A 72089-nucleotide genomic window follows, 5' to 3' on the forward strand; every position below is an offset into this window, starting at 1 on the left:
TTCGAATGGTACCTGATCCAAATTCACCAACCCATATCCGATCCTCACGTGAGATGAGGTGCCTTCAATGGTGAACATCTCCATATTGATCATATCTACTATATGACTCATGTTTGACCTTTCAGTCTCCTGTGTTCCAAGGCCATGTATGTACATGCTAGGCTTGTCAAGTTTAACCCGAGTGTTCTGCATGTGCAAAATTGTCTTACACCCGTTGTATGTGAACGTATAGTCTATCACATCCGATCATCACGTGGTGTCTCGAAATGACGAACTCTCACAACGGTGCACACTCGGGGAGAACATAATTTTATCTTGAAATTTTAGTGAGGGGTCACCTTATAATGCTATCTTCGTCCTAAGCAAAACAAGGTGCATAAAAATTATTAACATCGCATGCAAATCATAAGTGACATGATATGGCCATGAACTTGTGCCTTTTGATCTCCATCATCAAAGCACCGGCATGATATCCATCATCACCGGCGCCACACCATGATCTCCATCATTGTGTTTCCATCGAGTTTGTCACGCCAACCATGCTTGTACTACTATTGCTACCGTTTAGCAATAAAGTAAAGGTCATACAACAATTAAAGACAACCATATCGCTCGTGTTGGTTGTCGTAGCATTGACATGCAAGTTGATATTAACTATTACAACATGATTATCTCATACATAAAAAATATATCATCATGTGTTTGGCCATATCATATCACAACATACCCTGCAAAAACAAGTTAGACGGACTCTAATTTGTTGTTGCATGTTTTACGTGGCTGCTATGGGTATCTAGTAAGAACGCTTCTTAACTACACAAAAACCACAACAATGATATGCAAGTTGATATTTCACATTCTACAAGGACCACCTCTGTCGAATCCGATTCAACTAAAGAAGGAGAGACAGACACCCGCGAGCCATCTTTATGCAACAAGTTGCATGTTCGTCGATGGAATCGGTCTCTCGTACGTGGACAAGTAAGGTTGGTTCGGGCCGCTTCATCCAACAATACCGCTGAATCAAGAAAAGACTAAGGAGGGAAGCAATCTGAATATCAACGCCCACAAACTCCTTTGTGCTTTACTTGTGATGTCATCTACACATAGACCTAGATCTGATACCACTGTTGGGGAACGTTGCATGGGAAACAAAAAAATCCTATGCACATAGAAGATCTATCCATGGTGATCGCCATCCACGAGAGGAGAGATCGGATCCACATACCCTTGTAGATCGCTAATCGGAAAGCATTAAGAAACGCGGTTGATGTAGTCGAACGTCTTTGCGATCCAAATTGCAAGCCGTCCCACGATCCAATCATGATCTAGCACCAAACGGACGGCACCTCCGCGTTCAGCACATGTACAGCTCAATGAAAATCTCCACCTTCTTGATCCAACAAGAGGGAGCGGAGAGGTATATGAATTCTCTGACAGCACGATGGCGTGGCGACGGTGTTGGTAGAGCTGATCCGGCAGGGCTTCGTTGTGCCCTACTGAATCAATCTAGAGCTAGAATGAACTAGTGGAGGGAGAAAGAGTTGCACCGTAGCTTAGGGTCGGCTACCTCTCTCCTCTCCACTTTATATAGGTGGGAGGGAAAGGGTGGCACCCTAGGGAAAATCCCTAGGGTTGGCCGGCGGCGCACAAGAGGAGGAGGAGTCCTCCTCCAATTAGGTTTGGTGGAGGCGCTAGGAGGAGTCCTCCTCCTATTCGGACTCCTCTCCACCTCCTCACTTTGGGTGCATAGGCCCATAGGGGCTGGCCGCCCAGTCCACCAAGGGCTGGTGCCCAACCTCTTAGGCCTATGTGCCCCCCGGGGTGGGTGGCCCCTCCCGGTGAACCCTCGGAACCCATTCGTCACTCCCGGTACTTCACTGTATTGCCCGAAACCATTTCGGAACCCATATACATCCTTCCTATAAATTAATATTTGTTTCCACACCATTCCGGAACTCCTCGTGACGTCCGGGATCTCATCCGGGACTCCAAGAAACCTTCGGTCACCGACATACATAACTCAACTATATCGAATAATCATCGATCGTTAAATGTGCAAACCCTGCGGGTTTGAGAACTATGTAGACATGACCTGAGACACTCCCCGGTTTATAACCAATAGCGGGACCTATATGCCCATATTAGTTACTACATATTCTATGAAGATCTTTATTGGCCGAACCACGAAGTCAAGCATTCCATCAATCTCGTATACTGTTCCCTTGGTCCATCGGTATGTTACTTGCCCGAGATTCGATCGTTGGTATCTCCATACCTAGTTCAGTCTTGTTACCGGCAAGTCTCTTTACTCGTTCCATAATACAAGATCTCGTGACTAACTCCTTAGTCACATTTCTTGCAAGCTCATTGTGATAATGTATTACCGAGTGGGCCAAGAGATACCTCTCCATCATATGGAGTGACAAATCCGAGTCTCGATTCAAGCCAACCAAACAGACACCTTTGAAGATACATGTAGAGCACCTTTATAGTCACCCACTTATGTTGTGACGTTTGATACACACAAGGCATTCCTCCGGTGCCCACGAGTTGCATAATCTCATGGTCATAGAACCAGATACTTGACATGTAGAAAATAGTAGCAATAAACTGACACGGTCACATGCTATGTTCATAGTTTGGGTCTTGCCCATCACATCATTCTCCTAAAGATGTGATCCCGTTATCAAATGACAACTCATGTCTATGGTCCGGAAACCTTGACCATCTTTGATCAACGAGCTAGTCCTTAGAGGCTCACTAAGGACAGTGTACTGTCTATGTATGCACACATGTATTTGAGTTTCCAATCAATACAATTATAGCACGAATAATAAACGATTATCATGAACAAGGAAATATAATAATAACTAATTTACTAGTGCCTCTAGGGCATATTTCCAATAGTAGTCGTACATGGGAGCAGCGTCAGTCTCGGGTTCTACTAGAGATAAGATAGGGAAGAAACAATAAATAAAAGGAAACAAATGCATAACAATGCATGTCATGACAATATGCAGAGCTAGGGATGATCTAACGCGGTGCTACAAGTTGCACGTGGAGCGGGAAAATATCTCGGGATATTTCCCGGGTCTCGGGCTTTTATCGAATGGATGATCCTAACGCAAAATGTTCATATTCATCATGCTAGAGACATGTGACACATGAATGGATAGCATATTCGGATTCGTTGGATTTTTTGGAGCAACTTTCATACATAAAATATTTTCTTTCGGGTTATAAATTATTTTATTTGATTTTCCAAAGATTTAATCATTTTCTGGAATTTATATAAATTTGAAAAAAATAGTCAAAATGCTAAGTGCACCCAGAAATGTACCCAATTAGGCCACATAGTGGCTGACTCGTGGGCCCTTTTGACTGGGTCAACACCCTAGCCAGCACAGGTTGACTGATGGGCCTAGGTGTTGGCTGAGCACCTGACTCAGCTGGCCCTAACCACTAAAACAGTAGTAAGGGCCCGCGTGTGAGTGACAGAGAACTTACTCGAGGGTTTAATTTAAATGAGATTAATTGATGGCGTGGGTCCCAATTGTTAGTGAGTGATCTAGTTAACAGAATGGATTTACATTAACTACTTGATTAACTAACTAGGTGGCCCCACTTGTTAGTGGGCCATTAGTGCTTAACTAAGCGGTCTAACACACGGGACCCTGATACGTCCATTTTGCATCATGCTTTTATATTCATATTTATCGCATTATGGGTTGTTATTACACATTATGGTATAATACTTATGCCTTTTCTCTCTTATTTTATAAGGTTTACATGAAGAGGGAGAATGCCGGCAGTTGGAATTCTGGGCTAAAAAGGAGCAAGTTTGAGATACCTATTCTGCACAACTCCAAAAGCCATGAAAATAAGCGAGGAATTATTTTGGAATATATAAAAAATACTGGGCGGAAGAAATACTGGAGGGGAGCCACCAAGAGGACACGAGCCTGCCAGGCGCGCCCCACCCCCCTGGGCGCGCCTGGGGGGCTCGTGGGCCCCCTGTTACCCCTCCGGCTCCCATCTTTTCCTATATGGAGGGTTTCGTCCTAGAAAAAATCAAGAGAGAGCTTTCGGGAAGAAATGCCGCCGCCACGAGGCGGAACTTGAGCAGAACCAATCTAGAGCTCCGGCAGGGCCGTCCTGCCGGGGAAACTTCCCTCCCGGAGGGGGAAATCATCGCCATCGTCATCACCAACACTCCTCTCATCAGAGGGGACTCATCTCCATCAACATCTTCATCAGCACTATCTCATCTCCAAACCCTAGTTCATCTCTTGTACCCGATCTCCGTCTCACGATTCCGATTGGTACTTGTAAGGTTGCTAGTAGTGTTAATTACTCCTTGTAGTTGATGCTAGTTGGTTTACTCGGTGGAAGATCATATGTTCAGGTCCTTAATGCTATTCAATACCTCTCTGATCATGAACATAATTATGCTTTGTGAGTAGTTACGTTTGTTCCTGAGGACATGGGGTTAGTCTTGCTATAAGTAGTCATGTGAATTTGGTATTCGTTCGATATTTTGATGCGTTGTATGTTGTCTTTCCTCTAGTGGTGTTATGTAAATGTTGACTACATGACACTTCACAATTATTTGGGCCTAGAGGAAGGCATTAGGAAGTAATAAGTAGATGATGGGTTGCTAGAGTGACAGAAGCTTAAACCCTAGTTTATGTGTTCCTTCGCAAGGGGCTGATTTGGATCCCCCAGTTTAATGCTATGGTTAGAGTTTGTCTTAATTCTTCTTTCGTAGTTGCGGATGCTTGCGAGAGGGGTTAATCATAAGTTGGATGTTTGTCCAAGTAAGGACAGCACCCAAGCACCGGTCCACCCACATATCAAACTATCAAAGTAGCGAACGCAGATCATATGAACATGATGAAAACTAGCTTGGCAGAAATTCCGATGTGTCCTCGGGAGCGCTTTACCTTATATAATAGTTCGTCTAGGCTTGTCCCTTGCTAAAAAAGGGATTGGGCCATCTTGCTGCACCTTTGTTACTATTGTTACTTGCTACCCGTTACGAATATCTTATCACACAACTATCTGTTACCGATAGTTTCAGTGCCTGCAGAGAATACCTTGCTGGAAACCACTTGTCATTTCCTTCTGCTCCTCGTTGGGTTCGACACTCTTACATATCGAAAGGACTACGATAGATCACCTACACTTGTGGGTCATCAAGACTCTTTTCTAGCGCCGTTTCCGGGGAGTGAAACGCCTTTGGTGAGTGGAATTTGGTAACGAAACATTTATATAGTGTGCTGAAATTTATTGTCACTTGTCACTATGGAAACTAATCCTTTGAGGGGCTTGTTCGGGGTATCTTCACCTCGACCGAAAGCACAAAGAATTGCTCCTCAACCTACTGCACCTACTTAAAATATTTATTATGAAATTCCTTCGGGTATGCTAGAGAAACTGTTGGCTAATCCTTTTACACGAGATGGAACATCACGTCCCGACTTGCATCTAATCTATGTAGATGAAGTTTGTGGTTTATTTAAGCTTGCAGGTTTGCCCTAGGATGAGGTCAAGAAGAAGGTCTTTCCCTTATCTTTGAGGGATAAAGCATTGACATGGTATAGGCTATGTGATGATACTCGATCATGGAACTACAACCGATTGAAATTGGAATTTCATCAAAAGTTTTATCCTATGCATTTGGTACATCGTGATCGGAATTATATCTATAATTTTTGGCCTCGTGATAGAGAAAGTATTGCTCAAGATTGGGGGAGGCTTAAGTCAATGTTATATTCATGCCCCAACCATGAGCTCACGAGAGAAATTATTATTCAGAACTTCTATGCTCGGCTTTCTCATGATAATCGCACCATGCTTGACACTTCTTGTACCGGTTCTTTTATGAAGAGAGATATTGACTTCAAATGGGATTTATTGGAAAGAATTAAACGCAACTCTGAAGATTGGGATTTTGATGAAGGTAAGGAGTCAGGTATGAATTTTAAGTTTGATTGCGTTAAATCCTTCGTTGAAACAAATACTTTTCGTGATTTTAGCGCTAAACATGGACTTGACTCTGAGATAGTAGCTTCATTATGTGAATCATTTGCTGCTCATATTAATCTCCCTAAGGAGAAGTGGTTTAAATATCATCCTCCCATAGAAGTCAATGTAGTAAAACCCAATCCAGTTGAAGAGGAAGTTATTGCTTATAATGATTCTATTATTCCTAGTGCTTACATTGAGAAACCACCTTTCCGTGTTAGAATAAAGGATCATGCTAAAGCTTCAACTGTGATATGTAAGGGCTACATTAGAACACCTACACCCCCTGAGAAAATTAAAGTTGAACCTAGTATTGCTATTATTAAAGATCTCTTGGCCGGTAATGTTGATGGGCATGTTATTCAATTCTGTGAAGTTGCTGCTAGAATTGCCAAACCTCATGCTAGAGACAAACATAAACCTGTTGTTGGCATGCGTGTTGTTTCTGTTAAGATAAGAGATCATTGTTATCATGGTTTATGTGACATGGGTGCTAGTGTTAGTGCAATACTTCAATCTTTATATAATGAAATTAAAGATGAGATTGCACCTGTCGAGATGTAATTTATTGATGTTACTATTAAACTTGCTAATAGAGATACTATCTGCCCTGTGGGAATTGTTAGAGATGTTGAAGTCTTGTGTGGTAAAACTAAGTATCCTACTGATTTTCTCGTTCTTGCTACCACACAAGATAGCTTTTTCCCATCATATTTGGTAGACCTCTCCTCAATACTGTTAATGCTCAAATTGATTGTGAGAAACAAACTGTTACTATTGGCTTTGGAGGTGTGTCACATGAATTTAATTTTTCTAAGTTTGGTAGACAACCTCATGAAAAATAATTGTCTAGTAAGGATGAAATTATTGCTCTTGCTTCTATTGTTGTGCCTCCTACTGATCCTTTAGAGCAATACTTGCTTGAACATGAAAATGATATGCATATGGATAAAAGGAATGAGATAGATAGAGTTATCTTTGAACAACGTCCTATCCTTAAGAATAATTTGCCTGTTGAATTACTTGGAGATCCACCTCCACCAAAGGGTGATCTTCTGTTTGAGCTTAAACAATTACCTGATACTCTTAAGTATGCTTATCTTGATGAAAAAGAGATATATCATGTTATTATTAGTGCTAACCTTTCAGAGCATGAAGAAAAGAAATTATTGAAAACTCTGAGGAAGCACCGTGCTGCTATTGGATATACTCTTGATGATCTTAAGGGCATTAGTCCCACTCTATGCCAGCATAAAATTAAAACTGATCCTGATTCCAAACCAGTTGCCGATCATCAACGAAGATTAAATCCTAAGATGAAAGAGGTGATAAGAAAAGAAATACTAAAGCTCCTGGAAGTAGGTATTATTTATCCTGTTGCTCATAGTATTGGGTAAGTCTGGTGCATTGTGTCCCTAAGAAGGGAGGTATTACCGTTGTCCGTAATGATAAAGATGGATTGATCCCACAAAGAATTTTTACTGGCTATAGGATGGTAATTGATTTTAGGAAATTAAATAAAGCTACTAAGAAAGATCATTACCATTTACCTTTTATTGATAAAATGCTAGAAAGATTGTCTAAGCATACACACTTTTGCTTTCTAGATGGTTATTCTGGTTTCTCCCAAATACCTGTTGCACAATCTGATCAGGAGAAAACCAGTTTTACTTGCCCTTTCGGTACCTTTGCTTATAGATGTATGCCTTTTGGTTTATGTAATGCACCTGCTACCTTTAAAAGATGTATGATGGCTATATTCTCTGACTTTTGTGAAAAGATTGTTGAGGTTTTCATGGATGATTTCTCCGTTTACAGATCTTCTTTTGATGGTTGCTTGAGCAACCTTAATCGAGTTTTGCAGACATGTAAAGATACTAACCTTGTCTTGAATTGGGAGAAGTGCCACTTTATGGTTAATGACGGCATTGTCTTAGGACATAAAATTTCTGAAAGAGGTATTGAAGTCGATACGGCTAAAGTTGATGCGATCGAGAAAATGACATGCCCTACAGACATTAAAGGTATAAGAAGTTTCCTTGGTCATGTTGGTTTCTATAGAAGGTTTATTAAAGACTTCTCTAAGATTTCTAGGCCTCTCACCAATCTCTTGCAAAAAGATATTACATTTGTTTTTGATGATGATTGTGAAGAAGCATTTGAAATACTTAAGAAGGCCTTGATAACTGCACCTATTGTTCAACCACCTGATTGGAACCTACCTTTTGAAATTATGTGTGATGCTAGTGATTATTCTGTTGGTGTTGTTCTAGGACAAAGAGTTGATAAGAAATTAAATGTTATTCATTATGCTAGTAAAACTCTAGACAGTGCCCAAAGAAACTATGCTACTACTGAAAAAGAATTTTTAGCAGTTGTGCTTGCATGTGATAAGTTCAGATCTTATATTGTTGATTCCAAAGTTACTCTTCACACTGATCATGTTGCTATTAAATATCTTATGGAAAAGAGAGATGCTAAACCTATACTTATTAGATGGGTTCTCTTGCTACAAGAATTTTATTTGCATATTGTTGAAAGAAAGGGTGCAGAGAACCCCGTAGCAGATAACTTGTCTAGGTTAGAGAATGTTCTTGATGACCCACAACCTATTGATGATAGCTTTCCTGATGAACAATTGAATGTCATCAATGCTTCACGTAGTACACCATGGTATGCTGATTATGCTAATTATATTGTTGCTAAATATATACCACCTAGTTTCACATACCAACAAAAGAAAAAGTTCTTTTATGATTTGAGACATTACTTTTGGGATGATCCTCACCTTTATAAAGAAGGAGTAGATGGTGTTATTAGACGTTGTGTACCTGAGCATGAACAGGGATAGATCCGAAAGAAGTGTCACTCCGAGGCTTACGGAGGACACCATGCGGGAGATAGAACTGCACACAAGGTATTGCAATCCGGTTTTTATTGGCCTACTCTCTTCAAGGATGCTCGTAAGTTTGTCTTGTCTTGTGATGAATGTCAAAGAATAGGTAATATCAATAAACGTCAGGAAATTCCTATGAATTATTCACTTGTTATTGAACCATTTGATGTTTGGGGTTTTGATTATATGGGACCTTTTCCAAAGTCCAACGGGTATACTCATATTCTAGTTGTTGTTGATTACGTTACTAAGTGGGTAGAAGCTATTCCAACTAGTAGTGCTCATCATAACACCTCTATTAAGATGCTTAAAGAAGTTATTTTTCCTAGATTTGGAGTCCCTAGATATTTAATGACTGATGGTGGTTCACATTTTATTCATGGTGCTTTCCGTAAAATGCTTGCTAAGTATGATGTCAACCATAGAATTGTATCTCCTTATCATCCTCAGTCTAGTGGTCAAGTAGAGTTAAGTAATAGAGAAATTAAATTAATTTTGCAAAAGACTGTTAATAGGTCTAGAAAGAATTGGTCTAAGAAACTTGATGATGCACTGTGGGCTTATAGAACTGCTTATAAGAATCCCATGGGCATGTCTCCGTATAAAATGGTTTACAGTAAAGCATGTCATTTACCTCTTGAGCTAGAGCATAAGGCTTATTGGGCAATCAAAGAGCTCAACTTTGATTTCAAACTTGCTGGTGAGAAGAGGTTATTTGACATTAGGTCACTTGATGAATGGAGAACTCAGGCATATGAAAATGCCAAGTTGTTTAAATAAAAGGTTAAGAGGTGGCATGATAAAAGGATACAAAAACGTGAGTTCAATGTAGGTGATTATGTCTTGCTATACAATTCTTGTTTAAGATTTTTGGCAGGCAAGCTTCTCTCTAAATGGGAAGGCCCTTACATTGTCGAAGAAGTGTATCGTTCCGGTGCCATCAAAATCAACAACGCGGAAGGCACTTTTCCGAGAGTTGTGAATGGGCAAAGAATCAAGCATTATATCTCAGGTACTCCCACAAATGTAGAAAGAAATATAGTTAATACCATAACCCCGGAGGAGTACATAAGGGATGTTTACTAGCCTGATTCAGACTCCAAAAATGAAGAAGTATGTGATACGGTAAGTAAACCAACTCCAAAACTTTTCCAATAGCAATATTTCTCCGTTTTGGAATACTTAGAACAATACAAAAATTTAAAGTAGTCCGGAAAGCGCACGAGGAGGCGACGAGCCTGCCACGCGCGCCCCACCCCCCTGGGCGCGCCTGGGGGGCTCGTGAGAACCTCGTATGCCTCCCGAACTCTGTTTTCTTGTGGAATATTCCTTATGGTCGGTAAAAATTCATTATATAATCTCCCGAAAGGTCTGACCCTCGTATCACGCAAATATCCTCTGTTTCGTTTCGAGCTACTGTGCAGACAGATCCAGATCGCTATGACGTCCCCAAAGGCCTCGAAGGACAAGTTCTTCGAGAAGGTTATCAATCCCTACCTCGCGGAGGTGCTGTAACACCCTCAATCTATCGATATGCATGAGGGGGTGCTGCACATCCATGATGTTGAGGGGCCCTAGAGGACCGAAAGCTTAGAGGCGAGCCTCGAAGCAATTGAGCAGCAAGTCTTCAAGTGCAAAGGGATGGTGGAATGCAGACTCAACGCCAACCACATGATGATCACGGAGTTCACCAACAAGCACAAGATCGATGCCAAGGACATCGGGGAGCACCTCTTCAAGCTCTATGACAGAATTGATCACCTCCAAGCCCAGATCTACGACCTACAGAACCAAAACTGTGAGTATGAGTATAGATTTAAAGCAATGCGGTTGGATGCAGATTTGAGGATTCCGGAGACTCGATCATCTTTCCATGATGGAGAACCTGTGCCTTGGAAGACGGATAATCAACCCCAGACTCCAACAACTCCAACACCATCACCTCTGAAGGAAGACAATTAAACACACGGGTATGGGCACTCCCCTTGGCTTGTGCCAAGCTTGGGGGAGTTTCCCCGGTATCGTATCACCATCACATCTTTTGCCTTTACCTTTATCTTAGTTCGATCCTTTTTGGTAATATCTTTATCTAGTAGAATAAAGTTCTTAGTATGATCTAGGCTTGTGTCTTGCTTTATGCTACCCCCAGTGTAATCGACTTCGTGAGTTATATAATAAGAAGTGTTTTAGTTAAGGGCCTTGCTTCATGCCATGATCTAAAGAAAAGAATAATAAAAGAACAAAAGGATGAAAGATCATGTGATGATCTTATGGGAAGTGATGGCTTCACATATAAAAAGAATGTTGATTGAAACTAGTTGTGGGTGGACAAACGTAGACCTTGGACATTGTTGCAATTAATAGGAAGTAATAAAGAAAGAGAGGTTCACATATAAATATATCATCTTTGACACCGTCTATGATTGTGAACACTCATTAAACTATTACATGCTAAGAAGTAGATGTTGGACAAGGAAGACAACATAATGAATTATGTTTGCTTGGTTCCGAACAATGTTATATGATTAGAGATCCCTTAGCATGTGACGCTTGCTTCCACCTCATATCAACCAAACCTTCCGCACTAAGTAGAGATACTACTTGTGCATCCATAAACCCTCAACCCAGTTTTGCCATGAGAGTCCACCATACCTACCTATGGATTGAATAAAATCCCTCAAGTAAGTTGTCATCGGTGCAAGCAAAAACAATTTGCTCCCTAAATATGTATGATCTATTAGTATGTGGAAAATAAGTTTTGTACGAACTTGTGATGAGGAAGACATAAAAGCGACAAACTGCATAATAAAGTTCTTTATCACAGGAGGCAATATAAAGTGACGTTCCTTCACACTAAGAGATCACACATCCAAACCTCAAAAGTGCATGACAACCTTTGCTTCCCTCTGTGAAGGGCCTATCTTGTACCTTTACTTTTTATCTTTAAAAGAGTCATGGTGATCGACACCAATTCCTTATTTCGCCATTATCTTGGCTAGTGTCATGTGCTAGGGAAAGATCTATATTCATATATCAACTTGTAAGTAAGTAATCATGAATTATTATTGTTGACATTACCCTTGAGGTAAATAGTTGGAAGGCGAAACTATAAGCCCCTATCTTTCTGTGTGTCCAACTGAAACTTTGATCTCATGAGTACCGCGAGAGTTTTAGCAATTGTAGCAGACTAAAAGATGATTGAGTATGTGGATTTGCTTTACAAGCTCTTATTTGACTCTTTCCGATGTTATGATAAATTGCAACTGCCTCAATGACTAAAGACTATTGGTTGTTAATTCTCAATAAGGTTCTTGATCCATACTTTACATTGTGAAGGAATTGTCACCTTAGCATAAGAGATTATATGATGATATTGTTGTTCTAAATATGATGATGATGCCTGCATGTTCGTATTTTATTTTATTGACACCTCTATCTCTAAACATGTGGGCATATTTATTGATCTCGGCTTCCGCTTGAGATCAAGTGAGGTCTAAGCTTGGGGGAGTTGATACGTCCATTTTGCATCATGCTTTTATATTGATATTTATCGCATTATGGGTTGTTATTATACATTATGGTACAATACTTATGCCTTTTCTCTCTTATTTTATAAGGTTTACATGAAGAGGGAGAATGCCGACACGTGGAATTCTGGGCTGAAAAAGGAGCAAGTTTGAGATACCTATTCTGCACAACTCCAAAAGCCATGAAAATCAGCGAGGAATTATTTTGGAATATATAAAAAATACTGGGCGGAAGAAATACTAGAAGGGAGCCACCAGGAGGTCACGAGCCTGCCAGGCGCGCCCTACCCCCCTGGGCGCGCCTGGGGGGCTCGTGGGCCCCCTGTTACCCCTCTGGCTCCCATCTTCCGCTATATGGAGGATTTCGTCCCAGAAAAAATCAAGAGAGAGCTTTCAGGAAGAAACACCGCCGCCACGAGGCGGAACTTGAGCAGAACTAATCTAGAGCTCCGGCAGGGCCGTCCTGCCGGGGAAACTTCCCTCCCGGAGGGGGAAATCGTCGCCATCGTCATCACCAACACTCCTCTCATCGGAGGGGACTCATCTCCATCAACATCTTCATCATCACCATCTCATCTCCAAACCCTAGTTCATCTCTTGTACCCAATCTCCGCCTCGCGACTCCGATTGGTAATTGTAAGGTTGCTAGTAGTGTTAATTACTCCTTGTAGTTGATGCTAGTTGGTTTACTCGGTGGAAGATCATATGTTCAGATCCTTAATGCTATTCAATACCTCTCTGATCATGAACATAATTATGCTTTGTGAGTAGTTACTTTTGTTCCTGAGGACATGGTATAAGTCTTGCTATAAGTAGTCATGTGAATTTGGTATTCGTTTGATATTTTGATGCGTTGTATGTTGTCTTTCCTCTAGTGGTGTTATGTGAACGTCGACTACATGACACTTCACCATTATTTGGGCCTAGAGGAAGGCATTGGGAAGTAATAAGTAGATGATGGGTTGCTAGAGTGACAGAAGCATAAACCCTAGTTTATGCGTTCCTTCGCAAGGGGCTGATTTGGATCCCCCAGTTTAATGCTATGGTTAGACTTTGTCTTAATTCTTCTTTGGTAGTTGCGGATGCTTGCGAGAGGGGTTAATTATAAGTGGGATGTTTGTCCAAGTAAGGACAGCACCCAAGCACCGGTCCACCCACATATCAAACTATCAAAGTAGCGAACGCGAATCATATGAACATGATGAAAACTAGCTTGACAGAAATTCCCATGTGTCCTCGGGAGTGCTTTACCTTATAAGAGTTCGTCCAGGCTTGTCCCTTGCTACAAAAGGGATTGGGCCATCTTGCTGCACCTTTGTTACTATTGTTACTTGCTACCCGTTACGAATTATCTTATCACACAACTATGTACCTGCAGAGAATACCTTGCTGAAAACCACTTGTCATTTCCTTCTGCTCCTCGTCGGGTTCGACACTCTTACTTATCGAAAGGACTCCGATAGATCCCCTACACTTGTGGGTCATCAGACCCACCTGGCAGCGTCACACCGGCGTTTAAACATGGTGGCGCGCCGGCGGTGAGCCTCGACATGACGACGAGGTGCGGGATTTGGCCCCCCGACGGCCAAACGAGCGACAGAGCACACAGGTCGGAACTGAGGGCTCGCACGCGTCTAATGAGGCAAGTGTGAGGAGCTGGGGTGTGCTCGTCGGAGTCGAGCTCGCGGCGGCTGCCGGAGTTTAGGCCTCGAGCAGAACACGTCCTAGGGCTCGGCCTCGACCAGCGGATGGGTCATGCGGGTTCGCGGGGAAGCCCTGAGCACACGCACGTGCTCAGCTGGCCCTGGGATGGTCAGTTGCCACTGCGGCGAGCTCCATTGCGACGATGAGCTTCGGCTATAGTAAAACAAGGGCGACTGCAATGCTATGGCTACGGATCAAGAGCGGGGACAGAGGGGGGGGAGGTAGGTGGCCCCGCGCGTGAAAATGAGCGTGGCGGCGTGAGGGAAGAGAGCAGGGCGATCTAGGGTTCGGGGGGAGAGGAGGGGCTGACTAGGGGTGGTCTTATCCACTCCCAGGACGCTCTAGCAGCGGGGCGGCCACGTGGTGCGTCAGCGATGCGCACGCGCGGCCTTGGTCACCCTACTATAGCGAGGTGAGGGCGACCGAGGGGAGCTAGGCTCGGCCTGTGTAATGGTCCGAGGGCCAGGGGGGCGGGAGGGGCATGTGCTTTTCCTTTATTTTTATTTCAGTTTTAGTTTTAATTTTAGTTATAATGTTTGTATTATTCCTAAAGCCAAAATAACTTCTGTAAATTATGGGATCTGGCCCAATATTTAGAAAGCAATAATTAGAATTGCCACAAAAGTTTGAGGACCATTTGAAAAAGTTTGGAAAATCTATAATTAAAAAGGCATTTAAATAATCATTTTGGCCTATGCTATAATTGTTTTAGGCACTAAAATACTTTATAAAATGTTGGTTCCTATTTTATAAATACTTAAGGAATATTTGCAACTCAACCATGATTTTAATTTTCATGTTTGCAAACATACTTAAACCACGTATTAGTTGAATTTTGAATTTCAAAAGGAATTTGAAATAAGATATGCTTTCAAAGAGGATCAAGCACTTTTTAGCAAAAAGGATTAGCTTAATCTTGATGAACATTGTTGCCTGATTACATTGATTATTGTAGCTGATAACCAAGGGTGTTACATGTGCATTCATAGTATCATTAAGGTATTGCATTGTTACAAAGGCTGGATGTAACTGATATTTTTAGGATATTAATATATTTCCCTTGTCAAAAAAGAGAAGGCATATTGTAATTGGGACTTGTATGACATGAGCTTGGACTTGAATTATAGAGCTACAGCTCGAGTGTGGAAATTTGAATTGACAAACCCAGTGTTTTGTGAAAATGTATTACTCTCTCCGTTTCTCAATATAAGTATTTTAAAAAATTCCATTATGTACTACATACGGATGTATGTAAGCATACTTTACAATATAGATTCATTCATTTTGTTTCGTATATAATCTATAGTAAAATCGTTGAAAAAACTTATATTTAGAAACGGAGAAGTATTTGCTAACCATTGAATTCGACGGTTGGTCTACTTAACAATGATTTTGGTGGCTAGGTAGTGAAGAGAGGACAAAATGACATGCGTAGATTGATGAATAATGATTCATGTTTAGAGAAAATATATGCTAGTTAAAAATTCCTCCATATTTAAGCAGCATGCAACAACAGCATTGCCTTGCCCTATCTCTATGCCGACATACAAACTGTTCTCCTACTAGCCACGGAGGTTGAAGAAAAGGCACCTCACCCTAAGACGAATTATGTGATATTTTTATGCTCAATGTCTCAGATTTTATGCCCATACAAATAGGACACATTTGGCCGCCTTTTAGTTACCAGGTGCTGCTCTTAGTTTGAGCAGTCAGGCTTCGACTGGTTATTCCTGGCCAGTCGCTCGTGTCTAAGGCTGGTCATACTAGATACTAGGAGTAACTTAGGTGGTACGCCCTCCGTTCTGAAATATCTGTCGCAGCTGATCATTTTGCAGAAATAACCTTGCTATTTTTCGTATTCAACCCGCACTCCCGATTCGTCTCTGTCACTATGCTCCCGGCACTCACTCTCCTCACCCCTCTCAGCTATCGCCTCGCCGTCGTCGTCGCCGTCACCGGCTGCCGGGCTCCTCTCAGCTACCGTCTCTCCCCTCACCTCTACATCGCCGGTCGACGCCCTCCTCTCAGATCTCGCCTCTCCCCTTGCCTCTCCGCCACATCACCTCGCCTTGGCGCCGCGGCCTCGATTCGCTTCTATGTTCCACCAAAAATGGAACCTTTTGTTCAAAGCAGGCGACGAATCGCCGGATCTGGCGTCAGCGGGACGGATCCGGACAACAACCACTAATTGGGGGCTGCAGTGGCTGGACGGCGGTGGCCGCAGTGTCGAGCGTCGACCTGTCGGCGCCTAACGCGGGGGCGGCCGTGGCAATCGCGTGCCGTCGCATGGGATTCTTCAAGGCGGCCAACCACGGCGTGTCGGCGGCCTTGACCGAAGCGCTGGAGGCCCGTGCCGAGGTGTGGCGTCGGCGTTGCAACAAGAGCATCGGCAGCAACTGGTCGTCCATTCATTTTTCCACTTGATCCGGTGGTCTAATTGCCCAGTTTTTCTGCTGATTGTTTTTCATTAGCAAAAGATGCTGGTTTTAAGGTTATTGCTCACCGGTCCACTAAGTCTTCTTGTTCAATTAAGTTTCTTGTTGCTTGAATGGTAGCTTCATTTAAGAAAATGAGGTGCATTCTAGCTTGGGTTATGACTTGCGCGGTTGTCCTAATACATGATGATTTACATGATAGGTGGTTGCGCACATGATGCCAAATTTACCTAATGTTGGAGTTGAGAGAGATATGGAAAGTTTAAGAGAATTTTTTGAAAATCCAGCATTCCGAGCAGATGGTCAAAAGATCTATCCAACTCTGATTCGTGGAACTGGTCTTTATGAGTTGTGGAAAACTGGAAGGTACTACATTTATCCAAATCAGTCTTTTGGTTCTCTAAAGTTTTAGAGTGAGAATTGAGAGCCTATATACTGGTGACATTTGTTGTGTTGCAGGTATAGAAACTACCCACCAGAGCTGCTAGTGGATATTGTAGCGAGGATTCTGTCGATGGTACCGCCATCGACACGAGTCTATCGGGTCCAAAGAGATATCCCTATGCGTCTTGTTACTTCTGGTGTCGGGAAAGGTAACTTGCGTGAGCTTGCTTTGGCTCGATGGAAGACCTGGACTTGAAATGCAGAGATGTCAGAACCCGTGAGGCTGGAATTCAGGTAAATATGGGGTTCTGTGAAGTCACTGCCATGTGCTTATAATCGATGAAGTACGTGTCCTCATTGTTCTTGTTGTGCATCTCCACACAGGATATCCATCACAATATCAGGCCTGATGAAGTAGAGCTTGTCAGGCGTGATTATGCCGCAAATGACGGCTAGGAGACCTTTCTCTCATATGAGGATACAAGACAGGTACTCAACAGCTTGTCAGCCTATTCATTTCATCGCTGGGATGTAAAAATATGCTATGGTTTATGTTGTGTTCCTGAATAGGCATATTTTTTCCAATGTAATTATGCTCAATTTCCTTTTACTAGCGGGACCAATGCCCTCACCATTGGATATCAATGTCAGTAGTAGGAGTAGTAAGAGTAGGAGTTGGAGTAGTAGGAGTAGGAGTTGGAGTATTTGGCGTAGGAGTAGTTCTTTCTATCGCTATGGACAGATGTAGTGCAGGTGACCTTCTTGCGACTCATTGACTAGTGGAGGTACTCGAGATCCATGGTGACCATTAGTAGTGTGATGGATTAAACCAAATATTCTAAATTAAACATGCAAATAAATTCCACAGCTTCAAATAAACTCCAACAAATCCATATAAATACCAAAAAATTCAAATTAATCCGAATTCCTTTCCTTTCCTTATTTTCACAAGACATACACACATACTCGAGTTGACATACACACACATATTCGAGTTGACATACACATACACATAAACATAAACATCCCCTCTATTGCCCTTCTCCTATAAGGGCCCGAGTCTCAGCAACTAGCTCAGCACTACAAGATAGAAAGATTATTGGCCTTCCCTCATTCTGACGCCGATCCGTGTGCAAGTGTGGGAGGTTGTAATTATTTCCTCCCTTGTTTTTCATGACCTCAACCATAACCTCTTATAGGGTCACAAAACTTCTGAACAACTTGTCGACCTCATAATTCTCGAACTCTTCCTCCACACCTTCTACCAATTCTCGGATATTTTCGGTGATCTGCAATCAGTCAGAGACTGAAGAGAGTTGTGAAAGCAGAGGTCTAAGACATTAAAGTCGGGGCTGTTTGGTGGTTGTTGCACCAATTGAATGTCAAGATCTGTTTGTTCCACAGCTTCACGAAAAGAAACATCATTAGGAAGGACATGGGGTTTAGCATTATCCTGTTGAATAAATATGGTTGCCCCCTCATCTTCGTCAGGCCATTTGTCCTGAATTGCAGGGATAACTTTATTGATATGTGTTGTGAGTAGGAGGATGTGGGCATAATGAAGAACATGGGCTTTGATGCCTACCGGTTGTCCATCTCCTGGTCCAGGATTTTCCCAGGTATGTGTGAGGCTTATCCCTCAATTATCCCTCCTCAAACCACATCAGCTTGCTAATTTTCGATCAATTTTTTTTTTCGTGGATCAAAGGTAGTTTGAGATGTTGAGTTGTGTATGATAAAATCGTAGATGGCACTGGGAAGGTGAACCAGGAAGGAGTGGACTACTACAACAGGCTCATAGATTACATGCTCCAGCAAGGTAACTGAATTTTCTACACCTAGGCAAGCAGCTCTCAACATCAGGGTACGAACTTCTAAGCTAATTAAACCATGTGATGGTGGATTAGGCATCACCCCGTATGCAAACCTCTACCACTATGACCTCCCACTGGCGCTACACCAACAGTACCTAGGCTGGCTAAGCCCAAAGGTCGTGTAAGCATCTCAGCATTTCACACAGTGGTTTCCTCATTTCAGAATTGAATTTAAGCATGCCTTTTGATGATATGAAAGGGGCGCATTTCAGACAATGGTTTCCTCATTTCAGAATTGAATTTAAGCATGCCTTTTGTTTTTCTGGTTCTTCTAGACAAGTAGGCGGCGACACGCCGGACGAGGTAGTATCATACAATAGTATCATATGCATGATACTACTATATGATACTCCCCACTATGACCAGCCTAAAGGTTTACCAAACAGGCTTATGGAAGAAGAATATATTAAAACAATGACAATATAGATACAATATTACTTAGACAGGTACAACAGCTAAAGTTAGCACCTTTTTCGGCAAACTAGTGGCGGAGTTTTACAAGCTGCCCATATTATAGGGTAGGGGATAAAAAGCTTCATAAATTGAATAACAAAAATAAAATTTGTTCCACACGCTACTGATATCCCCTCCAAAGCTGATACAAGTATCAAAGGATGTTTGGGGCAGCTGACTTCTGTCTGGGAAAGACAGATGTCTATCTACATGAAATATTGTCAAATCAGCCCATCCGGATCTATTTAACAAGTAGATGTTGCCTACTGATATAAAATGCACACATAGCTATCAGAACTTGGCTGCATTTTGTGCAATACAAAAAACTGACGAGAGCAACTCATATAGTGTCTATTTAAAAGAAGATAAATACTAGGCAAGGCACCAAAACTAACCACATTCCTTCGATACAAAGTAATACTCCCTCCGTTTCAAAATATAAGACCTTTTAGAGATTTCACTAGGAGACTACATACGGAGTAAAATGAGTGAATGTACACTCTAAAATATGTCTATATACATCCGTATGTAGTTTATAGTGCAATCTCTAAAAGGTCTTATATTTAGGAAAGGAGGGAGTATATTTAAGAGCAACTTGTTTTTTATTTCCCATGCAAAAAATTCACTTAATTATCCATGTTTCTTCATATGTATGTGTGTGTACTTCAACGTAAGACATCCTAAGGAAATGTAAGAAACAATATCTGATTGCCGAATCCAGAATGTGATTCTGCGAAAGGTAAAACTGTCTTGTAGGTATTTTGTTTGAATGATAAAAAGAATGTGTGACTACCCAAAGACTTAACTGCGCCATCACAATATGAAGCCTAATTTGACAGCTTCTTAGAACAACAACAACAACAACAATAACAACAAAGCCTTTTAGTCCCAAACAAGTTGGGGTAGGCTAGAGGTGAAACCCATAAGATCTCGCGATCAACTCATAAAATCAAATAAAATTGAAATAAAATTGAAATCATACAAATCTAGACGGGTAGGCTAATGGTTGAAAGCCTTTTAGTTTGACGGCTTCTTAGAAACTGAAATAAAATTGAATAAACCTGTATCATACAGGTCTAGACGATCATGAGACGGGTAGGCTAATGGTTGAAAGCCTTTTAGTTTGACAGCTTCTTAGAAACTGAAATAAAATTGAATAAACCTGTATCATACACGTTTAGATGATTATGAATCTAACAGAAAGTGGAATAAAATCAAAGTAACCCAAATCATACAGGTCTAAATGATCATGAAGCAATAGGCCTAGTAACAGTAGATCCTAGTTAAAGCACAACATTCTGTGGTGAGCAATGTACTATGAAATGCAAACCATTACAAGGTGAGCAATGTAACAGAGATGATTATGATGCTGATTTTGTAAGAGACCAAGTATTATGGAATTCCGGTAAGTACGGAGTAAAGACATCTTATTAGTTTGATGGTCAATGCACTTTTTGTACATAACTTATGTATCAATAGAATTATCACCTACCGATTACATGAATTGATCCCATATTTCCTAATAACAATTATGTGATCATAATGAACTGAAACCAATAGCATAAGAAATACAGGTAATTACCTACTACATGATATCCTATTTAAGCATATTAAAATCATTTAAGTATCAACTTCATAGTAGAATGACAAACTTCATATTGCCAAGTCAATCATTATCATATACTCCCTCCGTCCCATAATGTAAGACGTTTTTTGACACACATTCTGGGACGAATGGAGTAGCTAATATATGTTTGTGCAAAAAACAAAACAAAAAATAGTTTATGTATTCAACAAGAGGAGCCAGCTTCACTTACTTGATAAGTTGCTCTTAGAAACTTCTCAAGTCACCGTGGACCCTTTGAAGAAACCAAAGTGGCATGACGAGCATAACCAATCAAACAACACTTGATGTATGAAACATTATTTCCATTACAAGAAATACCTACAAGTTTGTCTGGCAAAGACAAGAGCACATGTCCTGACAAATTTGGAGGTACCACAAAGTCACAGAGTACTTCTGTGGCAGCCTGAATCAAACGACTCCATTGCTAGCAAACTACAACAAAGTACACTACACTGCAAGATGAGATAATGGCACAATAACAAGAACTACAACAAGAAAGGTAAAGGCGGTCCTTGGAGCATCTGTTCCAACCCAGCTAATCATACAATACTTCAGGCCTTCAGCACCATGACAAGCCATGTCAACAGTTACAGCATCCTCCCAAGATTATCCACCCTCAAGAACGGCAAGTTGTGTAAATTTCCCAGATTCCCTAGTATATCCTCTGTCGGATCAACATCCAAATGGAAACTGCCCAGGTCCTCAACTCCTCCTGTGACATTGGCCCTGCAAGTACCATCTGTAGCCTGTGCCTCCTCATTTATGTTAATCCCTCTTACCTCCTCCCGCTGTCCACCTTCACCATCCTCACCCTCAGCCCACCCATCCTGTCCAAGCATCGATGCATCAATGCCGCTCTCCACACCACCACCAAATGAACGCCTCTTGGGCCCCGTCCCAACCTTCTTGCGAGCAGTTGTCTTCTTGACCCTACCTCTGGATGATCCACCACGAGCGCTCCCATTCTGTGGCTGCCGGTCATTGCTGCCTCCACCATGGTTACTATAGTTCCTACCAATGGCACCCCCACCACTTGGTGCATTGTTCCAAGGGAAGACCTTGTAAAATGGCTTCCAGTTGCCACCCAGATCCGCCGAGTTGGGGAAACCAAGGGGGAAGAACCCCCAAGCACAGTGGTACATCTCGGTGCCCGGCACGATGGTCGGCTGTGTAGGGATCTCAACAGCCACAAACCCCCGGCGGCAAGACTCGTTTGGGCACTTGAGCGCGCGGCCAACTAGCTCACGCGGGTACTGATGGACGTAGCAGCAGAACGGGCACGCCGTCCAGAAGTCCGCCGCCTCAGCCGCAGCAGCGGCTGGCTGAGAGGGAGCACCAGAAGGGATGCTGGTAGGTGTAGAACGCAATGGCCGGCGTGATGGATCAGAGAGGAGTGCGTAGGCGTCGTTGACGATGCGGAGGGCCACATCCGCACCGGGGTGGGGGTTGCTGGATTGGAGGAGGAGCGCGAGGCGGCGAAAGGCGCGGGAGATGGCGCCGTGGTCGGTGGTTTTGGAGGGCACCTGGAGGACGGCGAACGGATCAGGCTCTCCGGTATAGAGCATCGCCTGAGAGGCGAGGAGAACGTCAGCGACGGCGAGGAGTTCGTCAGCGCCGGAGAGAAGCGGATCCGCCTCCACCGCGCGCTCGGCGAAGCGCTTGCAGCCAACGAGGTCGCGCGCAGCGAGGAGCTTTGCCGCAATCTCCAGCCATCGCTCCGCTTGCACCCTCCCGCCCTCGCCTCCGCCGTCCCCACTACAGCCGGCGCCAACGGAGAAGTTCATGGTTTTGGGGGAAAAGGGGAAAATGGCTTCTTTTTCAGGCTTGAGTTTGCTCTTTTTGGTGGAGAGAAGAAGTTTTCGTTGCGTGTATTACCTCCACCAGGTCGAGTTGAGATGTTCGCTCCATAGGTGAAAGTGTTCAGCCGACAGCCAAAATAGATGGCCCCAAAACACGTGCTCCAAGCCTTCAACCGAAAACAATCCTCACTCGAGCGGACGGCAATCTCCTCGCGCGAGGCGAGACAAGATCCCCGACGAGGCGAGGCGAGATCCACGACTATTAGGGCTTCTGTCCACTTGGTTCGGTTTAGTCTCATCTCGTGTATGAAAAAAAGTCATGACCAACTTATAAGGAATAGATTCATTCCTTTCTTCGGTCCGGATTTTTGAGATGAAGTGAGCTCTGTGTTAAATGTTGGCCCATGTGCGCATAAACGTCGAGAACATGGATGACTGTGGGCTAGGACGAACCCCACTCACCTATGGGAGGAGGCCATGACCACCTTATATGGAAGAGATTTCTTTCTCCCTTTAGTCTCGGTTTTTAGGATGGAGTGGACTCTTTGTTGAATGCTGACTTCCTTTAGTCTCGGTTTTTGTGATGAAGTAGACTAACATCTGGTATCAAAGCCAGCGTCATCATGCCTTCGTGAGGGGCTTCTCAAGGAATTGGGTTGTTAGGGCTGCTGTCCACCGGTGAAGGCTAGCTCGGTTTAGTCCCACCTAGCCCATGGAAGGAGGCTATGACCAGCTTATAAGGAAGAGATTCCTTCTTCCTTTCAACACGGGCTTTTGAGATGGAGTGGGTTCTGTGTTGAATGCTGGTCCATGTGCGCATAAACATCCAGAATATGGATGAGTGTGGGCTAGGACGAGTTGGACGCTAACATCGACTACAACTCCCGACGAGGCAAGGCGAGATCCTCGACGGCAGCTCCCCGACGGTAGCACCTTCCTCGATGGCAGCACCTACCCCGACGGCAGCACCTCCCGTCCGCCTGCTCTATAGCACCCAGGCACCAGCTCGCTGACTGCAGCACCCGGGCGCCAGCTCCTTCGCGTCCACCTTCTGATCGATTCCTCGGCGGCGGATCTTCCACAACAACCTCCTCAACCATCGCCGTCGTGCTGGAGCTCCATCGCCGTCTGCAGCAAGCCGGCCACCTCCCTCCGCGCAATGGCGAATCACCACATTGCGTGCTCCATGTTGTCAGTCGCCATGGATCGAAGCTCCGGTGATCCATCCAGCAATAGGTAGGCCAAATGGGCCCCAATAATGGCTGGTGAGCGCAACATCCGGTCTAGAGCTGCAACGGAGCTCCGCAATCCTCATGTTTTCTCTACTGATGGCTCCCGAGCTAGCTCCTCGCGTGATTGGGTAAGTTGCAATCAAAACCTAGCTGCACTCAAGCATACAATAAAAAATATTAGTGCATTCTTGATGATTTAATGTCGTGTGATCATACATGGCTTCCATCATACATGCGGCAATTTGAGCAATGCATCACCGTTTGTCCTCTGTTAACTAAAGCTACAAATGAATTGTTGGATAAATGCATACAATTCAAAAATAATTAAGAATTGCAACAAAAAGTAAGAAAAGATTCCTCAAATATTGTGCATATTGGTTATGTTGTGTATGTGGTGATGATGTAGGATCACTTTATGCTTGAGTAAAATATATTGTGCAATTTGAGAAATATTATGTTGTATATGTGTTGACTATGTTGCATGCTAATGACATCTGATCACCTTGGACGATTTTCCTTACCGAAAAAGTTGAAGAAACAAAATGTTGCAATGGCCAAAAATGATCATTCAAAGTAGAAACAAAAATGTTGTAATTACCAGTTTATAGGAAAGCTTAGAAACAAAATGAACGAAAAATGACCATCCAAAGTAGAAACGAAAATGTTGCAATTACCGTTTTATATGAATGCTTAGAAACAAAATGACCAAAAAAATGATGATTCAAAGTAGAGGCATACATCAAGATGTTTTTTATCCCTTTGATCAATGTATCAAAAATTTAGTATGAATTTACTCTCTTTCTACACTACAAAAGTTAGGTAGAAGAGAATGTTGCAATGTCCTGAATTTGTCCTGATGGCCATGTTACAAACTCTCGTGATGATGGCATTTACTGAATTGCTCCTAGTAAATATTGCATTTACTATAGAAAGCTAATTTGTACTATAAAAATATGATCGGCTATTGTCATAATTGTGGTAGCAGGTGTAGAAGCTTTTTATTCAGTATTATGAGGTGCATATTTTATGTTAGGAGCACTAGTACTACATTCTACCTTCTTTTTTCTCATAATTTCATACTTCTTCATGCGAAACATTGAAACAAAATGTAGGTTGCGAGAGCTGAAGTTGATCATGATGAGAGCTACATGAGGGAGCAAATTTTGCTGGAAATGCAGTGATTATGGAAGGGATGGTTAATGCTTCTGATGTGCAACAACATAATGATGATGGAGATGATGATGCAGTATCATCTTAGCCACTTGTTCCATATGTGGGCATGACATTTGATACAGTTGACAATGCAAGAGCTTACTACAACAATTATGCTTCCAGCCATGGTTTTGGGATCAGAGCCTCTGCTTCGAAGAACAACCAGTCAAGAGGACCGCCGAAGTTAATAGGAAGGACTTTCACATGTGTCTATGCACGAAAAGATGGTGACCAGAGTGAATCTCATAGCACTACAGATGGTATTGCAACAGAGTGCAGCAATGCTAGTAGACGCCGTGGCCTTTGGATGAACATGAGTGAACACGAAAAAGGAATAGGTTACAACGTCATGATTTCAAGGCACACATGATTGTTTTGCTCTGAGAAAACAAATGGACTATCACATATTTTATAGGAGAGCATAACCATCCTCTTGTGCAGCAGGAAGAGAAAGTTAGGTTCTACCGGTCTCACCGACAGATTCCACGAGAAGACCACCAAATGATAATGACTTTGCATGAACACAACTTGTCATCCTGAGATTCCATGGGTATTCTTGGAGATTCTCATGGAGGTTATAAGAGGCACCTTGGTTATGTGAAGAGAGATGTTTTGAATGCACGGTGCGAGACGCGGCAAACTGAAAGTGCGTTATATCGACTAGAGGGCGTGAATATGCAATTTTTATAAATTCGGCAGTGAGGAAATTCCTTGTGAGGAAAGTCCTCAGTCACGAACTATGTGCAGCGGAATACGTACTCACGCAAGCGTGCAAAACAGCGATAGCATGGTAATTCAAGTGAAATGAAACATTCGGTTTGCACAAGTAGCGTGTTCATGATATGCAAGTGAAGAACAAGTTAAGTGAAGAATTTGGGGTGAAGGAATTGAGAAAGTCTTCAGTCAAATTCTTAAAACAATGATGATCAAAGTCATCAACATATAGTTGAGGAGATGAAAGGGTTGAGGAATTAGAACTAGGTGCTTGATGAAGACAATGGTTTGATGACCCAGTTCCAACTACTGTGACAGTCGTACGTCTCGTTTGGAGCGGCTTGGTATTTAAACCAAAGTACACACAGTCCCAGGACACAAAGTCCTTACCATATTCTCCTTGATCTAAGGACACACAGTCCTTGCCCAACACTCATGATAAGTCTTCACGGCACACTTGCAAACCCTGACAAACTCGGTCACCCGGCGATCCACAATTCACTGCTGGATGCTCTAGACCATGACACCTAACTGTCTCGAGGATGCATAGTCCTCAAAGGTAACAAGCATAAGTTTCACACAGGAACCATCTCTTTAGTGATGCTCAATCACTTTGGGGTTTTTGGGTTTTTGTTTGGGTGTTTGGGGTTTTTCCTCACTGATGATTTTCTCTCAAAGTCTTCGAGGAATGGTTTGCTCTCAAATGACAAGTGTCAGTTTCTCTCACGGAGCAGCCAACAAACTAGTGGTTATGGGGGGCACCTATTTATAGTCGGGGACCAGTACCGACATGATTTGACATAAATGCCCTAATGATATGACTGTTATATGGATAAGGTTGGGGACAGCTGGCGCGCGGGGCAACAATGGTCGGAACGTTCCAACTGTGAAAGTCCTCATGTCGCTCATGTTCCTCACTGGTAGGTAATTCACACTCACGAAAAACCTAACTCCTTAGTTAGAGAAAATTCCTTAGAGACCAGAAGATCTTCATACCTGTCACTGAAGAATTTTACTGAACTGTTGAAGATTTCCAAAGGCTTCACTCAAAGGATTTGTATGTGTAGGCTTTGAGATGAGCATCACTTGGAAACGTTTCCTTAGTTTTACCCCGACCCCCTTTAACAGTACGGTGGTCCTATGACATAGAATACAGAAAATGAAACTACGAAAACAAAACTCTTCACGCTTCAAAGTCCTCACATCAATTTCTTCACGGACACACCAATTTCCTCACTTTGGAAGTCTTCGAGGAAATACAAAAGTCTTCATCCGAAGACCTACATTTTTAGGGGTTGATATTCTTCGAATAACTCAAACTCCTCAGCGACTTATAAAGCATGTGTACACTCACAAACACATCAGTCTCTTAACCTATAAGTCTTCAATACACAAAAATCACTAAGGGGCACTAGATGCATTTACAATCTCCCCCTTTTTGGTGATTGATGACAAATAGGTTAAGTTTTCAACGGGGATAATAATCTGAAGTGTAAGTACAGAGTTTGAGGAATTTGAATGCAAGATATAGAGAAACACCCCCTGAAGTTGTGCATATTTGAGAAATTATCTTTGGAATGCAAATGCACATTGAGGATTTATTGCATGTAGATCTCCCCCTATATCTTGTAATCCATGCAAGCATTTGACATATATCATGATGAAATTGAAATGCATGATGGAAAGTGGAGTCTCACGAATTTCAGCATGCCTACAATAATCAATGTGAGGAATAAGCATGTGTGGAAAACAGTTCAAAAGTGTTAGACCACCACCGGGTATAAGTTTACAACTCATACGACCAAACGCTACAGAAGAGCGAGAGTTGAAACTTAAAAAATGTAGTTCAAAAGCCCATAAAGTAGACCCGCTTGAAGACTAACTCAGATTTCTCCCCCTTTGTCATTAAGTGGTGAAAAGGGACGAATCTGAGGACTAACACCCCTGAAGAATATAAACTTGTTGGTGGAGGAGGAGCGCCAGCATTGTTAGGGTCGTTCGTCGGAGCTGTGTCATCAAGATCTTGAGCTCCATCATTTGTGCGTGATGAAGAATATGAACTGGCCACCAAGTGAGGAACTCGAATTTTCTTGAACTTCTTCTTGGGCGGCCAGGACCAATCAAAGTCTTGCTGGAACTCCATTTCAGTGAGTTCCTCAGAGGTCTTGAGGTGAGACGGAATGGCCCATGTGTGGTCGAATGTGATGTTTCTTCACAATATTTTGCATCGCATTGAGATCATGCATAGTGGCACCAAACTGACGCTTTACGCACTTATGGTTGCGATCAACCTTTTGATGAAGACTAATGTAACGCCCAAGATGCGATCCTATCCTTATTTTGGCACGAGGGCCTCGACAGGGATAGAAGCGCATCTCGTCATTTCGCAAGAATGGATAGCGTTACAAGTACATGTACTGAAGAGAAGAGTATATGGAATTGGTTTACACTCGCCACATGCTACATCCGAGTATCATCAGTACATTACATAAACATCACGAAGAAGAGCAGGGTCCGACTACGAACGAAAACAAACGAGAAAAGAACGACGTCCATCCTTGCTATCCCAGGCTGCCGGCCTGGAACCCATCCTAGATCGATGATGAAGAAGAAGAAGAAACTCCAAAGGAACAATCAACACGCTCGCATCAAGTAATCTTTACCTGTACCCGCAACTGGTGTTGTAGTAATCTCTGAGCCATAGGGGACTCAACAATCTCATTTCAAAGGTATCAAGACTAGCAAAGCTTAATAGGTGAGGTATGGTTAAGTGGTGAGGCTGCAGCAAGCGACTAAGTATTATATGAGGTGGCTAACTTACGAGTACAAGAATAAAGAGGAGGATGATCTATGCAAAGCGTACGTGAACTACTGATGATCAAATGAATGATCCTGAACACCTACTTACGTCAATCATAACCCCACCGTGTCCTCGATCGGAGAAGGAACTCGCGAAAGAGACAGTCACAGTTACGCACTCAGTTGGCATATTTTAATTAAGTTAGCTTCAAGTTGTCTAGAACTAGTGTTAAATAAATTTTCCACGTTGCCACATAACCGCGGGCATGACTTTCCGAAAAATTTAACCATGCAGGGGTTCTCCAACTAGTCCATCACAAATTACCACAAGCCGCATAGAAATCCTCGATCACGAAACTCGCGATCTCGTCGGACTCCTTAGTGGAAAACCTCAACTCTGAGATTACCCAAAGCATCACCGGAATCCCGATGCACAAGATATTTTGTAAAAGGTAGAACTAATCCAGCAAGGCCGCCCGACGTGTCGACGAACCCGATAGGAGCTGCGTATCTCGTTCTCAAGACACGACCGGATGGGAAAGCCTGCAGGTACCAAACCTCGAGTTGCCCCGTGGTGGCCCCGCAATTTGCCCTTTTTGGACCAACACTCATGAGGAGCACTAGCCCGGGGGTTGATTAATTACTCCGCGGGTGCCGGCGGGTCCCTACGAATTTATTTAATTATTAGGCAAATGTAAAACCAAAGTTCGGCCTTGGTAGACCAGTTTTAATCTAAGACGAATTATCAAGGGGGTCCCCATAACAACCCCGATCATGTTAGGAGCGCTCAATTATGGAATATAACACCGGTAGCCGAATCTAAGGGGCAAAGGTGGAACAAAGCACCAGGCTAGAAAGGCCGAGCCTTCCACGTGTTACCAAGTATATAGGTGCATTAAATTAAATAGCATTAATCTGGTGATATAACAAGGAACCCATGTTATCACATGGAAGCAACTACACCTGAAACTGGCAACGCTAACACATGGTTAAGCAAGCTGTAACATAGCCAATCAGTGGTTTGCTAGGTTGTGAACAGGTTGAAGGTTTTCATGGCAATGTTGGGGAGGCTGATATTTAACATGTGGTAGGCAACGAGACATAGCGACAGAAACGATAAAAACTTGCATGGCAATGATAGTAATGGTATCTCGGGAAATGGTCATCTTGCATGAGATCCCGCTTGGAAGAAGAATGACTCCGTGAAGCAGACGAACCGATGTAGTCAAACGGGTCCTCACTTTCCGACACGCTTGCGGAACTCTATTGAGACGAAGGAAACCGGAAACAAGCATCAACACACACTATTCACCACGGCACATGCACGACAAGATGCAATCCACATGTGATGCATGATCAGTTGAATATATGCAAGACATGGCATGGCAATTCACAACAATCAAACACTACACATTAAGTGAGGTTCAATATGCAATGAGTTGCATATTAACGAAACTCCACATACGAATTATTTAGTCCTATCCCGATTAGGTACACGACAATATTAAATGTTGTTCAACATGGCAAGAGGTGAAGCGTAATTAAACTACCTATATAGGCATTTTAAATGAGGTCGGAAACGACATATAGCATCTCCGAGATGACCTCATATGTTAATTTACAATTCTGACCAGATCTGAACTAACACATTAAAATGTTTGTCAAACAGAAAAATAAATATGTTCACGTGATTCTATGTGTCGTTCCAATCAATTTACACATAGAGAAGATCTCCAACGGAGCTACGGTTCAAAAGATACGAACACCGCAAGATATGATGGCATGAATGCAATATGTGTGCAATGACAGTCACAAGCATCCCAAACCAATAAGGCAGCAACATATTATGAAACTACACAAGATTCTAAGCAAGTTTCATGTAGGACACGACCAAAACGGAGCAATGGTTCAACAACTACGAGCTAAACAAGAAACCACTACAATCTGCCCAAAATAGCAACATGTCATTTTCTACACCCCAAGACAATAAGCTACATAAATCTAAAATGCTCAAAAAAGGCATGATACAGTAGAGGGTAAGATGCAATACAACATACTACTAATAACATCTAGCATGGAAGCATGAATCACTAGGAAAAGAACTCACAAGATGGCATCTCACACACAATTTCAGACTTAGTGAAAATTCAATTTTAGATAATTTAGTTTTCGATCTGAAGGCATGTTGACAGCAACAAAACTATATGCTACAGGGCACCAAATGGCATGAAAATTCACAACATGCTAGAGAATCTTAAGGACTACAACTAACTCCATTGCACCAACCTCAAAAGAGCTACAGATCACCAGATAAACTCATGACAAGACAACAACAAAATATAACAGATTTCAGACTTAGAAATATTTCAGCATCTCCAAATCAGCACTATTTTCTAGCATGTTGAGAACCAGAAAATAAAACCTAAACATGGATTTCTATTGCAACCAAAATTACCTGAGGCTAGCCTACACATCCAAGGGCATATCTCTAGTTGACAACTCATTCATATCATGCACGGAATAAATCCCACAAAATAAACAAAAGGGCAACATGGCAAAATATCACGCGCACTAACTTACTCAAAATCTAAAACTAAATGCACAGTTAAATTCTATGGATTTTTTCTACCCCGAAAGCATATATAATATGTGGGGTTGCAAATTAATAATAACGCCACACGTATATGCGATAATATGTCCTAAACACGATATAACAAACTAGCGACGGAACCTACATGCAAAAATGCAAACAACTACTCTAAAATACATGGAAAAGGGTCCCGAACAACACAAACATTTCATCTACGAGGTTTGAGGAATCCGGACACGCACAAAAATAGATACGGGGTAATCCCCTATTAGGAGAGCATGCAAAACTAGTTAAACAACGGGTCAAACCACTTGAAACATGCATGCAAGTTGTAAAATCATAATCTATGTGAAATTCTACGCGAGTTACATATATAATACACCGTGATCCGATACACAGTTTAAAAACTACGGGCATTTGAAATTATCTAATATTTCCTGAAAATAATAATTCACAGAAAAAAATCCTAAAATACTAAACGGGCCAAAACTGGCTACATGGGCCGAACAGGGGCATGGCGCAGTTTAACTAAACGTCACCGGCGGCGGGGAATAGAGGGGCAGGAGAGGTTTTACCTCGGGCCTGGCTCGGTTGGAGATGAGGCCGAGCTGGGCCGGATCTGGATGGGGCTGCTACTGGCCTGCGTAAGGAGGCGGCGGAGCTGGGCCAGGCGCAGGGAGCATGCCAGCCGGGAGGGGCTGCTGGGCCGGCTCGGGTGACGCAGAGGCCAGCCCAAGAGCGGTCAATGACGGCGTTGATCGGATCTGGATACCCGATCCAGATCGCGCGAGGGAGGACGAAGCGACAGCTTGGAGGCGAGCCACCGGCATGGGGCTGCGGCCGAAACCGGAGGCGATGAGGGACAGCGACGCAGATCAGGCGACGGGCACGGGATGCGGGGCGGCGCTTGGGGGCGCGGGCTGGCGCTGCTCGGGCTGGGGCTGGCTCGGGGGCTCCTCTCCACGAGCTGCCAGTTGGCGGCGGATCCGGGCCGGGAGGGCCGACTGAGGGCTCGGGCGGGCCCCGGCGGCTGAGGAGGAGAGAGGAGGTGGAGGCTACTAGGGTTTGGCATGGGATTCGAGGAGAAGAGAGAGAGGGGCTAGATTAGGTAGGTGGGGCTGTTTAAAAAGGGAAGGGGGGCTAGGTTTAGCAGTTTTTCGCCCCGGTTTCAACCGTACGATCGGAATCGAACGGTCTCGCACGCGGGACGGACTAAGTGGCCGTGTAGAGTGGCTAGCCGGAGACGAGAGGGAAATGGAGCGGCATGGCAACGCGATTTAAAACACTCAAACACGTCCGACGAATAACCGAAGATGGTCCTGCTACAGTCGACCGTTCGGGTACCAGACGGACTCCAATTGCGACAAAAATTGGCATGTGGCCTACCTATATTAAAATAAGACCGCATGCCAAGTTTCAACCCAATCAGAGAAAGTTTTATACACACTTTGAAAAACAAGGTTTTGACGATGTCGCGGGCGCGTGCGAGTGTGGTTGGGCTCAGAACGGGCAACGACGAACACGGAGAGAACCGACATCTAATAACGGATACAAGTTTGAAAAAGGGCGGCAACGGGATGTCGATGCAATGCACATGATGCGCATGATGTGATGATGAGTGCGACACACAAATAAGCCACATGACGAAGACGGAATAAAAGGGGAATCTTTTGGGGCGTCGGTCTCGGGCTATCACAACTCTCCTACACTATAAGACGATCTTGACCCGAGATCCAAGAATGTAAGGGGAAGAGGAAGAGAAAGAGAAAGAGGTAAAACTTAGTCGCTTCTTTGACAAACGAGTGAAACCAACGATCCTTGAAGGTTGTAAAGAGATGAAGAATGACATGAGAAACAAGCAAGAATTCAAACAAAATTTCGGCAGCACTTCGGTAGGAAAAGAGGACAAAATTCAATAAGATGGAAAGATCTTGAGAAGAATCACAACAAACAACTAAATTGAGCAAGGGAACAATATGATCTTGAAAAGACAAAATAATAGATTCAAGAGAGCAACATCACAAGGCCTCTGTTAGAAAGAATAGCAACTAGCTCTTGGCAAGAAAAGAACGAAGAAGAAATTGAGAACTACTACCACAAGAATCTTGAAGAACACCTTGAGAAAAAGAATTGATATCATGAGCCACTCCGGAAGAAGAATTCAGATCACTATGAACAAGAATAAGAATTATGTTATGCTTATCCTTCATCAAGTTTAATTGATGACAAGCAACGGATTTAGCATACCACTTATTCTTCTAGAAAGGATTGAGGAGAGATATGAGCACAAACTTGAAGAAGTCTTGAAGGAGACACCGGAATAATTGAGAGACGAACGAAGAGACAAATATTGAGAAGAATTTGAGAACAAAAGCTGAAAGCTGAGAACGAAGAAATCTTCTGAAATGATGGCCTTCGGAGGATCAAGAAATGAAAACAACACTAAAATGCACCAGATAGATATAGAAGGAATACTCATGATTGGAACAAATGAGAGGATAACCCAAAGCTGAGCTGACAAGCTTCACAAGAATGGAGCAAGAATTGAGAGAAACACTCCTTCGGTCTTCCAAGATGAAAATGATGAGGAGAACAGCAAAATAACTAAGACACTCCGGAATAATGAAGAAGGAAAAGTTGAGACAATGACGAAAATAAATTTGAAGCGATCTTGAAGAAGGAATATGACTGATGAAATTCATACTTACGTCATAGTTGAAAGAATTAGAGATCTCCGGGAAAATATTAGAAGAGCCAAGAAAGATCCTGGGAAAAGCGTGTGGGTTATGGGCCCACTCAAAAGAAACCACCATTGAAAAGATTGCTCAAAAGAGAGAGATTGCACCGGTACAAAGAAAACTTGACAAAATGAGACCCTCGAAATAATTGAAAGGATCGAGAACAAGAACCTATGAAACATCTTCAACACTCCGGCTAGAACAGAGATGGAATAATAACAAGAGATGCTTGAATAAGAATTTCCAACATGGGAAAGAATTACAAGGATGAAAAGGATATGATTAACACGGATAGCTTGAACTGAATTCACCGGAAAAGAGAACAAAATGAAGAAATGATGAACTCGAACTCCTGAGAATCTTCACAAAGAGTCATCGGAAACAATATGGAAGAAAAGAGGGTGGAATCATTGATGAAAAGAAGGCACTTGGATGACAATTAAATCAATGAAGAAAAGGGTGGGAGGGTGGGAAAAACAAACACAACTTGGGACAGACAAGATGAATTGTGGAAAGAAAAGAGAGATTGATCTTGCAAAATTGGAGAGGATAGAATTCACTTGAAGAGAAGCACGCCGGTTGAAAGGAAATTGACATGACGACTTCAGTTGAAAAGAATTGTTAAGACAACTTGATTGAACAAAAGAATTTAAATTCACATAAAAATGTGAGAACACTACTTGGAAAAGATATGAATTCACCACTTGTCATCGAAGCAACTCAAATTACCATACTCCAACAAAACAAAGGATGAGGCTTATGAACCAAGCCAGAACAAATTCATGAGAGATATTTCGTTCAATATTTTCGTGGACAGGATCGCACGGGCTCGATCCTTACAGTAGCCATCCTGTGCAAGGCAGTGCACACGACATACGAAGCATCCCCGAGTCGTAGCAACCTACAAGGACCATTTAAGACACAACGAGAACCGCAGTAAGTCGACCGTGAACAAACGAATCCACTAGATGTCGAACCCCAACCTAACATCATGCATTTGTTGGAAGATTGTCCTATAATCAACTACTTGAATTCCCACCTAAGAACTTCTGAAATTTCTGGTCATGCAATCTGGTCCACGGATACAAGGAGTAATATATCACTCAACTCCTATACTAACCCGTCAAGTGTATCACATCCGTCAACACATAACCAGATTCTCGAAACTTCATCTATCTCAGACCCTCGTAATCACAACGATACTAAGTATGGCGATACATTCGGAACTCTCTGCACCAGTACTGGGGAAGCCGGACTCCTCTCGCAACTACTAGTATTGAAGCAATTTCGAACATCCTTCATCCTGAGATACTAAGAAATTTGAATGATAACGATGTGCTCAAGAATCCCCTAGAGCTCAACTCCCCAGAAGAAATCAAGTCAGACAGGGGGAACCAAGACAGAACTCCGTCACTTCGGCATGATATAGATTCCAAAAATATCCGCGTGATCCTAATTTTTTTTGAGTGAGAAGAGGAGTGGAATTATAATTATTACGTCAAGATTCCTCACCAAAGCATAGAGGAGGAGAAAAAGAATCCTACTCTCCGATATATAACTAGACTCAAAGTAGTTTTTCACTAGACTCGACTCGGCCAAGTTCGATCAATCAAGGGGGCTCCTAGGTCGGTAATGCTCTGATACCAACTTGTAACGCCCAATATTCGATCCTATCCTTATTTTGGCACGAGGGCCTCGACAGGGATAGAAGCGCATATAGTCGTTTCGAAAGAATGGATATCGTTACAAGTACATGTACTGAAGAGAAGAGTATATGGAATTGGCTTACACTCGCCACAAGCTACATCAGAGTATCATCATTACATTACATAAACATCACAAAGAAGAGCAGGGTCCGACTACGGACGAAAACAAACAAGAAAAGAATGATGTCCATCCTTGCTATCCCAGGCTGCCGGCCTGGAACCCATCCTAGATCGATGATGATGATGAAGAAGAAACCCCAAAGGAACAATCAACGCACTCGTGCCAAGTAACATTTACCTGTACCTACAACTGGTGTTGTAGTAATCTGTGAGCCAGAGGGGACTCAACAATCTTATTTCCAAAGGTATCAAGACTAGCAGAGCTTAATAGGTGAGGTACGGTTAAGTGGTGAGGCTGCAGCAAGCGACTAAGCAGGGGATGATCTACGCATAGCGGACGTGAACTACTGATGATCAAATGAATGATCTTGAACACCTACTTACGTCAATCATAACCCCACCGTGTCCTTGATCGGAGAAGGAACTCGCGAAAGAGACAATCACGGTTACGCACTGAGTTAGCGTATTTTAATTAAGTTAGCTTCAAGTTGTCTAGAACCAGTGGTAAACAAAGTTTCCACGTTATCACGTAACCGCGGGCACGGCTTTCCAAAAGATTTAACCCTGCAGGTGTGCTCCAACTAGTCCATCACAAATTACTACAAGCCTCCTAGAAATCCTCGGTCACGAAACTCGCGATCTCGTCGGACTCCTTAGTGGAAAACCTCAACTCTGAGATTACCCAAAGCATCACCGGAATCCCGATGCACAAGATATTTCGTAAAAGGAAAAAACTAATCCAACAAGGCCTCCCGGCGTGTCGACGAACCCGATAGGAGCCACGTATCTCGTTCTTAGGACACGACCGGATGGGAAAGCATACAGGTACCAAACCTCGAGTTGCCCCGTGGTAGCCCCGCGGTCTGCCCTTTTTGGACCAACACTCATGAGGAGCACTGGCCCGGGGGTTGATTAATTACTCCGCGGGTGCCGACGGGCCCCTATGCATTTATTTAATTATTAGGCAAATGTAAAATCAAAGTTGGCTCTTGCCAGACCAGTTTTAATCTAAGACGAATTATCAAGGGGGTCCCCATAACAACCCGGATGGTGTTAGGAGCGCTTAATTATGGAATATAACACTGGTAGCCGAAACTAAGGGGCAAAGGTGGAACAAAACACCAGGCTAGAAAGGTCGAGCCTTCCACCTTTTACCAAGTATATAGGTGCATTATATTAAATAGCATTAATATGGTGACATAACAAGGAACCCATGTTATCACATGGAAGCAACTGCTCCTGCAACTAGCAACGCTAACACATGGTTAAGCAAGCGGTAACATAGCCAATTAGTGGTTTGCTAGGTTGTGAACAGGTTGAAGGTTTTCATGGCAATGTTGGGGAGGCTGATATTTAACATGTGGTAGGCAACGAGACATAGCGAAAGAAATGATAAAAACTAGCATGGCAATGATAGTAATGGTATCTGGGGAAATTTTCATCTTCCCTGAGATCCCGCTTGGAAGAATAATGACTCCGTGAAGTAGACGAACCGATGTAGTCGAACGGGTCCTCACTTTCCGACATGCTTGCGAAACTCTATCGAGACGAAGGAAACCGGAAACAAGCAGAAACACACACTATTCACCACGGCACATGCACGACGAGATGCAATCCACATGTGATGCATGATCAGTTGAATATATGCAAGACATGGCATGGCAATTCACAACAATCAAACTACCTATCTAGGCATTTTAAATGAGGTCGGAAACGACATATAGCATCTCCGAGATGACCTCATATGTTAATTTATAATTCTGACCAGATCTGAACTAACATGTTTAAATGTTTGTTAAAGAGAAAAATATATAGGTTCATGTGCTTCTACACGTTGTTCCAATCAATTTACACATAGAGAACATCTCCAACGGAGCTACGGTTCAAAACATACGAACACCGCAAAATATGATGGCATGAATGCAATATGTGTGCAACGACAGTCACAAGCATCCCAAACCAAGAAGGGAGCAACATATTATGACACTACACAAGATTCCACGCAAGTTTTATGTAGGACACGACCAAAACGGAGCAACGGTTCAACAACTACGACCCAAAACAGCAACATGACATTTTCTACACCCCAAGACAATAAGCTACATAAATATAAAATGCTCAAACAAGGCATGATACTGTAGAGGGAAAGATGCACTACAGCATACTACTAATAACATCTAGCATGGAAGCATGAATCACTAGGAAAAGAACTCACAAAATGGCATCTCACACACAGTTTCAGACTTAGTGAAAATATCAGTTTTAGATAGTGCAGTTTTCGATTTGAAGGCATATTGACAGCAACAAAACTATATGCTATAGGGCACCAAATGGCATGAAAATTCACAGCATGCTAGAGAATCTTAAGGACTACAACTAACTCCATTGCACCAACCTCAAAAGAGCTATAGATCACTAGATAAACTCATGACAAGGCAGCAACAAAATATAACAGATTTCAAACTTGGAAATATTTCAGCATCTCCAAATCAATACTATTTTCTAGCATGTTGAGAACCAGAAAATAACACCTAAACATGGATTTCTATTGCAACCAAAATTACGAGAGGCTAGCCTACACATCCAAGGGCATATCTCTAGTTGACAACTCATTCATATCATGCACCAAATAAATCCCACAAAATAAACAAAAGGGCAACATGGCAAAATATCACACGCACTAACTTACTCAAAAGCTAAAACTAAATGCACAGTTAAATTATATGATTTTTTTCTATCCCGAAAACATATATAATATGTGGGGTTGCAAATTAAAAATAACGCCACACGTATATGCGAGAATATATCCTAAACACGATGTAACAAACTAGCGACGGAACCTACATGCAAAAATGCAAACAAATACTCTAAAATACACGGAAAAGGGTCCCGAACAACACGAACATTACATCTATGGGGTTTGAGCAATCCGTACACGCACAAAAATAAATACGGGGTAATCCCTTATTAGGACAACATGCAAAACTAGGTAAACAACGGGTCAAACCACTTCAAACATGAATGCAAGTTGTAAAATCATAATCTACGCGAAATTCTACACGAGTTACATACATAATATGTCACGATCCGATACACAGTTTAAAAACTATGGGCATTTGAAATTATCTAATATTTCCTGAAAATAATAATTCATAGAAAAAATCCTAAAATACTAAATGGGCCAAAACTGGCTATATGGGCCGAACAGGGGCATGGCGCAGTTTAATTAAACATCACCGGCAGCGGGGAATAGAGGGGCAGGAGAGGTTTTACCTTGGGCCTCGCCCGGTTGGAGACGAGGCCGAGCTGGGCCGGATCTGGACGGGGCTGTTTCTGGCCTGGGGAAGGAGGCGACGGAGGTGGGCCTGGCGCAGGGAGCAGGCCAGCCGGGAGGGGCTCCTGGGCCGGCTCGGGCGACGCAGAGGCCAGCGGAGGAGCGATCAACGACGGCGCCGATCGGATCTGGATCCCCGATCCAGATCGCGCGAAGGGAGGCTGAAGCGGCGGCTTCGAGGCGAGCCACCGGTTTCAATGGTACAATCGTACGGTGGAGGCTGCTAGGGTTTGGCACGTGATTCAAGGAGAAGAGAGAGAGAGGGGGTAGATTAGGAAGGTGGGGCTGTTCAAATAGGGAAGGGGGCTAGGTTTAGCAGTTTTTCACCCCGGTTTTAACCGTACGATCAGAATCGAATGGTCTCGCACGCGGGGACGGGCTAAGTGGCCGTGTCGAGTGGCTAGCCAGAGACGAGAGGGAAATGAAGCGGTGCAGCAACGCAATTTAAAACAGCGTAACACGTCCAATGAATAATCGAAGACGGTGCCTCTACGGTCGACCGTTCGGGTACTAGACGAACTCCGATTGCGACGAAAATAGGCAGGCGGCCTATCTATATTAAAATAAGACCGCATGCCAAGTTTCAACCCAATCAGAGAAAGTTTTATACACACATTTAAAAACAAGGTTTTGAGGATGTCGTGGGCGCGTGCGAGTGTGGTTGGGCTCAGAACGGGCAACGACGAACACGGAGAGAAACGACAACTAATAACGGATACAAGTTTGAGAATTGGTGTCAACGGGATGCCGACGCAATGCAGATGATGCACATGATGCGATGATTAGTGCGACAGACAAATAAGCCACATGACGAAAACAGAATAAAAGGGGAATCTTCTGGGGCGTCGGTCTCGGGTTGTCACAACTAAGCAAGAGCTCAGAGTGCACAACTAGTCATCACATGCGGTGCAAATTCACGGGGGGGGGGGGGGGGGGCTTTACCTCTTGTAGTTGAGTCTTGAGATGAAGTGTCATCATTTGTGGAATAACACACAGCTTTGCGAAATTGGGCATCAAGGGGCCGAGATCCTTCATCAATCATAGATTTGCTTTTCCTTCAACCAGCTTGAAGGATTTCTTGATGACTTCAAGTGGAGACAAGTAGCTGAGGCGATTCTAAAAATCTCCGTGGTAAGGAATTGAAGATCTGGCCGTGATGAATTTCATAATCCACGGCGTATAAGGCTTCAGATCAAAAGGTGAAAGAGCATTGTTGGCCAAAGTCCTCATGAAGAAATCATGAAGATTTATTGGAATCCCATGAATGATATTGAATAGCAAATTCTTCATGATTCTTAGAACGTCTTCCTCTTCAGAGTTGTGGCCTTTGATAAGACTGAGGTTTTTGGTCAAAATGCGGTATACTGTCCTGGGCACATAAAGCAATTCCTTGACGAGGAATGTGGTTTTTGGCGGCATTCCAGGAGCCAAAGGCTTCAAACTTGCATCATGTGATTGGGCAGTTCAGTTTCTTCATAGATGCATCTGGCACCTTCTGAGGGAATTGGAACTCGGACTGCACGAAGTAATTCCGTGGCAGGAGCTTTGTAATGAGTTTTTTAGTCATCCAGTCAAGAACCCAGGTGTTGACATCTAATACTTCATGTGAGATGTCCAAGGTAGCAGAGAATTGAAGTATTATTTCCTGATTCCAATCACATATGTCCATGCAGAATGGCAGTAGTCTAGCGTCAAAAAGAACGCGGAGGACAGGAGCAAAGCAAGGAATATTCTCCATATCTGTTGCGCCTTATCCTTGGAGATTCAAATGGATTTTTGCCGATGAAATAGTGATGTTCATCAAAGAATCTCGCCTTGACAAACTTTGACCTTCTTGTTCTAGTGTAAGGCTGAAGAGTTTTGGGTTGAAGATTTGGCTTGAAGCGCCCCATAAGTCTTCAAAGATCTTCAGTCTGAGGAATATCAGTCATGACTACTATAGACTTAGGATTATCAACATGAGGTTTAGAGGCAGTGTCTTCACTCCGAGCAACATGTTCTTTAGCCATACTTTTCTGAGTGTCATGAATATGCTGCACAAATTCATCAATTTCCGGCGTAGCGGTTTCCTCGGTTGATGTTTGATTATTAGTGTCTTCAGCTGATGTAGCTGATTCAGTCTCCGGGATGAACTTCATCAGAGTGTTCTTGTCTTCACACCATGTATGAATTTCTTAAGTGGATGCAGGGGACTGAGGAACTTGAGGAAGTGGAGTTATCAATGGTCAGTTGGGATGAGGCTCTTCCCAGTATTCATCATTGATCACTGGTGTTATGCTGCCAATGTCCACTTATTTATCTTTTTCTTCATCTCCCACATTTGTGTTCTTCTATGGCTGAGGAGATGAGGCTTGAGGAATTGAAGGATTTGGTTCTGCTTCAGTTTCTTCATCGAGTGGTTCCATGGAGGCAGCAGATTGAGTATCTTCCATTTCTACATCCCCTTCGAGGATGATGTGTTCGACACCAAATGGAACCAGCACATAAGAGGGTGTCTTGTTGATTGGGGTAGCGTTAATTGGTGCTATCGAGGAACTTGTCAAAGTCCTCAAGCCTTTTGCTTCTGAGGACTCCGAACTCGTTGCGGCCTTTCTCTTGTTTGCCGCTTCTTTTTTAGCAGCCTTCGTTTTCTTCATTTCACATGCAGAAGGAAGCTTCACTTTCTTCACTTGTGAAGATTTTGGTGCTGGAGCAGATTCTTCAGGCACAGTTGGTGCAGTCGTCCTAGCAATAATAGGTTCTTCAGGTGCAACTATTTCTTCAACTGCCCTGGCAGGTTCGTGAGTTGCAGGAATTTCGTCATCCCTGTCACAGTCGTCAGGCAGTTGAACAATGTAGCTAGCCCGAGGTATTGGAGGTTGCGTTGAGGATGCAACCTGTTTGTTGTGGTGAATGATGACTTTGTTTGCAATATTGAAGAGTCTGACTTTTGCACCCTTCCAGTCCACATGAAAATGACGGTATTCTTCCCTGAGGATTTTGATCTCAGTTTGAGTGGTAAGGAGATGATCAGGGATCATTGTCAGAATGTTTTTCTTCAGAAAGCTCTCTTTCTTAGTCTATGTTTTTCTGGCTTGTTTAGCCTTGTGAACCTTCCGTGTTTCCTCATTGATGAAGGCAGTCAGCATATGACTTGGTCCAGGTGGAAGCTTCAAGTCGTCAGTAGGTGTTTGAGGATTTTCATACCAGAGATCTATGAATTCTAGTATCACCTTTGGATCCATCTTGAGGGGAATGGTGGTGCCTTTGGCCTGTGCGACCCTTTCTTGCTTATTTCTTCAATAGAGCTTGCTTCGAAGCAGTTTCAGTGGCAGAAGCCTCAACAACAGAGGAGGAGGCATCAGCAACTGTGTCAGTAGATTCCTCATTGAATCTCTTCATGGCCTGTTTTGCACCAGTTTTAGTTTGTTCTGTTGCTTTACCCATTCTTCAGGATAGTCTTCAATGGTGGCAAGGCTTGTTGGATCAGCAACTTGTTGATTGCCCAAAGGAGGCATTTTGCATGGAGGCTTCAGGGCAAATTTCTTCTTCTATTTAGGAGTCACATACCCGTACTCCTTCCATTCTTTGGCCCATCTCCTCTCAATTTTCCGCAAGTGCGTTTTGCACCTTTCCTTTGTTTCTTTTCCATAAAATGCTTCATCAGGGGTGCAATATTCATCATAGATGTCATTAGGTATCTCAAAAGCACCGTTGGTATCAACCTTCTTTCCACCCTTATGTTTCTTCTCATCAGCCATTTTCTTCACTTGAGGAATATGAACTTTTGAGGAATCTCATGAGGTATGCAAATTTTGTTCAAGAAATGCTACAAATGAGTTAAGTTGATGAGAAGCAAGTGTTTCGTGAGCAGACATTTTGTACCTATAAACAGAGTATAGGTGCGAAGAATTTGAATAGGTCATATGTGTTCTCATAAGATTTTCAAAAATGATTCCACTTGAGGAAATTGACCAATACTGTTTTTGAAGAATTTTGCTAAGTGTTCTTGTCTTGGGTTCTAGATTGTGCAGATCCAAGAATTTACACAATTGAGGAATCTCTTGAAGAATTGAGTAACTTATTGAATTTTTCCAAGTGTTCTAGACACAGAAGTGTTCATTTGATGAATTTGCTAAGGAATACCACTTTTTGAAGATTTTATTGAAACACATAGATCTACATGGAAAGTAAAGTTAGATTTTGAATTACCCTAGTTGAAGAACATGAAGAACACGACGAACTGTGTGAGGGAGTTCGGGATTCTCGGGTCCTCGGGTGGCCGGTTAGTCAATACTGGGTGATCCTATTGGGTCGCGCTGAAGAAGACCGGGCCTGATGATGACCTCTAGTCTCGAAGGAATATCCTGAAGATTGGCGTGTAGTTCAAGCTTAGGAAGAATAGGTCGGCTCATCTATTCTCGATTGTAGATGGTAACTTGTAAACCCTAGGGACCCTGGTATCTATATATACGAGGGACCTCTATCCGTGTAGAGGAAGCTGAATCATCTAGGGTTTAGCATATACGATCTCGAGGTAGATCTACTCTGTAATCATCTTCATGAATACAATCAAGCAGGATGTAGGGTATTACCTCCATAGGAGGGCTCGAACCTGGGTAAACCGATGTCTCCCCCTCTTCCTGCGACCCATCCATCCAAGGTCCATAGTTCGGGACCCCCTACCAGAGATGTGCCAGTTTTGACACCGACATTGGTGCTTTCATTAAGAGTTCCATTGCAGGATCACCAAAAGGTTCAATAGCCTGCTTAATTGTCACTCACAGAATCAACAATGGTGACGTCTTTGTCCCCGGACAGGTTATCTCGTTAGGTAGCATTACACTGAGTGCAGACCAAACCCGCCATCTTGGCCAAATCAGAAGTTTCGTCCCCGATCAGCAAGCGAGGTTAGGGAGTTTTGAACCCCCAACCCGTCCACGTACCAATCTGGTCCTCACAAGAATCCCGGCCTCGGCAGATGAGATCAGAAACGCCGAAGCTTTAACTTTGGGTCCCACGCCCAGCCATGTCCTCGGATCCCTCTCTTTCAAAGAGTCGGCCCCTAGATCGGACCTAACCCAGATGACAGGATCACAACAAATGGCTTTGACCAAATTATGACCCACAAGTATAGGGGATCAATCGTAGTCCTTTCGATAAGTAAGAGTGTCGAACCCAATGAGGAGCACAAGGATCTGATAACTGGTTTTCAGCAAGGTGAATTCTGAAAGCACTGAAATTATCGGTAACAAGTGATTATGTGGTGAGATGATTCGTAGCAAGCAACAAGTAACAAAAGTAGCAACGGTGCAGCAAAGTGGCCCAATCCATTTTGTAGCAAGGGACAAGCTTGGACAAATTCTTATCAGAGGAAAAACGCTCCCGAGGACACACGGGAATTTCTGTCATGCTAGTTTTCATCATGTTCATATGATTCGCGTTCGTTACTTTGATAGTTTGATATGTGGGTGGACCAGCGCTTGGGTACTGCCCTTACTTGGACAATCATCCCACTTATGATTAACCCTTCTCACAAGCATCCTCAACTATGAAATAAGAATTAAGACAAAGTCTAACCATAGCATTAAACTAGTGGATCCAAATCAGCCCCTTACGAAGCAACACATAAACTAGGGTTTAAGCTTCTGTCACTCTAGCAACCCATCATCTACTTACTACTTCCCAATGCCTTCCTCTAGGCCCAAATAATGGTGAAGTGTTATGTAGTCGACATTCACATATCACCACTAGAGGAAAAACAACATAAAACACATCAAATTACCGAACGAATACCAAATTCACATGACTACTAATAGCATGACTTATTCCATGTCCTCAGGAACCAAAGTAATTACTTACAAAGCATAATCATATTCATGACCAGAGAGGTAATGAGTAGTATCAAGGATCTGAACATAAACTCTTCCGCCAAGTAATCCAACTAGCATAAACTACAAAGAGTAATCAACACTACTAGCAACCTTACAAGTACCAATCGGAGTCGCGAGATGGAGATTGGTTACAAGTGATGAACTAGGGTTTGGAGATGAGATGGTGCTGATGAAGATGTTGATGGTGACGAGTCCCCTCTGATGAGAGGAGTGTTGGTGATGACGATAGCGACGATTTCCCCCTCCGGGAGGGAAGTTTCCCCGGCAGGATCGTCCTGTCGGAGCTCTAGATTGGTTCTGCTCAAATTCCGCCTCGCGGCGGCGGCGAATCCACGAAAAAGCTCTTCCTTGATTTTTTTTCTAGATGAAACCCTTCATATAGCAGAAGAGGGGGGCCATTGGGCCAGCAGGCTGCTGACAAGTCCCCTTGGCGCGGCCTCGGGGGTGGTCGCGCCATGCAGGCTTGTGGCCACCTGCTGGTGCCCCTCTGGCACTTCTTCGGCCCAGTATTTTTTATAAATCCGAAAAAAATTCCTCGTTGAATTTTACGGCATTTGGAGTTGCGCAGAATAGGTATATCAGCTTTGCTCCTTTTTCTGTCCAGAATTCCAGCTGCCGGCATTCTCCCTCTTCATGTAAACCTTGCAAAATAAGAGAGAAAAGGCATAACTATTGTACCGTGAAGTGAAATGACAGCCCAAGAAGCGATAAATATTAACATGAAAACATGATGCAAAATGGACGTATCAACTCCCCCAAGCTTAGACCTCGCTAGTCCTCAAGCGAAATCCTAGCTCAATAAATATGTCCACATGTTTAGGGAGAGAGGTTTCGACAAAACAAGATACGAACATGCATGCATCATGATCATGATCACAACATCAACACCAACATATGATCTCTCATGCTAAAGTGATAATTCCTTCTCAAAGTAAAGCATGGATCAAGAACCTTACCGAGAAGTAACAACCGATAGCCTTTAGTCATTTAAGAAAGTGCAATTTATCACAACATCAGAAAGAGTCAAATTAGAGCTTGTAAAGAAAATCCACATACTCAATCATTCTTTCGTTCTCTACAATTGCTACAACTCACGTGGTACTCATGAGATCAAAGTTTCAGCTGGACACAGAGAAATATAGGGGCTTATAGTTTTGCTTCCCAACTGCTTACCTCAAGGGTAATGTCAACAATAATAATTCATGAATACTTACCTCCAAGTTGACATATGAATATAGATCTTTCCCAAGCATATGCCGTTAGCCAAGATAAAGGCGAGATAGGGAATTGGTGAAGATCACCATGACTCATTCAGGGAAAAAAAGTAAAGGTACAAGATAGGCCCTTCGCAGAGGGAAGCAGAGGTTTTCATGCGCTTTTGAGGTTTGGATGCATGTCCTCTTAGTGCGGAGGAACGTCCCTTTATATTACCTCCTCTGATAAAGAACTTTATTATGCAGTCTATCGCTTTTATGTCTTCCTCATGACAGGTTCGTAAAAAGCTTATTTTCCACACACTAATAGATCATACATATTAGAGAGCAATTTTTATTGCTTGCACCGATTACAACTTACTTGAGGGATCTTATTCAATCCATAGGTAGGTATGGTGTACACTCATGGCAAAACTGGTTTGAAGGTTTATGGATGCACAAGTAGTATCTCTACTTGGTGCGGGAATTTTGGCTAATATGAGGTGGAAGCAATCGTCACATGCTAAGGGATCTTTAATCATATAACATTGTTCAGAACCAAGCAGACACAATTCATTATGTTGTCTTCCTTGTCCAACATCTACTTCTAGGCATGCAATAGTTTAGTGAGTGTTCACAATCATAGATGGTGTCAGAGATGATATATTTATATGTGAACCTCTCCTTCTTTATCACTTCCTATTAATTGCAACAATGACCAAGGTCTATGTTTGCCTACCCTCAACAAGTTTCAATTCTCATTCTTTTAATATGTGAAGCCATCACTTCCCATAAGATCATTATATGATCTTTCATGCTTTTGTTCTGTTCTCACTCTTTTGATCAAGGCAAGAGGCAAACCCTTCAACTAAGACACTCTTTATTATATGGCTCACGAGCTCGAATAGATCGGGGGTGACACAAAGCAAAACTCAAGACTAAAACACTAAGACTTCTATTCTACTAGAGAAAGAGAAAACTGAAAAGGAAAACTAAAACAAAGGTAAAGGCAAAAGATGTGATGGTGATACGATACTGGGGCAACTCCCCCAAGCTTGGCACAAGCCAAGGGGATTGCCCATACCCATGCTTAGTTGTCTTCCTTTGGTGGTGATGGTGGTGGAGTTGTTCCAATCTTTGACTCCAAGAGGGCCATTAATCTTTGATTTATACCTTGGAGATGAGCGATATGTTTTTCCAGCAAAACAAATTCACGAGTGAGACAAGTATTGCGAGCACGATTTGTTTCACAAAACATCAAGAGTTTAATCAAGGATGGATACAGTAGGTGGAGGTAGGGTTGGAGGAAATCCACTTCTTGAACTTCTTCCCTGTTGAGCACAGATTGCACTTCGTCCCACACCTGATTCCTCTCCTTGGTTTTGCCCTTGGTTTCTTTAGGTAGCCTTTCCTTAGCCTCCATGACCTCCATCCTTTTCAGATAAGCACTTGCTTCTCCATAAACTTGGGGGAGATTGTTCTCCCCCACAGATTCCTGAGACGACATCTTGCTCTAAATCTGCGGCAGAAAACAGGCTCGAAACGAAAAACTGAGGAAATGTGCGTGATGCAGGGGTTAGACCAAACGGGAGTATATATAATGATTTTTTTCAAACCAGAAGGAGTACCCCACACGAAAACGGACTCCGGAAGGCGCACGAGGTGGCCACAAGCCCTCCCCACGCGGCCAGGGGTGGGCCCACGCCGGGCAGGCTTGTCGCCTCCTCGCGCACTTTCCGGACTACTTCCAATTTTTGTATTTTTTCAAATATTCCAAAACGGAGAAAAATTCCTACTCGAAAAGTTTTGGACTCTGTTTTCTTACCGAATCATATACCTCTTTGTTTTCGGAGCCTGGAACGGGCTGATAAATATCCCTTAGGTATTCTTCCGGAGTTATGGTCTTGATAATATTGCTTTCAACATTTATGGGAGTACCAGAGATATAATGCTTGATTCTCTGCCCATTTACAACTCTCGGACAATTACCTTCCGTGTTATTTATCTTGATAGCACCGGAACGGTATACTTCCGCAACAACATAGGGACCTTCCCATTTAGAGAGAAGCTTGCCTGCAAATAATCTTAAACGAGAGTTATATAGCAAGACATAATCACCTACATTGAACTCACGCTTTTGTATCCTCTGATCATGCCACCTCTTAACCTTTTCTTTGAACAACTTGGCTTCTCATATGCTTGAGTTCTCCATTCATCAAGGAGCTAATATCAAATAACCTCTTCTCACCCGCAAGTTTGAAATCAAAGTTGAGCTCTTTGATTGCCCAATAGGCTTTATAGTCTAGCTCAAGAGGTAAATGACATGCTTTACCATACACCATTTTATACGGAGACATGCCCATGGGATTCTTATAGGAAGTTCTATAAGCCCACAGTGCATCATTGAGCTTCTTAGACCAATTCGTTCTAGACCTGTTGACAGTCTTTTGCAGAATTAGTTTAATCTCTCTATTGCTTAGCTCTACTTGACGACTGGACTGAGGGTGATAGGGACACGCAATTCTATGGTTGACATCATACTTAGCAAGCGTTTTACGGAAAGCACCATGAATGAAATGTGAACCACCGTCGGTCACTAGATATCTAGGGACTCCAAATCTTGGGAAAATAAATTCTTTAAGCATCCTGATAGAAGTGTTGTGATCAGCACAACTAGTGGGGATAGCTTCTACCCACTTAGTGACGTAATCAACAGCAACTAAGATGTGAGTATACCCATTGGATTTTGGAAAAGGTCCCATATAATCAAAGCCCCAAACATCAAATGGTTCAATGACAAGTGAATAGTTCATAGGCATTTCCTGACGTTTACCAATATTACCTACTCTTTGACATTCATCACAAGACAAGACAAACTGACAGGCATCCTTGAAGAGAGTGGGCCAATAGAAACCTGATTGCCATACCTTGTGTGAAGTTCTATCTCCGGCATGGTGTCCTCCATAGGCCTCGGAGTGACACTTCTGTAGGATCTATCCCTGTTCATATTCAGGTACACAACGTCTAATAACACCATCTACTCCTTCCTTATAAAGGTGAGGATCATCTCGAAAGTAGTGTCTCAAATCAAAGATGAATTTCTTCTTCTGCTGGTATGTGAAACTAGGTGGTATATATTTGGCACTAATATAGTTTTCATAATCAGCATACCACGGTGCACTACGTGAAGCATTGATGACATTCAATTGCTCATCGGGAAAGCTATCATCAATGGGTTGTGGGTCATCAAGAACGTTCTCCAACCTAGACAAGTTATCTGCTACTGGGTTATCAGCACCCTTCCTGTCAACAACGTGCAAATCAAATTCTTGTAGCAAGAGAACCCATCTGATAAGTCTAGGTTTAGCGTCCTTCTTCTCCATGAGGTATTTAATAGCAGCATGATCAGTGTGAATAGTGACTTTCGAATCAACTATGTAAGACCTGAACTTTTCACATGCAAACACGACTGCTAAAAATTCCTTCTCCGTAGTAGCCTAGTTTCTCTGGGCTCTGTATAGAGTTTTACTAGCATAGTGAATAACATTCAACTTCTTATCAACTCTTTGCCCTAGAACAACACCAACAACATAAGCGCTAGCATCACACATGATTTCAAAAGGCAAGTTCCAATCAGGTGGTTGAAAAATAGGTGCAGTTATCAAAGCCCTCTTAAGTATTTTGAAGGCTTCCTCACAATCATCGTCAAAAACAAAAGGAATATCCTTTTGCGAGAGTTTGGTAAGAGGCCTAGAAATCTTAGAGAAGTCTTTAATGAACCTTCTATAGAAACCAACATGACCAAGGAAACTTCTTATACCTTTGATATCTGTGGGATATGGCATTTTTTCGATTGCATCAACCTTAGCTTTATCAACTTCAATACCTCTTTTGGAAATTTTATGTCCTAAGACGATGCCTTCATTAACCATAAAGTGGCACTTCTCCCAATTCAAGACAAGATTGGTGTCTTTACATCTCTGTAAGACTCAATCAAGGTTGCTGAGGCAATCATCAAAAGAAGACTCGTAAACGGCAAAGTCATCCATGAAAACCTCGACAATCTTTTCACAAAAGTTAGAGAATATAGCCATCATACATCTTTGAAAGGTGGCGGGTGCATTACATAAGCCAAAAGGCATACGTCTATAAGTAAAGGTACCGAAAGGGCAGGTGAAAGTGGTTTTCTCCTGATCAGATTGTGCAACTGGTATTTGGGAGAAACCAGAATAACCGTCTAGAAAGCAAAAGTGTGTGTGTTTAGACAGCCTTTCTAGCATTTGGTCGTTAAAAGGCAGAGGGTAATGATCTTTCCTAGTGGCTTTATTCAATTTCCTAAAATCTATCACCATCCTATAGCCAGTAATAATCCTCTGTGGGATCAATTCATCCTTATCATTAGGGACAACGGTAATACCACCCTTCTTAGGGACGCAATGCACCGGACTCACCCAATCGCTATGAGCAACATGATAGATAATACCCGCTTCCAGGAGCTTTAGTATTTCTTTTCTTACCACTTCTTTCATCTTAGGATTCAATCTCCTTTGATGATCAACAACTTTGAAATCAGGATCAGTTTTGATCTTGTGCTGGCATATAGTGGGACTAATGCCCTTAAGATCATCAAGAGTATGTCCTATAGCAGCACTGTGCTTCCTCAGAGTGTTTAGCAACTTATTTTCTTCATCTCTGAGAGGCTAACACTAATAATAATAGGATATATCTCCTTTTCATCAAGATAAGCATACTTAAGAGTATCAGGCAACTGTTTAAGCTCGAACAGAGGATCACCCTTTGGTGGGGGTGGATCCCCAAGCAGTTCAACACGCAGATTATTCCGAAGGATAGGATATTGTTCTAAGACAACTCTATCTATTTCATCCCTTTCATCCATATGCATATCATTTTCATGCTCAAGCAAGTATTGCTCTAAGGGTCAGTAGGAGGCACGACAATAGAAGCTAAGGAAATAGTTTCATCCTTACTAGGCAACTCTTTTTCATGAGGTTGCCTACCAAACTTGGAGAAATCGAACTCATGTGACACACCTTCAAAGCCAACAGTGTCAGTTTTCTTCTCACAGTCAATATGAGCATTGACGGTATTAAGAAAAGGTCTGCCAAATATGATGGGACAAAAGCTATCTTGTGAAGTAGCAAGAACGAGGAAATCAGCAGGATACTTCGTTTTACCACACAAGACTTCAACATCCCTAACAATTCTCACAGGGCACATAATATCTCTATTGGCAAGCTGAATAGTGACATCTATAGGTTCTATCTCAACAGGTGCAATCTCGTCTTTAATTTCATCGTATAAGGATTGAGGTATTGCACTAACACTAGCACCCACGTCACATAAACCATGATAACAATGATCTCCTATCTTAACAGAAACCACAGGCATGCCAACAACAGGCCTATGTTTGTCTCTAGCGTGAGGTTTAGCAATTCTAGTAGCATCTCCACAGAAGTGAATATTATGTCCCTCAACATTGTCGGACAGAAGATCTTTGATAATAGCAATGCTAGGTTCAACTCTAGTTTGCTTAGGGGGTGTAGGTGTTCTAATATAGCCTCTACGTATCACAGTTGAAGCTTTAGAATGATCCTTCATCCTAATAGGGAAAGGTGGTTTCTCAATGTAAGCACTGGGAACAACAGGATCATTATAGGCAATGACTTTCTCTTCAACTGGAGTGGGTTTAACTACATTGACTTCTAAAGGAGGATGATAATTAAACCACTTCTCTTTGGGGAGATCAATATGAGCAGCAAATGATTCACACAATGAAGCTACTATCTTAGAGTCAAGTCCATACTTAGCGCTAAAGTCACAAAAAGTATTTGTCTCAACAAAGGATTTAACGCAATCAAACTGGAAGTTCATACCTGAGTCCTTACCTTTTTCGAGCTCCCAATCTTCAGAGTTGGGTTTAATTCCCTCCAATAAATTCCATTTGAAGTCAATATCTCTCTTCATAAAAGAACCGGTACAAGAAGTGTCAAGCATGGTGCGATCATCATGAGAAAGCCGAGCATAGAAGTTTTGAATGATAATTTCTCTCGCGAGCTCATGGTTGGGGAATGAATATAACATTGATTTAAGCCTCCCCCAAGCTTGAGCGATGCTTTCTCTGTCACGAGGCAAAAAAATTATAAATATAATTTTGATCACGATGTACTAAATGCATAGGATAAAACTTTTGATGAAATTCCAATTTCAACCGATTGTAGTCCCATGATCCAGTATCATCACATAGCCTTTACCATGTCAACGCCTTATCCTTCAAAGATAAAGGAAAGACCTTCTTCTTGACCTCATCCTCGGGCAAACCTGCAAGCTTAAATAACCACAAACATCATATACATAGATTAGATGAAAGTCTGGATGTGATGTTCCATCTCCTGTTGAAGGATTAGCAGTAGTTTCTCAAGCATACCCGAAGGAAATTCAAAGCAAATTGTTTCAGTAGGTGCAGTAGGTTGAGGAGAAACTCTTTGTGCTTCCGTTCGAGGTGAAGATACCCCAAACAAGCCCCTCAAAGGATTAGTATCATAGTGACAAGTGACAATAAATTTCAGCACACTATATGAATGTTTCCTTACCAAGTTCCACTTACCAAAGGCGCTTCACTCCCAGGCAACGGCGCCAGAAAAGAGTCTTGATGACCCACAAGTATAGGGGATCAATCTTAGTCCTTTCTATAAGTAAGAGTGTCGAACCCAACGAGGAGCAGAAGGATCTGACAAGTGGTTTTCAGCAAGGTAAATTCTACAAGCACTAAAATTATCGGTAACAAGTGATTGTGTGGTGAGATGATTCATAGCAAGCAACAAGTAACAAAAGAAGAAACGGTGCAGCAAAGTGGCCCAATCCCTTTTGTAGCAAGGGACAAGCTGTACAAAGTCTTATAAAAGGAAAAACGCTCCCGAGGACACACGGGAATTTCTGTCATGCTAGTTTTCATCATGTTCATATGATTCACGTTCGTTACTTTGATAGTTTGATATGTGGGTGGACCAGCGCTTGGGTACTGCACTTACTTGGACAAGCATCCCACTTATGATTAACCCCTCTCGCAAGCATCCACAACTACGAAAGAAGAATTAAGACAAAGTCTAACCATAGCAATAAACTAGTGGATCCAAATCAGCCCCTTAGGAAACAACGCATAAACTAGGGTTTAAGCTTCTGTCACTCTACCAACCCATCATCTACTTACTACTTCCCAATGCCTTCCTCTAGGCCAAAATAATGGTGAAGTGTTATATAGTCGACGTGCACATAACACCATTAGAGGAAAAACAACATACAACACATCAAATTACCAAACGAATACCAAATTCACATGACTACTAATAGCATGACTTATCCCATGTCCTTAGGAACCAAAGTAACTACTCACAAATCGTAATCATATTTAGGACCAGAGAGGTAATGAGTAGCATCAAGGATTTGAACATAAACAATTCCACCAAGTAATCCAACTAGCATCAACTACAAAGAGTAATCAACACTACTAGTAACCTTACAAGTACCAATCGGAGTCACGAGACGAACATTGGTTACAAGTGATGAACTAGGGTTTGGAGATGAGGTGGTGCTAATGAAGATGTTGATGGTGATGAGTCCCATCCGATGAGAGGAGTGTTGGTGATGACGATGGCGACGATTTCCCTCTCCGGGAGGGAAGTTTCCCCGGCAGGATCGTCCTGCCGGAGCTCTAGATTGGTTCTGCTCAAGTTCCGCCTCGTGGCGGCGGCGAATCCACGAAAAAGCTCCTCCTTGATTTTTTTCTGGATGAAACCCTTCATATATCAGAAGAGGGGGGCAGTGGGCCAGCAGGCTGCCCACAAGCCCCCTTGGTGCGACCTGGGGGAGTGGTCGTGCCATGCAGGCTTGTGGCCACCTGCTGGCGCCCCTCTCGCACTTCTTAGGCCCAGTATTTTTTATAAATCCGGAAATAAAATACTCGGTGAATTTTACGGCGTTTGGAGTTGTGCAGAATAGGTATCTCAACTTTGCTCCTTTTTCAGGCCAGAATTCCAGCTGTCGGCATTCTCCCTCTTCATGTAAACCTTGCAAAATAAGAGAGAAAAGGCATAAGTATTGTACCGTGAAGTGAAATAATAGCCCAAGAAGCGATAAATATCAACATGAAAACATGATGCAAAATGGACGTATCACCAAACACGCCTCCCTCATGGCAGCCCCGGAGGCTAACTCCGAAAACCATCCGATGATGCATGAGGACGAGATATCGGCATTAAGCGAGATGCTCGGCCGGATCCAATCATTGCACATCTCAACCAACCCAAACTACTCACAGTACGGCTCGAAATACAGGGACTTTTATGGCCCACCCACCACCCACTTGGTAGCAACCGTCGAAGATTTAACCGACGCGTTGGACTACGGCTTGAGGAGCTTGAGGGCATGGATGATGAGGCTGAGGAGCCCACTCCTACAAATACAAGGCAATGGACTGCAACGTCCGCTTATGACGTCTATATGGTGGACACACCCGGTAACAATGGTGAACTCCCCCTGTGCCAAACAATGACAAATCCGGAGAGGAGAATTCAAAGCGCTGAAAGCAGCGTAAGAGTGCTAAGGCGAATAAGGGTAAAATCTCTGCACAAGGCACTGTGGAAAATAAAACCCTAGAAGACCACGACAACCATGGTATACCAGAACATCCGCTCGAGGATGCGGACCAACCGGAGGAGAAGGACGACCCCGTCGACATCAACAGGTCGGACGATGATGATTATCTCCCCCCTGGCGACTAGCCGGAGGACGAAGAGTTCGCAATACCCGATGGCCTTGGAGGTCAAGAAGAATTTTGGCAGCCGCTCCTACCTACCGCTCGAAGCTTAAAGGAAAAGGAGCATCAACTCCAAGCCGAACAAGATAGTATAAATAGCAGGTGGACCAAGGTACTGGCTGCCGAAGAAGAGCACGACCGTGGATGCTAGATCACAAGAAAAGTTACCACATCGCCAACTGTTGCCACAATTCGATGACAAGGCCCCAAGGCCCGCATCCCCCAAGCAAACAGATTACGACTAGCCTGACCGCCCGCCTCGAGCGTGCGACGAGGTGGCGTCGGATGCCGAATATTATCCCGGGCCGCCCCGTGGAAAGGTGAAGGAGAGAGCACACCCTCGTGGCAGAAACGAGCTGCGATATGATACGTCCATTTTGCATCATGCTTTCATGTTGTTATTTATCTCTTTTTCGGCTGTTATTACACTTCACGGTACAATACTTATGCCTTTTCTCTCTTATTTTGCAAGGTTTACATGAAGAGAGAGAATGCCGGCAGCTGGAATTCCGGCCTGAAAAAGGAGCAAGTTTGAGATACCTATTCTGCCAACTCCAAAAGCCGTGAAAATCAACGAGGATTTTTTTGGGATTTAAAAAAAATACTGGGCCGAAGAAGTACCAGAGGGGCGCCAGTAGGAGGCCACAAGCCTGCTAGGTGCGGCCTCCCCCTGGCCGCGCCTAGGGGGCTTGTGGGCTCCTAGCTGGCCCTCTGCGTCCCCTCTTTTGCTACAAGAAGGGTTTCCTTCCAGAAAAAAATGAGGAGGAGGCTTTCGGGAGGATTCGCCGCCGCCACGAGGCGAAACTTGAACAGAACAAATCTAGAGCTCCGGCAAGACGATCCTCCCGGGGAAACTTCCCTCCCGGAGGGGAAAATCATCGCCATCGTCATCACCAACACTCCTCTCATCGGAGGGGACTCATCACCATCAACATCTTCATCGGCACCATCTCATCTCCAAACCCTAGTTCATCTCTTGTAACCAATCTCCATCTCGCGACTCCGATTGGTACTTGTAAGGTTACTAGTATTGTTAATTACTCTTTGTAGTTGATGCTAGTTGGATTACTTTGTGGAAGATTATATGTTCAGATCCTTGATGCTACTCATTACCTCTCTGGTCATGAATATGATTATGCTTTGTGAGTAGTTACTTTTGTTCCTGAGGACATGGGATAAGTCATGCTATAAGTAGTCATGTGAATTTGGTATTCCTTCGATATTTTGATGTGTTGTATGTTGTTTTTCCTCTAGTGGTGTTATGTGAACGTCGACTACATAAGACTTCACCATTATTTGGGCCTAGAGGAAGGCATTGGGAAGTAGTAAGTAGATGATGGGTTGCTAGAGTGACAGAAGCTTAAACCCTAGTTTATGCGTTGCTTCGTAAGGGGCTGATTTGGATCCACTAGTTTAATGTTATGGTTAGACTTTGTCTTAATTCTTATTTCGTAGTTGCGGATGCTTACGAGAGGGGTTAATCATAAGTGGGATGCTTGTCCAAGTAAGGGAAGTACCCAAGCGCCGGTCCACCCACATATCAAACTATCAAAGTAGCGAACGGGAATCATATGAACGTGATGAAAACTAGCTTGATAGAAATTCCCATGTGTCCTCGGGAAAGTTTTACCTCCTATAAGAGTTTCTCCAGGCTTGTCCCTTGCTACAAAAGGGATTGGGCTACTTTGCTGCACCGTTGTTACTTTTTTTACTTGCTACTTGCTACGAATCATCTCACCACACAACTACTTGTTACCGATAATTTCAGTGCTTGCAGAGATTACCTTGCTGAAAACCACTTGTCAGATCCTTCTGCTCCTCGTTGGGTTCGACACTCTTACTTATCGAAAGGACTACGATTGATGCCCTATACTTGTGGGTCATCAAGACTCTTTTCTGGCGCGGTTGCCAGGGAGTGAAGCGCCTTTGGTAAGTGGAAATTGGTAAGGAAACATTTATATAGTGTGCCAAAATTTATTGTCACTTGTCACTATGGAAACTAATCCTTTGAGGGGCGTGTACGGGGTATCTTCACCTCGAACGGAAGCACAAAGAGTTGCTCCTCGACCTCCTGCACCTACTCAAAATATTTGCTATGAATTTCCTTTGGGTATGCTTGAGAAACTGTTGGCTAATCCTTTTACAGGAGATGGAATATCACATCCCGACTTGCATCTAATCTATGTAGATGAAGTTTGTGGTTTATTTAAGCTTGCAGGTTTGCCCGAGGATGAGGCCAAGAATAAGGGCTTTCCCTTATCTTTGAGGGATAAGGCATTGACATGGTATAGGCTATGTGATGATACTGGATCATGGAACTACAATAGGTTGAAGTTGGAATTTCATCAAAAGTTTTATCCTATGCATCTAGTACATCGTGATCGGAATTATATTCATAATTTTTGGCCTCGTGATAGAGAAAGCATCACTCAAGCTTGGGGGAGGCTTAAATCAATGTTATATTCATGCCCCAACCATGAGCTCTCGAGAGAAATTATCATTCAGAACTTCTATGCTCAGCTATCTCATGATGATCGCACCATGCTTGACACTTCTTGTACCGGTTCTTTTATGAAGAAAGATATCAACTTCAAATGGAATTTATTGGAAAGAATTAAGCGCAACTCTGAAGATTGGGAGCTTGATGAAGGTAAGGAGTCATGTATGAATTTCAAGTTTGATTGCGTTAAATCCTTTTTTGAAACAAATACTTTTTGTGATTTTAGCGCTAAGTATGGACTTGACTCTGAGATAGTAGCTTCATTGTGTGAATCATTTGCTTCTGATATTGATCTCCCCAAAGAGAAGTGGTTTAAATATCATCCTCCCTTAGAAGTCAATGTAGTTAAACCCAATCTAGTTGAAGAGAGAGTCATTGCCTATAATGATCCTATTGTTCCCAGTGCTTACATTGAGAAACCACCTTTCCCTGTTAGCATAAAGGATCATTCTAAATTTTCAACTGTGATATGTAGGGGCTACATTAGAACACCTACACCCCCTGAGCAAATTAGAGTTGAACCTAGCATTGCTATTATCAAAGATCTCCTGTCCGACGATGTTGATGGCCATGATATTCACTTCTGTGAAGATGCTGCTAGAATTGCTAAACCACATGCTAGAGACAAACATAGGCCTGTTGTTGGCACGCCTGTTGTTTCTGTTAAGATAGGAGATCATTGTTATCATGGTTTATGTGACGCGGGTGCTAGTGTTTGTGCAATACCTCAATCCTTATATGATGAAATTAAAGACGAGATTGCACCTGTCGAGACAGAACCCATTGATGTCACTATTCAGCTTGCTAATAGAGATACTATCTGCCGTGTGGGAATTGTTAGGGATGTTGAAGTATTGTGTGGTAAAATGAAGTATCCTGCTGATTTCCTCGTTCTTGCTAGCACGCAAGATAGCTTTTGTACCATCATATTTGGCAGACCTTTTCTCAATACTGTCAATGCTCATACTGACTGTGAGAAGCAAACTGTCACTGTTGGCTTTGAATGTGTGTCACATGAGTTCAATTTCTCCAAGTTTGGTAGACAACCTCATGAAAAAGAGTTGCCTAGTAAGGATGAAACTATTTCCCTAGCTTCTATTGCCGTGCCTCCACTGATCCCTTAGAGAAATACTTGCTTGAGCATGAAAATGATATGCATATGGATGAAAGGGATGAGATAGATAGAGTTGTCTTAGAACAATATACTATCCTTAAGAATAACTTGCGTGTTGAACTGCTTGGAGATCCACCCCCACCAAAGGGTGATCCTGTGTTCGAGCTTAAACAATTGCCTGATACTCTTAAATATGCTTATCTTGATGAAAAAGAGATATATCATGTTATAATTAGTGCTAGCCTCTCAGAGCATGAAGAAAAGAAGTTACTGAAAACTGTGACGAAGCACCGTGTTGCTATTGGATATACTCTTGATGATCTTAAGGGCATTAGTCCCACTCTATGCGAGCACAAGATTAAAACCGATCCTGATTCCAAACCAGTTGCTGATCATCAACAGAGATTAAATCCTAAGATGAAAGAGGTAGTAAGGAAAGAAATATTAAAGCTCCTGGAAGCACGTATTATCTATCCTCTTGCTCATAGTGACTGGGTGAGTCCGGTGCATTGCGTCCCTAAGAAGGGAGGTATTACCGTTGTCCCGAATGATAAGGATGAATTGACCCCACAGAGGATTATTACTAGCTATAGGATGGTGATCGATTTTAGGAAATTGGATAAGTCCACTAGGAAAGATCATTACCCTTTGCCTTTTATCGACCAAACGATACAAAGACTGTCTAAACACACACACTTATGCTTTCTAGATGTTATTCTGGTTTCTCAAATACCTGTTGCACAATCTGATCAGGAGAAAACCACTTTCACCTGCCCTTTTGGTACCTTTGCTTATAGACGTATACCTTTTGGCTTATGTAATGTGCCTGCCACCTTTCAAAGATGTATGATGGCTATATTCTCTGACTTCTGTGAAAAGATTGTTGAGGTTTTCATGGATGACTTCTCCGTTTATGGGTCTTCTTTCGATGATTGCCTAAGCAACCTTGATCGAGTCTTGCAGAGATGTAAAGATACCAACCTTGTCTTGAATTGGAAGAAGTGCCACTTTACGGTTAATGAAGGCATCATCTTAGGACATAAAATTTCTGAAAGAGGTATTGAAGTCGATAAGGCTAAGGTTGATGCAATCGAGAAAATGCCATGCCCCACAGATACCAAAGGTATAAGAAGTTTCCTTGGTCTTGCTGGTTTCTATAGGAGGTTCATTAAAGACTTCTCTAAGATTTCTAGGCCTCTTACCAATCTCTTCCAAAAGGATATTCCTTTTGTTTTTGACGATGATTGTGAGGAAGCCTTCGAAATACTTAAGAAGGCCTTGATAACTGCGCCTATTGTTCAACCACATGATTGGAACTTACCTTTTAAAATCATGTGTCATGCTAGTGATTATGCTGTTGGTGATGTCCTAGGGCAAAGAGTAGATAAGAAGTTGAATGTTATTCACTATGCTAGTAAAACTCTAGACAGTGCCCAAAGAAACTATGCTACTACGGAAAAGGAATTTTTAGCGGTTGTGTTTGCATGTGAAAAGTTCAGATCTTACATAGTTGATTCCAAAGTCACTATCCACACTGATCACGCTGCTATTAAGTACCTAATGGAGAAGAAAGACGCTAAACCTAGACTTATCATATGGGTTCTCTTGCTACAAGAATTTGATTTGCATGTTGTCATCAGGAAGGGTGCTGATAACCCCGTAGCAGATAACTTGTCTAGGTTGGAGAATGTTGTTGATGACCCACAACCTATTGATGATAGCTTTCCTGATGAGCAATTGAATGTCATCAATACTTCACGTAGTGCACCTTGGTATGCTGATTATGCAAATTATATCGTTGCCAAATATATACCACCTAGTTTCACATACCAGCAAAAGAAGAAATTCTTCTTTGATTTAAGACATTACTTTTGGGATGATCCTCGCCTTTATAAGGAAGGAGTAGATGGTGTTATTAGATGTTGTGTACCTAAACATGAACAGGGACAGATCCTATAGAAGTGTCACTCCGAGGCCTACGGAGGACACCATGCGGGAGATAGAACTGCACACAAGGTATTGTAATCAGGTTTCTATTGGCCCACTCTATTCAAGGACGCCGGTAAGTTTGTCTCGTCTTGTGACGGATGTCAAAGAATAGGTAATATCGGTAAACGTCAGGAAATGCCTATGAACTATTCACTTGTCATCGAACCATTTGATGTTTGGGGCTTTGATTATATGGGACCTTTTCCAAAATCCAACGAGTATACTCACATCCTAGTTGCTGTTGATTACGTCACTAAGTGCGTAGAAGCTATCCCCACTAGTAGTGCTGATCACAACACCTCTATCAGAATGCTTAAAGAGGTTATTTTTCATAGATTTGGAGTCCCTAGATATCTAATGACCGACGGTGGTTCATATTTCATTCATGGTGCTTTCCGTAAAACGCTTGCTAAGTACGATGTCAACCATACAATTGCGTCCCCGTATCACCCTCAATCCAGTGGTCAAGTAGAGCTAAGCAATAGAGATTAAACTAATTCTGCAAAAGACTGTCAACAGGTCTAGAAAGAATTGGTCTAAGAAGCTCGATGATGCACTGTGGCCTTATAGAACTGCCTATAAGAATCCCATGGGCATGTCCCCGTACAAAATGGTTTACGGTAAAGCATGTCATTTACCTCTTGAGCTAGAGCATAAGGCTTATTGGGCAATCAAAGAGCTCAACTTTGATTTCAAACTTGCTGGTGAGAAGAGGTTATTTGATATTAGCTCGCTCTATGAATGGAGAACTCAGGCATATGAGAATGCCAAGTTGTTCAAAGAAAAGGTTAAGAGGTGGCATGATAAAAGGATACAAAAGCGTGAGTTCAATGTAGGTGATTATGTCTTGCTATATAATTCTCGTTTAAGATTTTTTGCAGGCAAGCTTCTCTCTAAATGGGAAGGTCCTTACATTGTTGAGGAATTATATCGTTCCGGTGCTATCAAGATCAACAACACGGAGGTAATTGTCCGAGAGTGGTAAATGGACAGAGAATCAAGCATTATATCTCAGGTACTCCCATAAATGTTGAAAGCAATATTATCAATACCATAACTCCGGAGGAGTACCTAAGGGATATTTATCATCCTGTTTCAGACTCCGAAAATGAAGAGGTATGTGATCCGGTAAGTAAACAGACTCCAAAACTTTTCCAGTAGGAATTTTTCTCCGTTTTGGAATTTTTGAAAAAATAGAAAAATTTAAAGCAGTTCGAAAAGCGCACGAGGAGGCGACAAGCCTGGCAGGCGCGAGCCACCCCCTGGCCGCGCCTGGGGGCTTGTGGCCACCTCGTGTGCCTCCCGGACTCCGTTTTCTTGCGGAGTACTCCTTCTAGGCTGGAAAAAATCATTATATATTCTCTCGAAAGGTCTGACCCTTGCATCACGCAAATTTCCTCTGTTTTTGTTTCGAGTTTGTTTCTGCTGCAGATCTAGATTGCTATGACTTCCCCAAAAGCTCCGAAGGACAAGATCTTTGAGAAGGTCATCAATCCCTACCTCGCGGGAGTGCTGCAACACCCTCAATCTATGGAGATGCGTGAGGGGATGCTGCACATCTGTGATGTTGAGGGGCCCAAGAAGACCGGAAGCGTAGAGGCAAGGCTCGAGGCAATGGAGCAACATGTCTTCAAGTGCCATGGGATGGTGGAGCATGGACTCAACGCCAACCACATGATCAGGGAGTTCACCAACAAGCACAAGATCAATGCCAATGACATCGGAAAGCACCTCTCTAGGCTCTATGACAGAATTGATCACCTCCAAGCCCAGATCTATGATCTGTAGAACCAAAACTGTGAGTATGAGTATAGATTTAAATCAATACGGTTGGCTGCAGATTTGAGGATTTCGGAGACTCGTTCATCTTTCCATGATGGAGCACCTATGCCTTGGAAGACGAAGGATCAAACCCATGTTGCAACAACCACCACCATCACCTCCAAAGGAAGACAACTAAGCATGGGTATGGGCGATCCCCTTGGCTTGTGCCAAGATTGGGGGATTTGCCCCGGTATCGTATCACCATCATATCTTTTGCCTTTACCTTTTCTTAGTTCGTTCCTTTTTGGTTTTATCTTTCTCTTGTAGAATAAAGTTCTTAGTGTTTTAGGCTTGAGTTTTGCTTTGTGTCACCCCCGATGTATTCGAGCTCGTGAGCCATATAATAAAGAGTGTGTTAGTTAAGGGCCTTGCCTCATGCCATGATCAAGAGAATGATAAAAGAACAAAAGCATGAAATATCATGTAATGATCATATGGGAAGTGATGGATTCACATATAAAAAGAATGTTGATTGAAACTTGTTGAGGGTAGACAAACGTAGACCTTGGTCATTGTTGCAATTAATAGGAAGTGATAAAGAAGGAGAGGTTCACATATAAATATATCATCTTTAACACCATCTATGATTGTGAACACTCACTAAACTATTGCATGCTTAGAAGTAGATGTTGGACATGGAAGACAACATAATGAATTGTGTGTGCTTGGTTCCGAACAATGTTATATGACTAGAGATCCCTTAGCATGTGACGATTGCTTCCACCTCATTTTAGCCAAAACTCGCGCACCAAGTAGAGATACTACTTGTGCATCCATAAACCTTCAACCCAGTTTTGCCATGAGAGTCCACCATACCTACCTATGGATTGAATAAGATCCCTCAAGTAAGTTGTCAGTGCAAGCAATGAAAATTGGTCCCTAAATATGTATGATCTATTAGTGTGTGGAAAATAAGCTTTGTACGAACCTGTGATGAGGAAGAAATAAAAGCGACAGACTGCATAATAAAGTTCTTTATCACATGAGGCAATATAAAGTGACGTTCCTTCACACTAAGAGGACACACATACAAACCTCAAAAGCGCATGACAACCTATGCTTCCCTCTGCGAAGGGGCTATCTTGTACCTTTACTTTTTGCCCTTGAAAGAGTCATGGTGATCTTCACCAATTCCTTATTTCGCCTTTATCTTGGCTAACATCATATGCTAGGGAAAGATCTGTATTCATATGTCAACTTGGAAGTAAGTATTCATGAATTATTATTGTTGACATTAACCTTGAGGTAAATGGTTGGGAGGCAAAACTATAAGCCCTTATCTTTCTCTGTGTCCAGCTGAAACTTTGATCGCATGAGTACCACGTGAGATGTAGCAATTGTACAGAACGAAAAGATGATTGAGTATGTGGATTTGCTTTACAATCTCTTATTTGACTCTTTCTGATGTTGTGATAAATTGCAATTGCTTCAATGACTAAAGGCTATCGGTTGATAATTCTCGGTAAGGTTCTTGATCCATGCTTTACTTTGTGAAGGAATTATCACTTTAGCATAAGAGATGATATGATGGTATTGCTGTTCTGACTATGATCATGATGCCTGCATGTCCGTATCTTGTTTTGTCAACACCTCTCTCCCTGAACATGTGGGCATATTTATTGATCTCGGCTTTCGCTTGAGGACAATCGAGGTCTAAGCTTGCGGGAGTTGATACGTCCATTTTGCATCATGCTTTGATGTTGTTATTTATCGCTTTTTGGGCCGTTATTACACTTCACGGTACAATACTTATGTTGTTTATCTCTTATTTTGCAAGGTGTACATGAAGAGGGAGAATGCCGGCAGCTGGAGTTCCGGACTTAAAAAGGAGCAAGTTTGAGATACCTACTCTGCGCAACTCCAAAAGCCGTGAAAATCAACGAGGATTTTTTTGGGGATTTATAAAAAATACTGGGCCGAGGAAGTAGCACAGGGGCGCCAGCAGGAGGCCACAAGCCTGCTAGGCGCGGCCTCCACCTGGCCACGCCTAGGGGGCTTGTGGGCTCCCAGCTGGCCCTCTGGCTCCCCTCTTTTGCTACAAGAAGGGTTTCGTTCCAGAAAAATCAGGAGGAGGCTTTCGGGAGGATTCGCCGCCGCCACGAGGCGAAACTTGAACAGAACCAATCTAGAGCTCCGACAGGACGATCCTGCTGGGGAAACTTCCCTCCCGGAGGGGGAAATCATCACCATCGTCATCACCAACACTCCTCTTATCGGATGGGACTCATCACCATCAACATCTTCATCGGCACCATCTCATCTCCAAACCCTAGTTCATCTCTTGTTACCAATCTCCGTCTCGCGACTCCGATTGGTACTTGTAAGGTTGCTAGTAGTGTTAATTACTCTTTGTAGTTGATGCTAGTTGGATTACTTGGTGGAAGATTATATGTTCAGATCCTTGATGCTACTTATGATTATGCTTTGTGAGTAGTTACTTTTGTTCCTGAGGACATGGGATAAGTCATGCTATAAGTAGTCATGTGAATTTGGTATTCGTTCGATATTTTGATGTGTTGTATGTTGTTTTTCCTCTAGTGGTGTTATGTGAACGTCGACTACATAACATGTCACCATTATTTGGGCCTAGAGGAAGGCATTGGGAAGTAGTAAGTAGATGATGGGTTGATAGAGTGACATAAGCTTAAACCCTAGTTTATGCGTTGCTTCGTAAGGTGTTGATTTGGATCCACTAGTTTAATGCTATGGTTAGACTTTGTATTAATTCTTCTTTCATAGTTGTGGATGCTTGCGAGAGGGGTTAATCATAAGTGGGATGCTTGTCCAAGTAAGGGCAGTACCCAAGCGCCAGTTCACCCACATATCAAACTATCAAAGTAACGAAGGCGAATCATATGAACTGATGAAAACTAGCTTGACAGAAATTCCCATGTGTCCTCGGGAGCGTTTTACCTCCTATAAGAGTTTGTCCAGGCTTGTTCCTTGCTACAAAAGGGATTGGGACACTTTGCTGCACTATTGTTACTTTTGTTACTTGCTACTTGCTACGAATCATCTCACCACACAACTACTTGTTACCGATAATTTCAGTGCTTGTAGAGATTACCTTGCTAAAAACCACTTGTCAGATCCTTCTGCTCCTCGTTGGGTTCGAACCTCTTACTTATAAAAAGGACTACGATAGATCCCCTATACTTGTGGGTTATCACGATACAACCTGGATAACAAGACAGGTCACAGCAGATCCATTTACGGGTCAACAAAGTACTCCCCCAGTAGATGGGGCGGAGAGCCACCTCGGGTCCCCTACTACGCCAAAGATCGGGATTCATATTGGACTCAACCCAAAGCTGATCTTCAGCACAAGATAGTCCGTACTAGAGACGCCGCACACCCACTATGCTTCACACATGAAGTAATGCAACATCAATTTCCAGAGGGATTCAAACCAGTCAACATAGAATAGTATGACGGAACTGTGGATAATGTGGTATGGATAGAAGATTTCCTTCTCCACATTCACATGGCGAGAGGAGACGATCTCCACGCCATCAAACACTTGCCCCTCGAGTTCAAAGGGCCAGCATGACACTGGTTAAACAGCCTGCCCGAGGACTCTATCAGAAGCTGGGAAGAGCTCGAAGAAGACTTCCTGTCCAACTTCCACAGGACCTACGTTCGGACCATAGATTCCTCCGACCTAAGCAATGTCGTCCATAAGGCGGGCAAGCCAACCAAAGGGTTCTCGAACCGATTCTTGACAAAGAAAAAACAAATCATGGATTGCCCAGCTGCCGAGGCAATAGCCTCTTTCAGGCAGAATATCCGAGATGAGTGGTTGGCTCGCCAGCTCGGGCAGGACAGGCCAAGGACAATGTCCACCCTCATTTCCCTCGTGACCCGCTTTTGCACAGGCGAAGACAAATGGATAGCTCCGCACAGCCACAACTCGGACGATCCTGGAACCTGTGAAGTTCAAAACATGAACGACAAGCTGAGGAAAAACAAGAACAAGCACCGCCTCCGCACATGCGACACCGCAGACACAACAGTAAATGTTGGGTTCCGTAGTTCCAAGCGAGGAAATAATTATGTAACGACCTTGTAAATTTCACGGCACCCAAGATAAGCCAGTCACTCACACCCACCGTAAGTGTTGGGTATTCAAGCAGGCCGACAAAGCAGCGGTCGAAGAACAAGGCCGGAGCCCTCGAAGCGAAGACGACGAGGAGCCTGGTGGCCCGAACAACGGGGGCAAAAAATAGTTTCCTCCTCAGGTAGAAACCGTAAACATGATTTACGTGACTCACATACCCAAGAAGGAGTAGAAGCGATCCCTCCGAGAAGTCTACGCCGTATAGTGTGTAGCACCAAAATACAACCCATGGTCGTCTTGTCCGATCTCATTCGACCGCAAGGACCATCCGACCAGCATCCGTCATGGAGGGTCGTACGCCCTCGTCCTCGACCCCATTATAGATGGGTACCACCTCACGAGAGTCCTCATGGATGGTGGAAGTAGCCTTAATCTGATTTACGCAAATACAGTGAAAAAGATGGGCATTGACCCATCAAGAATAAAACCAAGCAACAGTACCTTTAAAGGAGTTATTCCAGGCATCAAGGCTTGCTACTCGGGAACCATAACACTGGAAGTCGTGTTCGGATCACCCGATAACTTCCACAGTGCAGACTTGATCTTTGACATCGTCCCTTTCTGTAGCGAGTACCACGCACTGCTCAGCCGCACCGCCTTCGCCTAATTCAATGAAGTGCCCCAGTACGCTTATCCCAAGCTGAAGATGCCCGGACCTCGAGGATTAATCACCATGAACACCAAAACAAAATGATCTCTACATACCTAAGAACACACGACGACCTTGGCAGCGGAAGGCGAGCACGACGGCGAATTATCAAGTCACAAGCCGGTCAAGCCACGACAAGTAGGTAAGCGATCCCGAGCTCAATCAGGTTCCCCGGAGAACTTCTCCGCCCTGAACACATAAGGGCACCCCTCCCATAGCATCTCCCGAGCACCTTTAAGGTATGTCTCTCATCTACACAATTTCCATTCTCCGCATAATATGATACTAAACTATGGTGCCAAATTCTTCCCGAATACACAGGGTATACCGTAAAGATCCTCCCAAGAATCAAGCTATATTCCATCGGCCGCTTCTTATTGCTCCTTGATTGAAGGCCCGTCTTCCATCTACAACAACCTTTTAAGGAAAAAAACCTCCACTTACTATTTCAAGTTAATGGAGCTCAAATCCAGGTGTACGTCAAGTCACTCATAAAGAGGCTGTAGGGGAGCGTTGCTTAATTTTGATAATTTCCTGTACACAGCAGCCCTGGGGCTAGAATTGTAAATTCCTTGCCAATATCTATCATATATGCTTTTCTTTTAGTATTTCTTACCCATCTTTTTCTGCAGCATGGTGCTGAGAGGACAAAACTTACTTTATGATGGCTAAAAAAAGTGCGAACGACTATTAAACGGGGGCTAGGATACATTAACCGCCCTGAGCACTCATCGTCGCTCTTACTCTTACACACATGTTCGATCTCTGAGGATTTTGCATTATATGCATCGGTTTCGAATTATGTCTTGGGTCTATAGTTGGATTGCCCTGCTCATGTGCTTAGCCCCTTACGTTCTGCTAGTTCGGCTAAAGGGGTAAAGGGAGAACTAGTGCGATTGTATTCCCAGCTTCCCTAGTCTTTAAATACCTCAGTTGAGAAAGCCGAAAACTGACCATCATAATGAGCGAGAACTGGTCTACAATCCGAGATTATTTATATAGTCCATAGAGGCTATCTCGTGCTATACGGACGGCTTTGCAATTCAACAAACCCCGTGGTAGTCATTCCGATCTTTGGTTTTCCCGACTACTGCAACAAGGGTTGGGGGCTTGTGATTATCCCCTGCAATATAAACATTCCTTAGGCTAAGTGAAAGCGATAAAGCCTCTTAGTCTTATTGCCTCGTCTCCATTCTACACTACCAACTTTGGGCACCGACTAAATCGGCTAAGGGATGTGTACGAACAATGAAACACCCCAAGCAGTATCTACATGGGGGCTGAAGACGACGACTGGAAACTTTCAGGTTAAACATCCACAACAAGAATCAAACTAATATAAAACATAATTAACTTCGGACATATACTGCTTCAAGCATATTGTTCTTGGTTACATCAACATAAGTCTATTCTAATAGCACATCCTTGGAGCATTGCGATTCCTTCCATGGCACAAGTGAAGTACAACTCGGGGCACTTGTGCTCCTTTCTGGTAGGCGGCGGGTCAGTAGCCATCTTCAGCGGCCTCATCCCTGATAAGTGCACCACCGTCCGTGTGAAGGCCATTCGAGCCCCCTCTATACATGCTGAGCGTTGCATGGATTCAATGGAGGTGCAACTTCAATTAGCTTCCGCACCAATGCGAAGTAGCTGCTCGGCAAGGGCTTGATAGGCCACAAACAAACACACATGTCTGTCATAGACGGATCTGCCATCGTGTGTAGTTCAAGGAGTTGCTTCATTTGGTAGATCAGACTGGGGTTATCCTCCGGGGCCTCAAATTGATCCCAGAATAGACGTTGCTCGGCATCCCCATAATGAGCCACAAAGTACTTGGCCGCATCTTCTGCATTTTGCGGGAGGTTAGTGAAGGTGCCTGCGGAATGTCATATCCGCGTAAGAAAGGCAAATCTGTTCCCACCAATGGGACACTGCAGTAAGTATGGCTTACCAGTTGCCATAAGCTTGACCTCACACAATTCTTCTTCAAAGAACCGCGGCTCTACCCGCTCCGATTGGAGCTCGGCGGATAGCTTGGTCTGCTCGGTCGTCTGATCTTTGACTTTTTCTCAAAGGCCTTGCACTTCAAGCACACCTCCTCCAGTTCTTGCTGGAGCTCCGTCAGCGTGGCCTCATATTGCTTACTCACAACCTTAAGGGCGCCCAGGACCTTAAGGGCGTTCAACTTGAAACGGTAAAGGGAGGTTTTTTCCCCTTAAAATGTTGTTGTAGATGGCAGACGGGCCTACAATCATGGAGCCATGAGAAGCCGCCTATGGAATATAGCTTGACGTTTGGGAGGATATTTACGGTATCCCCTGTGTATTTTGAAAGAATTTCGCACCATAGTTTGGTCTAGCTGAGCATATGGTACTTGTTTGGATCTCCCACAACATCCCATATTATGCGGAGAACGGAAATTGTGTATATGAGAGACATAGCTTAAAGGTGCTCGGGAGATGCTGTGGGAGGGGTGCCCTTATGTGTTCGGGGCCGAGGAGTTCTCCGAGGAACCTGATTAAGCTTGGGATCACTTATCTACTTGTCACGGCTTGACCGACTTGTGGCTTGATAGTTCACCATCGTGCTCACCTTCTGCTGCCAAGTTCGCAGTGTGTTCTTCGGTACGGAGAGATTGTTCTGTGGTGATGATGATGGTGATGACTCCTCAGGGTCCAGGCATCTTCAGCTTGAGATAACCATAGTGGGGAACCGCGTTGAATCGGGCAAAGGCAATGCGGCCGAGTAGTGCATGGTACCCGTTACGTAAGGTGACGATGTTGAAGATCAAATCTTCGCTGCGGAAGTTATCGGGTGATCCGAACATGTCTTCCAATGTTATGGTTCCCGAGCAGCGAGCCTCGACGCCTGGAATAAATCCTTTAATGGTAGTTTTGCTTGGTTTTATTCTTCATGGGTCAGTGCCCATCTTTTTCACCATATCTTCGTAAATCAGATTAAGGCTACTTTCCACCATCCATGAGGACTATGGTGAGCTGGTACCCATCTATAATGGGGTCGAGGACGAGGGCGGCCGACCCTCCGTGACTGATGCTGGTCGGATGGTCCCTGTGGTCGAATGTGATCAGATAAGTCGACAATGGGTTGTACTTTGGTGATACACGCTCTACGATGTAGATATCTCGGAGGGCTCGCTTCCGCTCCTTCTTGGGTATGTGAGTCACGTAAATCATGTTTACGGTTTTTACCTCGGGAGGGAATTGTTTTTGGCCCTTGTTGTTCAGGCCAGGGGGCTCCTTGTCGTCTTTGCTTCGAGGGCCCTGGCCTTGTTCTTCGGTCGCTGCTTTGCCGGCCTGCTTGAATACCCAACAGTTACAGTTTGTGTGAGTGGCCGGCTTATCTTGGGTGCCTGGATTTGACAAGGTCGTTCCATAATTTTTCCCATTGGGTTGGCTCGTCTTTATTCCCATTGAAGCATTTCTTCCGCTGTCCTCGCTTGGAACTACAAAACCCAACATTGACTATTGTGTCATCGTCGTCACCTGTGCGGAGGCAGTGCTTGTTCTTGTTTTGCCTTGGCTTGCCGTTCCCGTCCCGAACTTCAGAGTTTCCAGGATCGTCCAAGTTGTGGCTGGGCCGAGCTAGCCAGTTGCCTTTGTCCATGCAAAAGTGGGTGATGAGGGAAGTGAGGGCGGACATTGTGCTTGGCTTGTCCTGTCCGAGTTGAACCACTCGTCTCGAATGTTGTGCGTGAAAGAGGCTATTGCCTCGACGTCTGGGGAATCCATGATTTGTTTTTCTTAGTTAAGAATCGGTTCTAGACCTCTCTGGCCGACTCACCCGCCTTTTGGATGACATTTCTTAAGTCAGAGGAATCCGAGGGCCGAACGTAGGTCCCCTGGAAGTTGGAAAGGAAGGCTTCTTGGAGCTCTTCCCAGCTTCCGATCGAGTCCTGGAGCAGGCTGTTTAACTAGTGTCGTGCGGGCCCTTTCAACTTGAGGGGCAAGTATTTGATGGCATGGACATCTGTAAGTGCATCTAGTGCCCCTTAGTGATTTTGGTGGTTTGGAGACTTACAGGTTAGGAGATTGACATGTTTGTGAGGGTACACAAGCTCTATAAGTCGCTGAGGAGTTTGAGTTATTTGATGAATATTGACCCCTAAAAATGAATGTCTTCGGGTGAAGACTTTGGTCATTCCTTGAAGACTTTGATCGCGAAGAAATTGCGAAGAAATTGATATTCCTCATGAAGATATTGAAGATGAGGAATTTGGTGTGTTCTGAAGAAAACACTCTAAAGTTCTTGGAACGTGAAAATTTACTCTTTCTGTTTCATTTTCTTTACACTTGAATTATAGGAACACCATACTGTTAAAGGGGGTCAAGGTAAAACTACGGAACGAATTTCCTCATGATGCTCAACCCAAGCCTAAATCTACGAAAGTCTCAAAGTGAGGAATATGAGAGACATGAGGACTTCCACAGTTGAAAGATCCGACCGTTGCTGCGCCACGCGCCACCTATCACAGATCTTATCCACCCACCGGTCATATTATTAAAGGGCATTAATGTCAAATCATGTCGGGATGCTCCTAGTCTATAAATAGCCGCCCCCACAAGCACTTGCTAGTTGGCTTCTCCGAGAGAAACTAACACTTGTCAGTTAGAGCAACCCAAATTCCTCAGAGTCTTCGAGAGAAAATCACCAAGTGAGGAAATACCCCAAACACCAAACCCAAACCAAAAATCCAAGTGATTGATCATCACTGAACAAGTACTTCCTGCATGGAACCCACACTTGTTACCTTTGAGGAGTGTGCATCCTCCAGACGGCTAGGCGTCATCGTCTAGAGCATCCAT

At 43.2% G+C, this 72089-nt stretch overlaps 1 protein-coding gene and 1 long non-coding RNA gene across 2 annotated transcripts; one reads left to right on the forward strand and one right to left on the reverse strand.

Moving 5' to 3' along the window:
• Positions 1-16045: 16045 nt before the first annotated feature.
• On the forward strand, positions 16046-19764 carry LOC123446406. Its single transcript, XR_006631342.1, has 6 exons — positions 16046-16648; positions 16795-16958; positions 17052-17270; positions 17361-18595; positions 18724-18795; positions 18884-19764. It is a non-coding gene; the product is annotated as an uncharacterized LOC123446406 (long non-coding RNA).
• Positions 19765-21193: 1429 nt separating this feature from the next.
• LOC123448530 lies at positions 21194-22957 on the reverse strand. The gene has a single exon (XM_045125461.1). The coding sequence runs from the start codon at positions 22712-22714 to the stop codon at positions 21518-21520; it is 1197 nt and encodes a 398-aa protein (XP_044981396.1). The 5' UTR covers positions 22715-22957; the 3' UTR covers positions 21194-21517.
• Between the last annotated feature and the right edge of the window lie 49132 nt (positions 22958-72089).

The sequence above is a fragment of the Hordeum vulgare genome, chromosome 4H, assembly GCF_904849725.1.
Source record: "Hordeum vulgare subsp. vulgare chromosome 4H, MorexV3_pseudomolecules_assembly, whole genome shotgun sequence".
Taxonomy (NCBI): Eukaryota; Viridiplantae; Streptophyta; class Magnoliopsida; order Poales; family Poaceae; genus Hordeum; species Hordeum vulgare.

What these genes read in the sequence shown, in the direction of transcription:
- LOC123448530 (XM_045125461.1), bottom strand. Translation starts at nt 22,714, where the DNA reads ATGAACTTCTCCGTTGGCGCCGGCTGTAGTGGGGACGGCGGAGGCGAG.